At 45.6% G+C, this 55,971-nt stretch overlaps 2 protein-coding genes across 2 annotated transcripts; both read right to left on the bottom strand.

Moving 5' to 3' along the window:
- Positions 1–8,821: 8,821 nt before the first annotated feature.
- LOC145337773 (zinc-binding protein A33-like) lies at positions 8,822–15,250 on the bottom strand. Its single transcript, XM_080182620.1, has 5 exons — positions 15,059–15,250; positions 14,843–14,962; positions 14,653–14,753; positions 12,076–12,191; positions 8,822–9,522 (listed from the first exon to the last, which is right to left on the bottom strand). Exons 1-5 carry the CDS (start codon positions 15,248–15,250, stop codon positions 8,972–8,974), a joined length of 1,080 nt encoding a protein of 359 aa, XP_080038746.1. The 3' UTR covers positions 8,822–8,971.
- Positions 15,251–34,709: 19,459 nt separating this feature from the next.
- LOC145337758 (nuclear factor 7, brain-like) lies at positions 34,710–53,048 on the bottom strand. Its single transcript, XM_080182605.1, has 6 exons — positions 52,578–53,048; positions 52,390–52,485; positions 52,063–52,296; positions 47,450–47,472; positions 46,192–46,307; positions 34,710–35,260 (listed from the first exon to the last, which is right to left on the bottom strand). The coding sequence occupies exons 1-6, from the start codon at positions 53,046–53,048 to the stop codon at positions 34,710–34,712; spliced, it is 1,491 nt and encodes a 496-aa protein (XP_080038731.1).
- Positions 53,049–55,971: the final 2,923 nt, after the last annotated feature.

Raw genomic sequence — 55,971 nt, 5'->3', positions numbered from 1 at the left:
CGATCTCAATCAGAGTCCCCAGAGGATCAGAGAGTCACTGCACACAATAAAATCGACTGTGATCTGGATATGTTCCGTCTAAAGTTCGTTCTGATGTAATTATTATTCCTCATTAACTGAGTTCACTGATAACTGATGTCTTTGTTTCTAAAGGAACATCGACACATCTCCCTTTCCAACAGCCGCTTTTGCACAGTTCTGGTAATGCAGTGTTAGTTGTTCCTGACAGGAATTAGGAATATTCCCATTCTGCCCTTTCCAGCCTTTCAGCCTCAGCATTGAATTCAGGAACTTCAGATTCTAACCACCGTTACCATTCTGCTGTAACCATTAACACTGCTCTGGAACCACCTTATGCTTCTTCACCAGTCCCATTCCCCATTCTCTTATACTTTATACCGTTACACCTTTAGACATTTAACCTCTCCTGTCCTGCACCATTTCATAGAACTAACCAACGCCCCGTGATATGGAACAGCAATGCTAAATTCACGTTGGAATCAAAAATAAGAAGGCAGATCACTACCTGAGTGGCTTCAAATTAGGCGAGTGGAGTGTGCAGCGGAACCTGGCTGCTCTTATGCACCAGTCGCTGAAGGAAAGCATGAAGGTGCAGCAGCCGGTAAAAAAGGCAAATGGTACGTTGGCCTTCATTGCGAGAGGTTTCGAGTACAGGAGCAGGGTTGTGTTGTTGCAATTCTCCAGGGCCTTGATGCAGCCACACCTAGAATATTGTGTGCAGTTTTGGTCTCCTTTTCTGAGGAAGGATGTTCTTGCTCTCGAGGGAGTGCAGCAATGGTTTACCAGGATGATTCCGGGTATGGCGTGACTGATGTATGAGGAGAGATTGACTCGGTTAGGATTATTTTCGCTGAGTTCAGATGAATGAGGGGAGTTGAAGGGAGAGGAGATTTCATAGAGCCTTACAAAATTCTAACAGGACTAGACAGGGTAGATGCAGGAAGGATCTTCCCAATGGCGAGGGTGTCCAGAACCAGGGCTCACAGTTTGAAGATTTAGGATAAACCATTTAGGACGGAGATGAGGAGACATTTCTTCACCCAAAGAGTGGCGATCCTGTGGATTCATTATCACAGGAATGAGTTGATGACAAAACACTGAATGTATTCAAACAGCGGCTAGATATAGCACTTGGGGCGAATGGGATCGAAGGTTATGGGGAGAAAGCAGGGTTAGGCTATTGAGTTGGACGATCGGCCATAATCGTGAAAAATGGCGGGACAGGGTCGAAGGGCGGAATGGCCTCCACCTACCCCTATCTTCTATGTTTCTATTGCCGGCGCTGAGTCCCGCAAAATCAATAAGCTGTGGTGTCATTGATCAGAAACACAGTTGGACGGATCAGATAAATATTGTGAAACAGGATCAGAGGCTGGGAATTCTGCAGTAGGTAACTCATCTGTCAAAGTCTGCTCATCCTATAAAAGGCACAAGCCAGGATTGTGAAGTGATATTCTCCGTGTGCCTGGTAAAGTGCAGCTCCAACAACACACACGAAATTCGGCACCCTCCAGAATAACGCAACCCGCTTCATCCGCTGCAGTTTTTACCGGACAGAATATCTGCACTGTTCATTGTGAATGTGAAAAAAGCAAATTGCTGCGTATGCTGGAATCTGAAACCAAAAGGGAAAACCTCAGCAGGTCTGGCAGCATTTGTAAGGAGAGGAAAGAGCTGACGTTTCGAGTGCAGATGAGCCTTTGTCAAAACTGACAAAGCTGCATTGTGAATGTGTCCCTGTCATTTTTATTTTCTGTATTAATCAGGAGTATGATCATAGAGTTGGATCATAGAATCCCTCCGGTGCAGAAGGAGGTAATTTAACCCTAGGTATTTAACCTATTAGTCCCCCTGAAAACCACGCAGACACGGGGAGAATGTGCAAACTTCACACAAGACAGTGGAACGAGGCCAGAATTGTACTCGGACCCCTGGCGCCGTGAGGCGGCAGTGCTAACCACTGTGCCACCTTGCTGCTGTTATGAGTGCCGTTAGAAGAGGACAATCTGTGGGATTTACTGTGAAGGGTAGTGTAGCTACTCTGAGTGATTCATTGCGGGTGCAGTAAGTTTCTGGGATGGGTTGAGACTCTGTGTGAACTCAAGTCTTTTATTGTTAGAAAGCGCACCGCTGCCACCTGCTGACAGAATCTCGGTACTGCAACAAACAATTCCCCATTGAAAACGGCCCAAGAAGTGGGGAAGGTTCACAGACACGATCGGGCCTTTGCATTTTTTCTGTCCTAAACTCAACCATCTTCAGTTACTTCATCAATGAACTTCCATCCATCGTAGGGTCAGAAATGAAGATGGTCGCTGATAATTACACAATGTTTAGCACCGTTCACAACTTCCCAGTGACCAGTCAGCGGGGAAGAGCTCGCAATTTTGGCACAAATCCCTAAATGTCAGTGCGAGGTTCTCTGATGGGTTGTCTGAGCAGAATCTGCCTTTGCCACATCTGAAGACTCGGTGAATGCCAGGTAGTTGCTTTTGATTTAGTCTTGTTTGACATTTCCACCGCTGTTTGATATAATCGAGTGGTGTTCTGGGCCATTTCAGAGTAAACAACAGTTCTCTGGACTTGGACCTGGTAAGGACGACGGATTTCTTTCCTTGGGGAACAACCTCATTCTTTCATTGTCGTTATTACTGAGACTAGCTCTTTATTCCAGATTTATTTCACGAATTAATTTAAATTTTCCAGCTGTGGGATTTGAACTCAAGACTCGAGAGCATTAATCTCGGCCTCTGGATTTCCACTGCAGGAACATTACTGTAATTGCTGATGAGACTTCTCGTTCAAGTCTCCACAACTAGGGGAAACATCCTCCCAGCGTCAGCCCTTTGCAGTCCTTTAAGAATGTTATATTTCAATGAGATCACGTCTGATTTTTCTAAACTGTGTAATATCGACAGAATCTACTCATTCCTTCTCATCGAGCACTCCCCAGAAATCCACATACAGAACTTTGGTGGCACTGTCTGAAAGGCAGTGACCGTTTCCTTCAGATAAAGTCTTCAAGACTGTACACAAATATCCAGTGTGGCCTCAGCAAAGTTGTTTAAAGTTGCTGACAGTATTTTTTATTCTTATACTCGCAAAATTCTCAAAAAGAAGTAAGACATGAATTAACAGTGAACTCATTAAATGAGAATAAAATATACAAAGACATAATTTAGATATATGTTCCAGGGTGAACGATGCATTGACTAAACTCTCTCTCCGTTTTATCCTAGTCTTGTCGAAGGAGATACCCGGAGGTGAGCGTCAAACAATTCGCTCTGCAGAGTGAATTTCAGCTGAAAATTCATCAGAAGAACCGATACTCGGAGTGTAGCAGATTGGAGTTGATTTTCCCAATCCAAAATGTTCACATAGAGATTGTGGATATGCCGGCATTCGACTGGGGTAAGGCACAGTAAGAAGTCTTACTACACCAGGTTAAAGTCCAAAAGGTTTATTTGGTAGCACAAGCCACAAGCTTTCGGAGCACTGTCCCTTCATCAGGTGAGTGGGAGTTCTGTTCACAAACAGGGCATATAAAAACACAGACTCAATTTACAAGATAATGGTCGGAATGCGAGTCTTTACAGGTAATCAAGTCTTTAAGGTACACACAATGTGAGTAGAGATTGGGTTAAGCACAGGTTAAAGAGGTGTGTATTGTCTCCAGCCAGGACAGTTAGTGCGATTTTGTAAGTCCAGGCAAGTCGTGGGGGTTACAGATAGTGTGACATGAACCCAAGAGGACACACGAGGACGGCCTCAACCAGGAACTTGGGTTCATGTCACACGATCTGTAACGTCCCGACTTGCCTGGGCTTGCAATGTCTCACTAACTGTCCAGTCTGGAGACAATACACACCTCTTTAGCCTGCGCTTAACCCTCTCTCGACTCACATTGTCTGTACCTTTAATACTTGATTACCTGTAAAGACTCGCATTCCAACCATTATTTTGCAAATTGAGTTTCGGTCTTTAGATGCCCTGTTTGTGAACAGAACTCCCACTCACCCGATAAAGGGGAAGCGCTCTGAAAGCTCGTGTCTTGTGCTACCAAATAAACCTATTGGACTTTAACCTGGTGTTGTGAGACTTGTCACCATATCAAGACTGCCAGTGATCCTGTTCAATTCGTCAGTTCACCAATCACTTGTCCTCCACCATTACTGGACTTAAACCCTTCCGTAGGAACAATAATGTCAATCATATTGATTTTTGTGGTGCAAAGTCAGAGTCAGCTAAATATTGCAGTACTCACCAAAACTTACACTTTAATAGCGAATCCTAATCCGTATGTATTTTCCACATGGTTGTGGATATTAATGTGGGATTCTTTCGCTGCTCTTTCCCAATGATGACCTTGGGACATTTAATCAAAGAATAGGATCGAATGAAATCAATTATCACGATGTGGATTTGATCAGAATAACGTCTAAGAGTACATAAGAATCCGAGAATGACCCAACACGGAGAAAGGACATCAGACCCAACGCGTGGGACTGGACTGTCAAATTCAAAGACAGTCCCTGCTTTTTGGGCCGTTTTCAATGGGGAATTCTTTCCTGCAGCAGTGAGATTCTGTCAGCAGGTGGCAGCGGTGCGCTTTGAACAGAAGAACATAATAAGAACATAAGAAATAGGAGCAGGAGTAGGCCATCTGGCCCTTCGAGCCTGCCCCGCCATTCAACAAGATCATGGCTGATCTGTCGCGGCTCAGTTCCACTTTCCCACCCTCTCCCCATAACATTTAATCACCTCTCTTATCAAGAACCCATCAACCCGCTTTGTAACAATGGAAGACTTGATTTCACACACAGTCTCAACCCATCCCAGAAACTGACGGCACCCGAAAGCAATTAATCACAATCTCAGGAGCATCCGCTATGAAGGAAAATACAGCAGTCATTTTAACCGGAGCCTGGCCAAAGGACAGTGGCGGATTAACCGTTGAAGTGGCTCAGTGCGCCGCTTCATTCGCGCCACACCCTCTTCCTACGACCAGAAGACCCTCCTCCACCACACCCCCGCCAACATCGAGACACTCCCTGGTCCCCACCCCCACACACTCTTCAACCCCAAGCGGCAACGCAGTCCTCACCCCCACACCTCACACAATCTCCACCCCACCCTCAAATTGTCTCCACTCCCACCCCTCACACACTCTGCACCCCACTCTTCACCCCCTCACACACTCTCCACCCCCACCCCTCACACACACTCCACCCCACCACTCACACACTCTGCACCCCACTCTTCACCCACTCACACACTCTCCATCCCCACCCCTCACACACACTCCACCCCCACCCCTCACACACTCTGCACGCCACTCCTCACACCCTCACACACTCTCCAGTCCCACCTCTCACACACACTCCACCCCCACCCCTCACACACTCTCCACCCTCACCCCTCACACAGTCTCTCAGAATCATTAGTCTTTACCAGAGCTGGAATTTCACTGTCAACCAGAAAAACATGGATTTCAGAGCATTTCTTGCAGGATATGGACTATGGAGTTAAGATAGAGATCAACAGCACTGTTAATGAATGGCTGAACATTTTCAATTGGCTGAATGGCCTACTCTGGTTCCGATGTTGATATCTAGATATCACTGAATTAGAAGTAAGAGAAAACAGAACATGCTGAATAAACCTAGCGGGTCCGGCAGTATCTGTGGAGAGAAGCAGAGTTAACGTTTCGAGTTCTTTTTTTTGTTTTCAGAAACCACACTCTCCATATCAAATCTGTGTCGATGCAAATTTGCAATTTTTTCTGATCCGTAGCAGCCAAATAAGCCTAAAGCTCAGAGATACATATGCGCGTTTTTTAATATTTGTGCTTATTAAAAGTATGTTAACTCAAATTATTTTTATACAGAAGGAAAGCTTTTATGACTATATCTAGATTTTGGGTTTGTATAATAAAAACATATTTTTCTTAACTACAATAAAATCTGGTTCTGATATAATTTATAGTCATGCATATCCAGTATCCTGTAGAGGCAGAACTCGAACTTCAAGATTTTATGTGGGTAAGAATTATAGAGAGCCACAACAAGAATTATATCGAGTTTAATGTAATTAAAGAAGGGTGAAGGGTCTCCACAAATATCCCAGTCCTCGATGATGGGAGAGCTCAGAACATCAGTGCAAAAGACAAGATGAACAATTTGCAACAATCTTCAGTCAGAAGCGTCGAACTTGGCCTCAGTCATTTCATGATGATATGTGAAGTGAATAATATTGGCTGAAACCTGGTCTATGAGATGTTGTGGACCTCAGGGCGAGGCCAAGTTTGACGCTTCTGACTGCAGATCGTCGAGTCATATGGTCATAGAATTTTACAGCACAGGAAGAGGCCCTTTGACAATTGTGTCTGCGTGTGTCATCAAGCACCTGTCTATTCCAATCCCACTTTCCAGCACTTGGTCCGTAGCCTTGCATGCTATGGCATTCGAGTGTTCATCTAAATGCTTCTTAAATGTTTTGCGGGTTCCATCGTCTTTAACCATTTCATGTCGTGAATTCCAGGCTCTCACCATTCCCAGGGTACAAAGGTTTTTCCTAAAATCCCCTCTAAATCTCCTGCCCTGACCCTAAATGGATGTCCCTGGTTTTTCTGCATCTACTAAGGGAGGAGTTTCGTCCGATGTGCCCTATCTATGACTGTCATAATTGTGTTCATCTCGACTCGCTCCCTACCCGGCACCTCCCAGCCTTCTGTGCTGTAAGGGAGAAAAAAAACAGTCTCTCTAACCTCTCTTCATAGCTGAAATGCCCCAGCACAGGCAACAACTGTCGAATCTCCTCTGCACCCTTCCTACTGCGTGTGATGATGGATAGAATTCCAGGTCCCCTTTTTCCTGAGAAACAGGAGGATGCTGTGGGTATTTCTTGTGGATTCTGGATGGGATTGATGTAAACTGTAGTGAATTGGAGACAAGGTGAGTAAATGGAGCTGAGGGACAGATCAGTCACCATTGAATCAAAATTCGGAAAATCGCTGAATTAGAGAATGGCTAAAGAACAAAAATAGGACATTCGGTCCCATTCGTCTGTGTTAGCTCTCTGCAAGATCAATGTCACTCCCCTGCCTTTACCTCAATGTCCGCAAAATTCTTCTTCAGATAAAGATCCAATCCTCTTTTGAAAGCCCTGACTGTCTCTGCCTCCACCACCCTCTCAGTCCGTTCATTTCAAGTTAGAAACGCTGCCCCTTAATAAAAAGCTTTTTCCCTCCTGTCACCTTTGATTCTTCAGAAATTTATCTGGATTCACAATGTAAATTATAATGTTTAATAACAGCCACAACATCAAAGGCTTTCATAGATAGAGTGCTTCAATAATAAATCATTACAGATTTCAGGGCCAATTCACTGATGTGGTCAGTGGTGAGACAGAGCGGACAAACCAGAGATAAATGATAACTGTGACCTCACTAACATTCCAGTGCAGCAACTGAACTGTTTTGCTACTGGTTAAACATTATGTGTTAATGTCATACAAATCCAATCAGTTCACACATCATGCTCAATACAGATAGACTGCCAAATCAGTATTCACAGCATTCACATCATTTTCTTCTTTTTTCATTCATTTATGGAATGTGGCCATCGCTGTCGAGGCCAACATTTATTCCCAGTCCTCGGGAAGGAGATGTTGAGCTGCATTTTTCGAACCGCTGTGGTCCCTGAGATACACCCACAGTCCTGTTATGGAGTGTGTTGCAGGACTTTGACCCAGCGACAGTGAAGAAGTGACGATATATCTCCAAGTCAGGATGGCGAGTGACTTGAAGGTTGTGGCGTTGTGTTCCCAGCGATTTGCTGCCCTTGTCCTTCTGGGTGGTAGCGGGAGTGGGCTTGGAATGTGTTGCCTCAGGAACCTTATTGCTTAAAGAGACGAAAAGCAGGCTCCTATTTTAATGTGAAATAAAACCTCCCATAAACACCCAGCTTTCCTTCCCCTCAATTTTGTTGGAGTACAGAATTAGACATTACATTCTGGGCAGACCATTTTTACAGACCATTACAAACGCAGTCCAGTTTGCCACTGTTGATTAATCATGAAAGAAAGTTACATTACTGAAACATACCCAATGTTTGAAGTCAAACTGACAGTCAGAAAATGATGGGATTATTCAGCAGGCCAGGCAGCATGATAACGGCACTTGTTCACTGCCTGAGCTCAATGTCAAGACAGCCGAATATCACAGCAGCAGCTGCTCTCCCTCTTCCCCTCCCCTCCCCTCCTACCCAAAGTAAATGTCAGACTCACCGCTGAAAACCATGGCAGCCGAAATTGTCAATCACACTGAAGAGTGGAGGGAATTTGGGAAGTTTGGGATGGAAATGCTGACAGGTGTTCTCAGAGAACAATACTGACAACTGGGAATTTATACAAAGCGGGACATGGTTTTTTTTTTCGCCACTCTCTTACGCTTCCCTTTACGTCTTTATCTCTTTGTCTGTCCCTCAAAATCTACGAATACATGTGAACTGGAACGTCTGCGATTTTTCACTTTCATTTCCTCTTCCCCCTTATGTTCCTCTTTTTGGTTTTGGAATTGTTTCCTTGATTCCTGTAAAGATTCCCCAGTCCCCAGTTTGAGAATCACTGCACTGATTCATCTCAAACACGGTGATCTATCGCCACCTACCGCCATTAGAACAACATTACAAGCAGGAAGGTCAACGGGTTCCTGCAGTTCACAGCTCATTCAAACCAATAAGTTCCTCTCGACAATGAGTTTCTATTTGTTTCTTCCCTTCCTTTCCTTCTTTCCCCTAGCCCAACAGGGGTCCTTGCTGATCTTTCAGTTCCCAGTTCTCATACAGGGTTTATACCCAAAATATGTTAACCTGGCTTCTGTCTCCACACGTGACTGAGACCCATACTGGCAGGAGGCAGGGAGACGGTGTGAAATGATGGGATGGATCTGTTAGAGACCTTTAATGCCGCAGATTGTCAGCGGTGTTGGGTTATAATCACCGATGTTTGATCCTGGACTGAAGATGGGAAAGATTCTATCAGTGAAAGTGTGGGTGAAAGTGTGGAGATGGGACATGTTGTCCGCATTGTAAAATGACACCTGTCCACCCTCGTAGTCCAGGAAAACCCCGATCTTCCGGGGATTCACACTTGGAGTGAGGGGGATCTCATGCGGGGAGTTGATGGCGAAATGGCCTCTTGCAGGTATCAGCCCCATTAGCCAGAACCCGGGCTCAGGGCTCAGGAGGATTACTCTTTTCCTGTCCACAGACTCTCGGGCCACTCCGACTTCCCACTCTGTCTTCTCCCCCACCCCCACCTCCCAGTAATGTCTCCCTGATATGAATCCTTCTGATCCCAGGATATATTTCAAGGGATCAAACCTCTCCGGGGTGTCAGGGAGTGGCTGCCGTTTGTCTCCGAGTCTCACACTGGTCCGGTCCTCAGACACGATGAGCCGGGGATTCGCTGTGTTCGGATCCAGAGTCAGAGAGGCTGGAGCTGGGGGAAAGTTAAAATAACACAGTCAGTGATTTAGAGAGAGGGGGTAAAATTGGAAATAGACGGCGGCACTGAACAGGTGGATTAACATTTGTTCTGTGACGCACCGGATATTCCATTCTATTGAAATCTGCTCTAGTCTGCCGGTGAGTCCAGACCCTGAACAATGTGGGTGACTTTTCCCTGCCATCAGAAATGGCCCAGATATCGTTGTGTCAAACCGCTACAGTAAGAGTGATTAAAATAAAACTGGACGGATCACTCAGCATGAACCTCCGAAGCAGAAACACCAGCGAAACAACCTGTCCAGTTAATACTGCAAACTCCTCCTCACGAGGGAATTCTGCCAACATTAGGAAAACTGCCCTGTGGATGTCAAGAAGCAGCCAAACAAAATCGTATCACTTTTCACAAAATATTTGTTTCCTAACATTTATAAGAGCATATTCGATTACTCTTGAAAGCTGACAGTATATTAAGTGCAAAAAAATCAGTTTGTTCCAATAATGAATGTTACCCATTACAAGTACAATTGCAGTCAATATTTACAACGTTCATTATATGTCAATCATGCAATAAGGCTTTTATCACGGGAGATTTTCACTAAGTCTAGGATACTGTATGCTTTATGAACCATACTCTCGGCATGTCCTGTCACCTGTAATTACCAATGCACATGTTCACCCATAACACTCTGCTCCTCCAACTTCTTCATAACTATATGTTTTTTTATGTTGTCTTTCTCTGTTCTTTCTAGCAAAACGAATCACATCACATTTCTCTGCATTTAGTTTCGTCTTTCACATGTGCATCCTCCACTATTTTCATGCCCTTTTGAAGTTTTCCACGATTAACCTCACAGTTCACAAAACTCCCAAGCTTCACAACATGCAGATATGTTGAAATTGTGCCCTGGAGACCAAGATATAGATCATTAATATATTTCAAGAAGAGCAAGGGACATAATCCTGACCTCTGAGGAAGTCCACTATAAACCTTCCTGCAGCCTGAAAAACATCTATTGACAACTGCTGTCTCCTGACGCTCAGCCACTTCTTCATTCCTGTGTATATTGTCCGTTATGTTCTATTAGCAACAATTTTTCTGACGAAACTATTTCTCCAAACGCTTTTTTGAAGTCAATTTACTGTTCACCACATCTACAGCACTATCCTCATCGGCCCTCTCTGTAATCTCTTCAAAATACGCCAGCGAGATGAACAACGTTTACACTTACACATTCACTTTGATACCCTCCAGGTAAAATGGCTGGGAATGATTTACGTTGCAGGATGTCCCCGATTTAAACCTTAATCGGAGCAACCCTGAGACTAAATTCACACACAGTACTCCCTACCTGCTTCCCACAAATGTCATCAAACACCCACAATTACGTGGCAGCAACAAAATAGTTATCCAGTGTTCCTACACTAAACACAAGGAGAAGCCTCATTCTCTATCCAAACTGGAGACATTTGCTATAACTGGAGACTCAATACAATCTAGATCTTCCTTTGAATGGTGATGCCCCACCCAGATGAACAGTCTATACAATGGTTTAATCACTGGTCTGAAAGGGACCACTGGAAACTCCCATCGGAAATGATGTAAGGAGTCTCCCTCTGTTTCCTGCTCAATATTTATACCGAAAACAACATCATCATGCTGTTTCAGGGCCTTTACTATTCGCAAATTGATTTCTAATATCCTACGTTAAAACAGAGAAAATTCCTCTTTTTTACTTTTGCAATGATGTCAATGTGACCAAAAGGTGAGTTATTTGCTCACAAAGCTGTTCGCCGCTATGTTACTTCCTGTCTCGTCATCCCACCCACCATATTCCATAATCCTGGCACCACCCACACCCCACCCCGGGTTGTCGATGGTTTTCCTCTACTTCGCCCTTTCCTCAAGGACTGCCAAGCACTTCCCCTCACTGCAAACCCGTGGAAAACTGGCCAGCAAAATTGGAACTGAAGCCCGACCTCGGGGTTTGATTGGACCTCTGATCAAAGAGAGAGCATTGCTTTCACAAATTGCTTGATCTCTGGAGTCACTCATAAAGTCAAACTCACTCAATATAAATGGACTCATCACCTTCCCTATTGCAAGGTTGAGGATATCCTTAGTTTGTTATTGACGCTGTGACTGTGTTAAAACCGTAGATGTTTATCTTCTCCATCATGCTTCAATTCCTCAATAAAATCATCACACTTCTCCTTATTTATTTTAGACTTGCAGTTTCTTCATCTCCTTCACTTGTCTAATGTGCCTCATTCATCATTACAGGTTAGCTCCAGCTGGCTCAGGTTCTCTCATGCTTTGATGTCTTCCCGATATAGGATGCTTAAAAAGTCAGCAGAACTACTCCTCACTAATTTGACACATGATGGCTTCAGACACTTACCCAGAGCAACCCACAGGAAGCAAAATATGACAATGGACAGATTCTAGGAATTAACAAGCGGAAATGTGAGCATTTAATCCGGGACCTCGGACACCCTTTAGTCTCTTCACATCTGGATTTATAATCAGGAAAAATCAGTGTTTTACTGGGGTTAATGGAATTGATCGTGTCCCTCCACATTGTGTACTGTAAAGGACCTCTGAACTTTCCAAAAGACAGGCCGGCATCTGTTACACAGAGTTGCTGAAATTCATCACTGATCCTGTAAATGTAAAGAAATGATGTGGAAAAATTCATCTTCGTTACAATATTTTAGTAAGGATTTCAGTGTTTAAGCTATTCCAACATTCCCAACTGCCAGCACTCTTCCTGTTGGAGAGAATGTATCCCAAACTGAAAGATTAATCTTGTGCCTATAACTGAGCAAAACATAAGTTGGAAATACAAAAACACAGAATGGAAACACTCATTTGAAGAGAACGGTTCATAGTCTGATAACAGATTAGTGACCACACTATCACAAGTGGGATCTGACCAAGTGTGTATGTATGAGGGAGCATGTGGGAGTGAGTAAGTGAGTGTGTGTATGAACATTAGTGGAGATGACTGAGTGTATGTAGTCGTGTTGATGTTGGGGAGCGTGTGGGGGAGTGAGTGTTGTGGGAGTGAGTGTGTGTGGGAGTGCATGTGTGGATCTGAGAGTGTGTGTGTGTGTGTTTGTGTGCGTGTGTGTGTGAGAGAGAGAGTGTGTGTCTGTGTGTGTGGGAATGAGTGAATGTGTGTGGGATTTTGTGTGTGTGTGTGTGTGTGTGTGTGTGTGTGGAATTGAGTGAGTGTGTGTGGGATTGAATGAGTGACTCTGAAATTTGGAGGATGGCAAATTGGCCATCCACCAAGCTTCAGACACACTCACTTGTTTAAGAAGGGCCGCAGGGAAAAGCGTGGGAATTACAGGCCGAAGAACCTAAGGTCTGTGGTGGGTAAGTTGTTAGAAGGTATGCAGAAAGACAGGACCTGCAGACATTTAGAGAGGAAAGGACTGATTAGGAACAGTCAGCGTGACTTTGTGAGTAGAAAATCAAGAATATAATTTAGGCACTGAGAAAAGGAAAGAAGTCCGAATCGTTGCAACACAATTCTGAATGTTTATCACCAAACCTTTTTAAAGTTTTAGTAAAAAGAATGTCCTACCTTCTCTTTCGTCAAGTCTCCTCCTGAAATATATAAACACAAACATTGAGGCTGATGGTACCAGACTTCAGGAGGAGATAGACAGGGTGGAGAAGTGAGCAGACACAGAGCAGATATGATTTAGTCGGGAAGTGTAATGCGATACATTTTGCAAAGAAGAATGTCGAAAGACAACATAAACAAAGTACTACAATTGAAGCAGAACCCGGTAACACAGAGATTGGAGGTGTGGCGGGGGGGCGGGGGGGGGGGGGCGGTGTGGAGGGGTAGGTATACAAATATTCCAGATAATTGGACAGCAAGACAGGAAATTTTCTTTTATCCAATGAGTTGTGATAATCTGCAACGTGCTAACTGATTGACACGAAGGAGAAGACTGATTCATTGATAATTTTAAGAAGTACTTCGATATATTTGTTAAGGAAACATTTGTTTCCAATCAGAGTAAAGAGATGTGGGAGTGAACCTAATTGGAAAGCTCTTTCACTGAGCCAGCACAGACAAGATAAAAGGATTTTTTTCCCCCATGTGCTGTAGAGTTGATAATATAAGGTTCTAGATCCCAGTTAAGACGAATGACTCTCTCACCCACTGTATTAGACAAACCCACAACATCGAATCAGGGAATCATAAAGAATGCACAGTGCAGAAGGAGGTCATTCGGGCCATCGAGACTACATTAATTCTTACACAAGTTTATCCCATAAAAAAAACGTACCTACGCCTCTAAACCCCTAACCTTGGGACACGAAGGTGTAATTGACGATGGCCAATCAGCCTAACCTGCATATCTTTGGAGTGTGGGTGGAAACCAGAGCACCTTGAGGAAACACACGCAGACACGGGGAGAACTTGCAAAGTCCACCCATTCAGCCAGGGCAGGAATCGAACCCGGGCGCCCGGTGCTGTGAGGAACTGAATTACAATGTCAAAACCAGTAGAAAATGGCACTAAAGGCACCAGGAAGTAATCGGAACCCAATGTCCAGGTGAGGACAACTCATTCCGGGGAAGTTGCTGGTATTCCTGAAATTCTGCTGGCAGTGACGAGGGATTAATACTGTGACAACTGCAGAGAATAAGAATTGTCAAAAATTGTTACACTCGCTTTCTATTTTTTCCATAAATTCTGTATTAATTTCACAGTTATCGTCAGTTATTTCGTGACTGTGTGAAGTTTCCCTGAACTGAGCCACAATATATTCCCTCACCTTCAGAAATATCAGCTCGTCTTTTTGCTCCATCTGTTTCTGCAACTTTGAGAGTTTCTCCTCAATTGAACTTAAATTCCCCTGAATCTCTCGAAGGTTTCTCTCCATTGATTCTAGAATCCACTCCTCTTCTTCCCTGAGATCTCCGAGTAATCGCTGCTCTTTCTCAGTGAGAATCTGGTGCATTTTAGTGAACTAGGATGTGATGTGGGTCTGCAGACAGTTCGACTGTTCCTACCAAATGAAATGTGAGACATAATTAATGTCCCGCGATAAAGGGAACAAAACTAACCGAGATCCCAGAAAACCAGCACAGACAGACCTTACCCTAACTTCAGAAATCTTTCGTTGTTGTTTCTGTTCTGTTTCTAGAATTGCCAATTTCTTCTCTGTGGGAAAATCTAAGGAAGATTTGAGCTGATCCTGGGATTGGGGGAGAAAATCACAGAATGAAAGTGTCAGAGCAGGAAAATGCGATGAAAACGTCAGTTTATAAATATTTTCCCTTTTACCTTGTATTTTTCAACAGCCTCTTTAATCTCCATGAAGTTGTGAGATTTGTGCTCCTGCAAATCTCTACAAGTGTAACAGATCAATTTCTGGTCAGTTTCACAAAACAGCTTCAGTTCTTCCTGATGTTCCCCACAGTGAAATTAACTTTCCTTCTCATTCGGATTCAGCTTTAATTGTCGAGTTTGCTGGGCCAGATTCGCTAAGGCCCAATTTACCCTGAGGTTTCTTTCCGGAAACTCCTCTCTACATTCCGGACAGGAAGTTATATCCTTTTCCCAACACTGGGTGATACAGGAGCGGCAGAAGTTATGGCCACAATCCAGTGTTACCGGATCAGTGAAGATACCGAAACAAATGGGGCAAGTTGTCTCCTCACTCAAACTCTTGACCAGCTGCTTCGAAGCCATGTTCACTCTCAGCACTTCCTGATTCAAACCGGTTTAACTGTGGGATGTGCCTGCATTCCTGAACACCTTCAGGTACGCGGTTTCCGGATGACGTTCACTGTAATACACAGGGAAATATTATTATAAATTAATCTCTGTCCTCTCGACTGTCAGGCGGGTTGTTAACTCTTCGCTCAGTGTGAAGGAGAAACAGGGTTAGAGCCCGGAGGGGAATCATTGAACTCTTTCGGGGGTGAGTTGGACACTGGAGAATGGTGACAGTGGAGCGAGAGAGAGGGAGGAGACGGGGATGGGCGGGATAGAGATCCCATTGCATTGTTCTCCAGTCTGAACTCGCTGCCGATTACAAACCCTGTGGTGAAACACGGTGAATGTTCCAGATCCATGCAAGGAATTGTATGAATGGATGTACAGGTCCCCCTGGAGCAGAGAGTACTGCACTTGTCAAGAAAATGACAAATACTAGAAAGATATTTAGATGAGTTCTGGCTGTGATTTTCGGTTTTATTGGTTACACAGTTAAGTGTTGTGTTTTTATGGTGCATGTCCCCAAACCCGGGGACTCCCACAGCGCCTGGAAACCAATGGGGTTTTTGACAGCGGGGTGATAACTGCAAAGTCAGAATACATATGGATTATCGTAAGAACAGAATCTCATAACATACCTTGGTGATGTCCCAGGTATCTGGAGTGAGATTCGATCCCAGCACTTTTTGACCCAGAGCTGATTCACAGCTGACAGGGAGCTCTAAGGGGGAGACGCTTACCGCCCAGTTCTTGGAATGTTTATTTGCAGAACAAGTCTACAGAAATAAAATCAGAAAGTGCCGCGAAAGCAGGTCTGGCAGCATCTGTGCAGAGAGAAAGAGAGTTAAGTTTTCGAGTCGGCGAGAAATGTGATGGGTTATATGTTGTTTAAGAGAGAGAGGGGCAGCTGGAGCAGATGGACAGCCAATGAGAGATGGGAGCTCGGAGAGATTGTAGTGCACATCTGTTTAGAGTGCGAGACAGAGGCAGTGTGATGGACAACACAAAGAGCTGACAGCGGTGTTAAGGTAATATAGCAGAAAATGTTAATGGAAGAACAGAAGTCAGTGCCCTTACTGAAAATAATGCTAAAGAACGAGTGACGGATGGCCCGGTAGAGGAGGGGAGGGTTTACCCTGGCACAAAAATAGTTACAGGTTTAAAAATATTCACAATGGCGGAGAACGGTTATAGTGCAAAATTATTGAATTCAATGTTGAGTGCCGACCTGCTCAATCGGATGATGAGATGCTGCTCGTCCAGTTTGCGTTGGGCCTCATTGGAACCAACGTGACCGAGGATAGACTTCTGGGCAGGGGAGCAAGGTGCCATTCAAATGTGAGGGGAGCACATCAGTATGTAGTAGAGCAGCAGAGCGAGGTGAATGGACACTTTTCACCGCAGCAAAGAGACACAATTCAGTTGGATGTGTTTCCTGCCCAGTAACAGCGAACCGGACATCTGCTCGGGGCAGGAAAGAAACTTGCAGATCCAGTGGTCGTGCTCCATGGAGGTACCAATGACATAGGCAGGACGAGGAAAGGCTTTCTGCTTAGTCAGCTTGAGGAGCTGGGCATCAAATTAAGGCACAAACTTCAAACGTAACAATTTCTGCTTTATTGTGTGAGCCATATGCAAATAGGCACAGAGTGAATAAGAATGGGGAGATGAATGCAAAGCCCAAAGACCGGTGTGGGAGAAGTCGGTTTCAATTCATGGGACACTGGCAGCAGTACTGGGAAAAGTGGGATCTGTTCCGTTGGGACTGCCCACACCTGAATTGTGCTGGGGCTGATGGTTTAAGCTGCAGAATAAGGGAAGTAGAGAGAGAGAGGGAGAGAGAGAGTTTTAAACTAAATATAGGGGCAATGGATCGAATTTGGGAAGTTCTGATATACCAAAGAGTGGAGACAGGGCAGAAAAAGTATTAATATCGGAACTGATAGACCGTGACAGGAAGGAGCAGAGACTACAAATTAAAAGTAAACCAGCAGATAAGACTAGATGCTATAAAAATAATAAAATGGCAAAACGTAAGGCTCTGTACGTCGCATTTAAGGCAAACAGATGAGCTGAAAGCACGAATATAAATGAATAACTTGCAAAGATATGGCGACAGGGTGACATCGAATGGAAAGGCAATGTGATATTTGGGAAGGATAGGAAGTTGAGAAAAGATGGAGAGGTAGTTCGCTAAATAAATGATGCACATTACAGAGGGTTGACCTAAGGTCTGCAACTCAGGGTGTAAATACAACTGTCCTTGTGGTGAGAAATTATAAACGTGAAAGTCATTTGTGGGAGTGGTGTACGGCCCCGTAATTGGTACTACTCAGGAGGTCAGTCGATAAAAGAAGAGATAATGAGAGCTTGTCAGAGCCGTGTTATAATAATCAGGGATGTTTTGAATCTACAATGAGATTGAAAACAGTGGATGGGAAAAATTGGCATAGCTGAAAAGTTCAGATAATAATTGTGGGATAATTTCTTAGAACAGCACATCGTGGAACCAACCAGAGGGCAGGCTATACTCGTGCTGGTATAGTGCAGGGAGAAAATGTTCATTGATGAACTCATAATGAAGGTATCTCTAGGTAGCAGCAACCATGACACGTTTGAAATTTAAATTCAGTTTTAGGGAGAGAAGAGTGCACCAAAGTTTCGTGTTTTAACCATAAATAAGGGCAATCATGTAGCAATGGAAGCAGAGCTAGATAATGATAAATAGCAAATGTGCATAAAAGATAGATCCCCAGAGGTGGTGGTAGATCTTTAAAGGAATATTTCAGAATATATAGAGGAGATACATTCCAATGTGAAATAATAATTTAAAGCCATTACTTTTAGTTGCAGGAAGTGAGATCTCTTAAAGGAGAATTGTTCTGAGAGAGAGGACATGTTCAGCAAGGGAGAGGAAAGCTGTGGGATGGGGATTGTTGAGACCTTCCGGAGCTAAGTTTCCCTCTGCAGCAACTTCCCAACACATGACCACTACCGTGTCGAAGGTAACAGCAACTGACACATGGGAGCACTGCCATTGAAGCACCGCATCCTTGGCGCTTTGAGGCATCAGTGTTAATCACTGTGCCTCTGTCACCCTGAACTGGATTGGATTGATAGTGATGTATTTTGGAAACTCCTTTTACAACGGTTTAGATGGGAACAATTTAGAAAGGAACGATTTGCACGTAGCAGAACGTGATTTACTTTTTTAAAAAAATTCTCACTTCATACACAGTGACTGGAGGACTGCGCAGAGTCAGAACACAGACAAGAAAACAACTAAGACTGGATGTGGCGTCGCTAGGCTAGGACAATATTTATTGCACAGGGAGGAAATCCATGCAGACATTGCCCATCTTGAGAAAGTGACAGTGATCTGTCTTCTTCAGTCGCTGCAGTCCATTTTCTGTAGGTAAACCGTCTGTGCTGCTCAGGAGTGCGTCCGAGGATTTCGACCCAGTGGCACTGACGGAAGAGCAATATATTTCCAAGTCAGAATGGAGAGTGACATGAAGGACAACTTCCAATTGTGGTACCCCAATGTGTCAGTTGCTGTTATCTTTGAGATAGTAGTGGTCATGGTTGGGTAGTTGCTGCAGAACGAAAGTTAGCTTCTACATGGCACTCCACGTCTCAAATAGTTTTAGCAAACTAAACTCCTCGGGAATCTACATTTCTTAGCAATCCCATGCTGGAATTTATTGAGCTCCACTGGGCTCAGAGCACGCAACTTTGAAATCAACGGATTTCCTGCCATCTCCACTCAGATTCAAACTGATGCAACTTACGCAAAAGACAATTCTGCGCTCACCGTTCTTGTCTGGTAACAATTAGCACTTACTTTGGCTGTGTTTCTCACCTCGGTTCTGTGAGCAACATTGGCAATATTACAACAGATAAATGGCGAGGATACTGGAAATCTGAGATGAAAGAGAAAGTCCTGGAAATAGTTAAGTTAATTTTTTTGTCACAAGTAGACTTTCATGAACACTGTAATGAAGTTATGTATAAATCCCCCAGTCGCCATACTCTGGTGTCTGTTTGGGTACACAGGGCGAGAATTTAGCATGGCCAAATGTACCTGACCAGCACGTCCTTTGGCCTGTGGAATGAAATCGGAGAACCCGGAGGAAACCCACGCAGACACAGGGAGAACATGCAAATTCCGCACAGACAGTGATCCAAGCAAGGAATCAAACTCGGGTCGCTGGTCCTGTGAGGCAGCAATGCTGAGTACTGTGCCACTGTGCCGCCCAAATACTCAGCACCTCAGGCAACATCTGTGGAGAGAAACAGACCTTCCGTCAGGCTGCAATAAACCATACCAAATCTGTTGAGAATGGCGATATTAAATCCCACAATGCTCCGCGCCCCAGAAACCACTCTATCCAACAGGTTCCCTTCACCCCGTATTGATGATAGTGCGCATGCTCCCTTGGGCGTTCCGATCGGCTCCTTTGTTGTGAGTCCGACTCAATGAAAAGGGGAGGAGAATCCGGGAAGTGGCGGCTCGGATGGGGAAGGTGCTGCACCATCGCTTTATGGTTACCGATCTCCCCCGGGGCACTCGTTGGGCCTTGCGGCTCAGACTGGGCCCAGAGAGGCGCTCTCGTTGTTGCTGAGCCTGCACTCCGACCCCACTGAGCTGCTCCACCCCGAAAGTTTCAGCTTTCTGATGGCGATAGATCGTCTTCACTCAGCCTGAGCATTTTGGGTATCGTAATCCGCCATTGACGTAGAACAATTTGGAAGGACGTTAATGTCTTTTAATCAATATCATTAAATTATTAAAAACGGATTCGTGAGAAACACTCATTATCCAATGCCGTCCTCCACCGTGTTTTTGTAAAGTTAGTGTATTAATTGTATCACATCATTTGATTTGGTTTTAAATCATTTAGTTTATAAATTGAATCACCGTTCTCGAATTGTATTTCCAAAGTTAGTTTGATGGTCACAGTTTTTTCTTGTTCGACAAAGCCTGTAAATTTCATCAGGCAGTGAATGTTGGCGAGTGCCGAGTGACTGCCCTCGGGACGACCAGGAGGAGAGTTCAGAGTCCCAGAAGATATAGGGAGCCGCATGTTCTACATACAATCGTGGTGCATGAGCGTTGGGATCTGATTCTGCCAGACAGCTGAGTCTGTATGAGACATTAAAGAATTCAGCTTCTTCAAATTACTCCAGATTGCTTTTGTCAACAAAACTGTTTAACATCTGTCAGATTGTTGTTTATCTGAGCCTGCAATTCTAAATTTGGTCACAAATGCAAGTGTTTAAAGGCAATTCATTTCTTTCCACGTTGTTAATAATTAAATCGATAGAAATTGTTTCTCCACCTCAATATCTTCAAATGACGTTTCATATCTTCATACACTATTTCACTTTGGAAAATAGGGTGGAAGTATAAGAAGGAATATCAATCCATAAACCCCCTGCTCTGGTTGCCAAATCCTCGAAAGGGACTTTCTGGTTCAGACGGAAGGGTCTGTGATTGAATCACTACTCCTATTCCTCATTGCTCCATTCTGCATCGCTTTAGGATACCTATATTGACAACAGGGTAGATGGAGAGAAACTATTTTGCTCCTTCTCGGACGAGGGAGCAGATGAGAGGGTGCATGGTATAAAGATGAGATGTGGAGATGCCGGCGTTGGACTGGGGTAAACACAGTAACAAATCTCACAACACCAGGTTAAAGTCTTTCGTCACCTGATGAAAGAGCAGCAAGCGCTCCGAAAGCTCGTGGCTTTTGCCACTAAATAAACCTGTTGGACTTTAACCTGGTGTTGTGAGACTTCTTACTGCATAAAGATGAGAGGGAGAGCTTCAAGAAGTGAAATCAAGAAAACCTTCGACACACAAGGCGTGCAATAACATTTGAATTCTCTTCTTAAATGACAAATTATCACTAACCAAGAATCAATTTAAAGTCTGAATTTGACAGACTTTTAAAAAAAAGCTGATGAAGAGATCGGGACTGTTGAGTGCGGAATGAACAGAAGCTTACAAAATAATGAGGGGTTTGGGCAGCGTCGACAGAGAAACTTCCTGCAGCACCAAGATTCTGTCAGCAGGTGGCAGCGGTGCGCTTTGTAACAATGAAAGGCGACTTCACAGTCTCAAACCATCCCAGAAACTGACTGCACCCGCAATGAATTACTCACAAGTGCAGGAACTGCCGTTAACTCGGAAACGCAGAAGCCACTTTAAAAACACTAGGTCCCAGAGAGAGAGAGAGAGAGAAAGCAGGTGAATGAGCAAGTAATTCCTCCTTGATGGTGCTGATTCATGATGTGGGTATGCCGGCGTTGGACTGGCGTAAACACAGTAAAAAGTCTGACAACACCAGGTTTTAGTCCAACCGATTTATTTGATAATAGACTCACAAGCTTTCGGGTTAGTCCCTTCGTCAGGTGAATGGAGAGTTCTGGCCTCAGACAGAGCATATAAAGCACAGGCAGTTTAGAGATAGACAGTACTCTCTAAACTGTCTGTGCTTTATATGCTCTGTTTGAGGCCAGAACTCTCCATTCACCTGACGAAGGGACTAACCCGAAAGCTTGTGAGTCTATTATCAAATAAATCGGTTGGACTAAAACCTGGTGTTGTCAGACTTTTTACGGTGCTGATTCAGGCAGGAATGTTGATCAGGGAACCGGGGAAACTCCCCTGCTGCTCTTAACCCTGACATTTGAAACATCCACTTGAGACAGACGCTGCTTTTGGTTTAACATCTCACCGGGTTGACTGAACTGTTCAGAGGAAGATAGCAGTGATCCATTCAGCCCTTTTCCGCGTTTCATGGTTAATTTATTGCCATTTACCCACCTTATCTCCAATATCCCTTGATATTCTGGGAAGCTTCAATCGTCCCAGTATCCACAGGCTATAGGGAGAGAGAATCCCACATTTTTTCATATAGTAAAAGGTCGAGATGACCTTTCATCTGTGTTAGAATCATAGAACCCGACAGTGCAGAAAAAGGCCATTCGGCCCATCAAGTCTGCACCGACCACAATCCCACCCAGGCCCTACCCCCATGACCCTACATATTTTACCCGCTTCGCCCTCTAACCTAATCATCTTAGGACACTAACTGGCAATTTTAGCATGGCCAATCAACCTAACCCACACATCTTTGGACTGTGGGAGGAAACCGACGCAGACACAAGGAGAATGTGCAAACTCCACACAGTGACCCGAGCCGGGAATTAAACCCAGGTCCCTGGAGCTGTGAAGCAGCAGTGCTAACCCCTGTGCTACCGTACCACCCACTGAAACCTGCAACATTAATTCTATTTCTTCTTACAGATGCTGCCTGACCGGCTCAGTATTTCCAGCATTTCTACAAAGAACAGAACAAAGAACAAACCAGCACGGGAAACAGGCCCTTCGGCCCAACAAGCCCGCGCCGCTGCATCACCCTACACCTATTCTACCCTGTGTGTCTACGAATAAAACCCCCCACTTAGCCAGATTCAGGGGAGAATAGTGTCAATTTGGTAAAACCAATCAGCCTAAGAGCACATCTTTGGGGTGTGGGAGGAAACCGGAGCGCCCGGAGGAAACCCACGCATCCACAGGGAGAATGCACAAACTCCCACAGACACAGGCCCAAATCCATGTATCTGCACAGCTAGCAGTGCTAGTCACCGAGCTGTTGCGGCGCCCTTCTACTGGTCCAGGATCAAGCACACACACCGACACGAAGTACTAGGCCACTCCCGGAACCTCCAAGAGTAGCCCATGCACGACCCACCGTGTGCATGCCCCTCGTTTGACAACGAGGTGGACCTCCACCTGCGGAATAAAAGACAAAAACGTTAATCACAAGCCTGCCTTTCCGGTGTCTCCCGAGGTTCTAACCCTTATTTAATATCCCCTACCATAACCCTCCATCCTCGTTTCACTCATGTGCCTATCTAACTGAACCTTAAACGAGTCCAACGTTCCCGCCTCCACCACCCTACTCAGTAGCGCGTTCCATACCCCTACAACTCTCTGCGTAAAGAACCTTCCTCTCATATCCAAATTATATCTCTCCCCCCTCACCCTTAAATCATGTCCTCTTGTATTTGTAACCAATCTAGGGAGCAGTCTCTCACTATTGACTCTGTCTATTCCCTTCAGTATCTTATATACCTCTATCATGTCCCCCCTCAATCTTCGTCTTTCCAAGGAGAACAGTCCCAGTTTCTCCAACCTTTCCTCGTACCCCAGCTCCTCCATGCCAAGCAACATCCTGGTAAACCTCCTCTGCACCCTTTCCAGAGCCTCCACGTGCTTCCGGTAGTAAGGTGACCAGAACTGGACGCAGTACTCCAAATGCGGTCTAACCACCGTTCTATACAACTGAAGCATTAGATGGCAGCTTTTAAACTCTATACCCCTTCCTATAAAGGCTAGCATTCCATAAGCCTTCCTGACAACATTCTCCACTTGTGTTGCAACCTTCATGGATTTGTGAACCTGCACTCCCAGGTCCCTCTGTGTATCTATACTCCTAATTTGTCTACCTTTAATCACATAGCTCCTCTCTACATTATTCCTTCCAAAATGCATCACCTCGCATTTGTCAGGATTAAATTCCATCTGCCACCTATCTGCCCAATGCACCAACCTATCTATATCCTGTTGTATCACCTCACAATCCGCTTTGGTACCCGCCAACCCTGCCATCTTGGTGTCGTCAGCAAACTTGCTGATCACACCACCTACGCTCTCTTCCAAGTCATTTATGTAGACTACAAAGAGGAGAGGTCCCAGTACTGAGCCCTGCGGCACACCACTGGTCACTGGCCTCCAGCCGGACAAAGTACCCTCCACTACTACCCTCTGTCTCCTATTACCCAGCCAGTTCTCAATCCACCGAGCTACCTGACCTCGTATCCCATGCGCCTTAACCTTAATTTCTGTTCCAGGCTTCCATCTTCTGCAGTATCTTGCCCAGCTATTCACAATCTATATCAATAATTTGGATGAAGGAACCAAATGCAATATTTCTGCAGAGTTTGTGTGGCAGGATTGTTTAAATCTGAAATTTAACTCTGCTTCTCACCACAGATACTGCCAGACCTGCTGAGCTTATTCAGCATTTTCAATTTTCATTTCAAATGCAAATATTCCAAGTTTGCTGACAATCTGAAACTTGGTGGGGATGTGAGTGGTGAAGAAGATGTTAAGAGGCATCTGGGTGATTGAGACAAGTTGGGTGGGTGGTCAAATATATGGCAGATCTGCAATCAGCTGGATAAGTGGAAAGTTATCCACTTTAGTAGGAAAAAACAGAGCAGCAGAGTATTATTTAAATGGTGAAATATTGGGAAATGATTTACAAAGGGACCTGGGTGCCCTTGCACACTAATCATTGAAAGGAAACATGCGGATGCACCGAGCAGTTACAATGGCAAATGCTATGTTGGCCTTCATTGGCAAGGAGTTTCACTATCGGAGCAAGGTTATCTCATAGCAGCTGTACACGGCCTTGGTGTGACCACATCTGGAGAATTGTGTGCAGGTTTTGTCTCCTTACCAGTATAAGGCCATACTTAACAGGTAGAGAGTGCAGCAGAGGCTCGCCAATTTGATTCCCGATTGTTGAATGAGAAGAGATTTTGGTGACTAGTCTTGTATGCACCACAGTAAGGAAATTCAGAGGGAACTTATTGAAACATAGAAAATGCTGACAGGGTTGGAAAGACTGGATGTGGAGAAGTTATTTCCTCTGGTTGGGGGTAAACCACAAGAGTTCACCTTCTCATGATGTAGCAAAGGCCATTTAGGACTGCAGTGAGGAAAAACATCTTCACTCAGAGCTTGGGGAACCTGTGAAATTCTCGAGCACAGAAGGTGTGGAGGCAAAATCACTGCATATGTTTAATAAGGAAATACATAGATTTCTACACTCTCAAGGCATCCTGGGGAATGGGGAGAAAGTGGCATTATGACATTGAGAGGGGGCTCAAGCACAATCAAATCGAATGGTGGAGCAGGCTCAATGGGTCAAATGACTTTCTCCTGCTCCTGGTTTTGAAACCTTTCTCAGATGTCACATCAAGATTTGTGTGTCATGTTCATCTGCCTATCAAGGCTGGCAATAGACCTCATATCAAGATTTGGCAAACAAATTTCTATGGACATCATTCAAGGGTGCATGAGGAAAGAAAAAGAGAGAGAGAATAGATTGGGCCTGTGTACTGGACTGTGCTGTGAAGTGCCGGGCTATCGATGTGAAGCATCAGCAGCAATCATCGGCCTCTATAAGGCCCAGGCAGGAAAATGTTTACCTTGGCTGGGGAGCCAGAATGGCAGATCACAGTCTCATACTTAAGTTAAGGCAATCTAGGACTGAGACCTATAGGTGTGTCTATGATTGGTGGGTTCAGAGCGGTTGCACTGCACAGTGCAGATGAGAGGCTCAGCAAGTGGACTACAAATATGATGTACAGTTGACAATCAGGAGCAGTTAACATGAACATCTGTCCTCAATCTGCATTAGACAGCGGTCTCACAGGGCTGAATGTTGTTCTCATGCTGCTCCTCCTCCCTGTGGGCCCATCCATCTGGTTCTGCCTGAAAGAGCTCTCTGCCAGTTCAGTCCCCCACTGGAAGCAGATGTCAGGGCGACATGAGTGTATCCCTGGTAAGTTTAGATTTGATATTGTTTTCAAGCCGCTGTACACACGGACTTTGTGAGTGAATGAGTGAAATCACAATTCTACTGACAGGTGTCTTGAGGTTGTGGGGGAACAGGGAGCTGTGCAGGTCCTCATGTGTGCACTTAGCATCATCTGTATTTTAAACAGTGTAGTGCATGGAAATGATCAAACCCACAGCAAGGAACATGTTAACTAGTGAAGTTTAATTCTGCTCTCATAAGTCAAGGTACATGAGGGGAAAATAATGTCAGTAAATAAGTAAAAAAAATCCTGAGGCTGTCCAGCCAGTGAAGGATTGAAAGAAATTCAATAAATGTACCAGTTTAAACTGCCTGGAATCTGGTAGCTATCAGATTGACATGGACCTGTCTGCCACATCATTCCGCTCCTGACCCTGTGTCAATCTGTGACAGACCCTCCTTCTCTTCATCTGGATGAGAGTCAGTACAAAGGCAGGGTTGCCTGCAGCTTTCATCAACAATATCTCAGCACATCTATGAATGCATTGAAATAATAAATTTAGTGAGCACTCACTTTACACATTTCCCTCCAATTCAAAACCTGCAGGCCAATGTGATGCTCTCAGTCTGGGTCCTGTCCAGACATGACATCCCCACTTCAATCCTTCTAGGCAAATAACATCCTGGAGAAGTGGAGAAGAATGTTGCTCCTGTTAATACATGAATGCACATAGAAACCTTGCTCTTTGACCAGGGTGATGAGAGGCTTGTGCGAGTAGCCTTCCTCCAACATCATCCTGTTTGACTCCACTGCCCCTTAGACTTTACAGATAGGCCATTGTCTTTGCGTTATAGACAGACTCAACACATGAGCCCTTGTCAAGAATGATCGTTCACCTAGGAGAACGGACATTTTGTCACGAGTTGCCTACTAACCACCAGCTGTGCTCTTTGGAGCCATCCACCTCCCTCCTTCAACCCAGAAATCAGTCTAACAAAGCTTAACAGGCCTCCCTCTATGACACTCCTTGCTATATCATTCCTTAGGCAAGGTGACCAAAACTCGACACAATGCTCACCAAGGCACCAATCAACTACACTCAGATCTCTTTACTGCTCCAATTGCTTTGTACTAATGAAGATACCATTTATCTTCCTAATTGTTTTCTATCTCTGCACATTAACTGTACAGAGACACCCAGATCCCTCTGAAGGCAAACACTTTCCAGTCTCTCTCCATCCCAAAAAATATTCAGCAATTTTTGTACTTTTGTTAACAAAATGAAAAATGTCACCCTGCTCCATACTGTATTCCATCCACCATGTTCTTGTCCACTCACAACCTCTTCATATCTCTTTGAAGCCCTTTTCTGTTCTCCACACAAACTGTCACACTGAACTTCATACAAGCAGCAAACTGCGATGTCTCATTGATGTCAATGATACAGACTGTAAATAACCCACTGATCCCTGCAGTCTCTAACTATCACCTTCCAAATGGAAAATTACTGATTATTCCAATTGTTAACCAATCTTCTATTGATGTTCATATATCACCCCCCCAATCACAGGACTAATCATTTTGGACAATCGTCTGTGTGGCACCATATCAAATGTTTTTTGAAACTCCAACTGCTCTACACACGATTGCCCCGCATCTCCCTCACCCACTAATCCATCTGACTAGACATGTTCTCAAAATAATCCTTCTCAAACATCATTACCTCATAAGTGCGTCTCAATTTCATTTATTTATCAGCATTTCCACAGCATTAACATTAGATTCTGGCATTTTCCCACTGCTGACTGTCCTAAGTTTTGAATGATTTTCACCAATTGGTAATTCATTTCCTGAACAGTTACTGCACATTTTGAATGCTTTAGAAAAATTGATACTGGAATTGCTTTCGCTCAATTTCTAGGAAAGTAGAGCTGCTCCTCTATTTGTCTTCACACATCGACAAGGTTTTCTACAGTAAAGACACTGGATCAACACAACCCTTTGCTACTGCACTAGTCACCAACCCAACACTGACCCCAGAACTCCCAGCCACGTGCAATTGACTAGACTAAGGGCAGCAGATTTCCATACACATTGGGAACTGTAACCTTCTCCCAACATGACTACAGAAATTGACTACAGCCTGCATTTATGTCGCGCCTTTGATAACATATGCCAAGGCAGTTCCCTGAGCATTCTCAGGATCCATCATACTGCAATGGGAGGAAGGTGGAGAAAGAAATACAAGGACATATACAGAAACTGAATAAAGAACAGAATTATAATTGTTGGAGAAGTGGGTGAGGGATTTCACTACCCTGATATTAATTGGACAGAGGAGTCAGTTAAAGGGATAAGGAAATGGAATTCCTACGTGCAGGACAGTGGTTAGTAATGCTACCGCACAGTGCCAGGAACCCAGGTTCAATTCCAGAGTTGGGTGAATGTCTGTGTGGAGTTTGCACGTTCTCCCATGCCTGCGTGGATTTTCTCCATGTGTTCCCATTTCCTCCCACACTCAGGGTCTGCAGATTAAGTTGATTGGCTGTACTAAATTGCCACTTAGAGTCAGGGGGGATTAGGAGGGTAAATACATGGGGTTGCTGGATCAGGTCTGGGTGGGATTGTCGTCGGTGCAGGCTCGATCTAAGGAAGGCTTAGGTATGTAAAAACTGACAATGAGAGCTTCTTTAAACATATGAAAAGAGAGAGAGGGATCAACGTGAACACAGGCCCATTTGAAAATGAATCTGGATGACAGTTATGAGGAGCAAGTAAATGGCAGAGGAGCAAAACAGATAATTTGTGTTAGTTTTTACAGAGGAAGATACTGGAAACATCCCATTAATACGAAAGAACACGGGGGAGGAATTGAGTACCATCACTAGAGAAGTAGTATTTGATAAACTAATGAAGCTGGAGGAAGATCGGTACCCTCGCCCTGATGGCTTGCCTCCTAGAATGCTAAATGAAGTAACTATATTGGTTGTAATTTACCAAAAATCCTTGGATCCTGGAGAAGTACCAGAGGATTGGAAAACTGCCAATGTGACACCGCTATTCAATAAAAGGAAGGAGGCAAAAAGTAGGTAATTATAGGCTGATTAGCCTAATATCTATTGTTGGAAAAAAGTCAGAATCAATTAAGGAAGTAATAGGGGCACATTTAGAAAATTATAATCTAATCAAGCTGAGTCAGCACTGATTCATGACAGGGAAATCATGTCTGACAAATTTATTAGCATTATTTGAGGAAATCTCAACCAGATTTGATAAAGGGAAACAGTAGATGTGTCGCATCTGGACTTCCCGTAGATGTTCAACAAGGTACCTCACAAAAGGTTAAGTCATAAGATTAGTGCCAATGGTGTTAGAGGTAGTATATTGGCATCAATTGAGAATTGGCTGAAGGGGAGGAAACACCGAGTGGGGATAAGGGGTTATTTTTCAAGTAGTGGGATTCTACAGGGATCAGTGCTGTGGCTGCAATGGTTTACCATATATATTAATGACTCAGAGGAAGGAAGTGAATGTACTGTAGCCACATTTGCAGAAACATCAAAATAGGTGGATTGGCAAATTGTGGGAGGGATGCAGACAGTTTGCAAAGAGATATTCAGGAAGTGTAGTGGAGGACATGCTCCTGTCTACATCAATGGGGATGAAGTCAAAGTGGTCGAGAGGTTCAGGTTTGTAGGTGTCTGGATCACCAACAACCTGTCTTGGCTGGTCCCTCCATGCCAATGCTATAGTTAAGAAAGCCCACCAATGCCTCTACTTTCTCAGGAAATTTGACATGAATGCTACAACTCTCACCAATTTTTACAGATGCACCTTTCAGAATGTATCACAGCTTGGTATAATTCCTGCTCTGACCAAGGCTGCAAGAAACTACAAAGATTGTGAACATAGCTCAGTCCATCATACAAACTGGACTCCCATCTATTGCCTCTGTCTACACTTCCCACCTTCTCAAAACAAACAGCCAGCATAATCAAGGACCCTACACACTCTGGACATACTCTCTTCTACATTCTTCTGTCGGGAAAAAGGTACAAAAGTCTGAAGTTGCAGACCAACCGACTCAAGAATAGCTTCTTCCCTGCTGCCATCAGACTTTTGAAAAGACCTACCTTATATTAAGTTGATCTCTGTCTCCACCCTTGCTGTAACACTACATTCTGCACCCTCTCCTTTCCACCTCCCCTACGTACTATATCGCTTTGTCTATATCGCACGTAAGAGACAACGGTTGGAACTGTATACCAATACATGTGACAATAATACATCAAATCAATATTGACAAGTTAAGTAAGTGGGCAAAAAGGAAAGATGAAGGAAATCAAAACAGAACCCGAACACCAGTATGGACTGGTTGGGATGAGCTGCCGTGAGAACATTCCGTCAGGGTGTAAACAGTTGAAGACGTGACTGTGGTTTGTTAATTTAAAAGCTGATGCTGTACATTGAACCCAAATAAGCAAATAACCAACACTTGACAGGAATGTACTTCCCTATCTCACTGTGAAATGGATGACACATTAGAATGGTACAATCTGGAGTACATCATGTACATCCAGCACCATGGGCTCACTCACTGGGTCAGCAGAGTACGTGATCACAAATACTGATTAAAAGGAGTTTTACCCTGTGGAACAATCTGTCCCAAAGCTGAAGGAATTTTTAAAAAAACCATCACAAACCCCCAACTTCTTCCCCTGTCAGATCTCTGTGTGCCCCCTTTCCCACTCCTCTTTATGTCCACCCCCACTTCTTGGTCAACCTCTTCCTCCCTCCCCCTCCCTCACTTCTCCTTACTCCAGTCCTCGTTGTGCAACAGGTTTTTGGTGAAGAAGTTATTCTCCAGCTCACTCACTAAAGCCGTTGCCATGACGCTTCCAGCAAGTGAACGATAACAAGAATTAAAACTTTTCAATAATATATCCACTCCGAGGATAAAATCAGGCAGCTACCATCACTCCCTTCCACTATCCCAGTCCCAAAGAAAAGCCAGGCAGCGTGCCTCAATGACTATTGTGCAGTGGCTCCGACATCCATCATTATGAAGTGCTACGAAAGGTTAGTGTAGCATGAATCAATTCTGGCCTCCCAGATTGTCTGGATCCATTACAGTTCACCTACTGCCACGACAGATGCCATCTTCCTGGCCCTACATGCAATCTTGGACCACAAAGACAACAACGTCAGTCTCTTTACTGACTACAGCTCAGACGTCAACACCATTATTCCTACAAAACTTATCTCCAACTCCATGGCCTGAGGCTTGGCTCCTCCCTCTGCGACTGGATCCTGAACTTCCTAACCCACAGACTGTAATCAATAAGGCTAGGGAACAACAACACTTCCTCCAAGAAGTGTTGTGGATAGTCTGGAGGGATGTCAGAAGTTGCGCCGTGACAGATAGGATGCAAGACTGGGCGGAGAAGTGGCAGATGGACTTCAACACGGATAAATGTGTCGTGGTCCATTTTGGTAGGTCCAATGGGATGAAGGAGTACAATATCAAGGGTAGGACTCTTAGCAGTGTTGAGGAGCAGAAGGACCTTGGGGTCCGGGTCCATAGGACTCTTAAATCGGCCTCGCAGGTGGAGGATGTAGTCAAGAAGGCGTATGGTGTGCTAGCCTTCATTAATCGAGGGATTGAGTTTAGGAGTTGGGAGGTAATGTTGCAAATTTATAAGACCCTTGTCAGACCCCACTTGGAGTACTGTGCGCAGTTCTGCTTGCCTCACTACAGGAAGGATGTGGAACCAACTGAGAGGGTTCAGAGGAGATTTACAAGGCTGTTGCCTGGATTGAGAGGTATGCCTTACGAAGATAGGTTGAGAGAGCTCGGTCTCTTCTCCCTGGAGAGATGGAGGTAATTAAGGACTCCACACACATATTCTTTTCCTTCCATCGGGAAAAAAATACAAAATTCTGAGGTCTTGTACCAACCGACTAAAGAACAGCTTCTTTCCTGCTGCCGTCAGACTTCTGAATGGACCGACCTCACACTGAGTTGATCATTCTCTACAGCCGAGCTGTGACCTTAACACTATAATGTGGAGTTGCCAGTGTTGAACTGGGGTCAGCACGGTAAATCGTTGGTAAGCACAGTTTAAGGAGGTTAATCTGTGCTTAGCCCTCTCTCCACTCACATTGTCTGCATCTGTAAAGACTTGATAACCTGTTAAGACTCACATTCCAACCATTATCTTGTAATTGAGTTCCTGTCTATACATGCCCTGGTTATAAAACAAACCTTGCACTCGTCTGACGAAAGGGCAACATTCTGAAAGCTCGTACTACCAAATAAACCTGTTGGACTCTAACCTGGTGTTGTGAGATTACTTACTGTAACTATATTCTGCACTCTCTCCTTTTCTTCTCGATGAACGGTATGCGTTGTCTAGTGCAGAGGAGGTTTACTAGGCTGATTCCGGAGTTGAGGGGGTTGAGCTATGAGGAGAGGCTGAATAAACTAGGCTTGTACTCGTTAGAGTTTAGAAGAATGAGGGGAGATCTCATTGAGACGTATAAGATGATGAATGGGATGGATAGGATAGAGGTGGAGAGACTCTTCCCGCTCAAAAAAGACAGTAGGACTAGGGGGCACAGCCTCAAGATAAAGGGGAGGCGGTTTAGAACGGAGTTGAGGAGGAACTTCTTCACTCAAAGGGTGGTGAATCTCTGGAATTCTCTGCCCGTTGAAGTGGTGGAGGCTGCCTCGCTAAATATTTTTAAGACGCGGGTTGATGGGTTTTTGATAAGAGAGGGGATTAAGGGTTATGGGGAGAGGGTGGAAATGTGGAAATGAGCCACGACAAATCAGCCATGATCTTATTGAATGGCGCGGCAGGCTCGAAGGGCCAGATGGCCGACTCCTGCTCCTAGTTCTTATGTTCTTATAGCGCGCAAGAAACAACAGTTTTCACTATACACTAATACATGTGACAATAATAAATCAAAACACCACCGACTCTAAATCCCCGCACAACAACAGGATGCAACCTCAAACTCAGTGCCAAGGCCACGCCCCGGAAATCCTCCTGAGTGACAGAGGATCCGACCAATCGGATTTACGGTTGTACGAAATCCCTCCTCCCGCACTCTGACTGACAGGGGCGTTCACCAATCCTACTACAGAATCCCCGGAAACCGGTATTCCTCGCCCAGAGTGACGAGAGAACGAACCAATCCCCTTCCAAACCTCAGCAAACCCGCCTCCCTTTCCCTGCGTGCCTGGAGCTCCGGCCAATCCGTTAACAGGTATCCCGGAAGCCCACCTCCTCGGCCTGAGTGACAGGCACGGCTACCAATCGGCTCGTACATTTCCGGGAAAACCGCCTATCCGACGCTGAGCGACAGCAGCATTAACCAATCGTCTCCAAGCTTCAGGGGATCCGCCTCCCTCACAGGTCAATAATTCACACCGACCAATCCATTGCTCGGAATCCGGCCCCTCACTATGAATGATGTGGATATGCTGGCGTTGCACTGGGGTAAACACAGTAAAAAGTCTGACAACACCAGGTTTCAGTCCAACCGATTTATTTGATAGTAAACTCACTAGCTTTCGGGGTTGCCCCTTCGTCAGGTGAATGGCGACTCATGAATGACAGCTGGTCTGACCATTCCACCGACAAACAATTTAAAAACCCGCCTTCCAACTGTGACTGACAGGCACTTAAACCAATCCACCCAGACTTCCCGGAAAGCTGTGCTTCTGGCGCAGAGAGACAGGAGGATTCACCAATCGCCTTCCAAGGACATCAAACCCGCCTCCCGCCGTTTCAGTGGCAGGAATTTTCCCCTTCCGGATGCCAAGCAAATGACTGTCTCTTGTCTGATTGACAGGATCCTCGGCCAATCGACTTGGCCATTCCCCGGAACCGCCTCCCACGGTATAAATTAACCGCATGATGTGAAGATGCCGGCGTTGGACGCGGGTAAGCACAGTAAGAAGTCTCACAACACCAGGTTAAAGGCCAACAGGTTTATTTGGTAGCACAAGCCACTAGCTTTCGGAGCGTTGCTCCTTCGTCCGGTGAGTCACCGTTCCGAACGTTAGTGGCATTTGCTACCAAATAAAGCTGTTGGACTTTATCCTGGTGTTGTAAGACTACTCACTATAAATGACAGATACAGCCACCAACTGACATCTTTTTCTGAGACGCTGCCCCTTCAGTCTGAGTGACAGGACGCTGTCCAATCGGATTCCGGTTCCCAGGAAACCCGCCCCTGACTCTGGATGAAAGGGATCTTGGCCAATCCGCTTCCCCACCCTGCGGCTGGCCACACCTCTCTTTGAATGACGGCTGCATTGACCAATCGGATGCCAAGTCCAAGGAAACCCCTTCCTCACTCTGAATGACAGTCGGTAAGGCCAATCAGCTCCCACGCTTTCCCGAGGGCCGTCTCTTTGTTTGGATGGACAGTTGAACTGACCAATCGACTCACGAAATCCCGGAATGCCGCCTTCCTCATTCAGAGTGACAGGGGCTCCGGCCAATCGGCTTCTCCATTCCCCGGAATCCCGCCTCCCTCACTCAGTGACAGACGCAAACAACATGTTGAGTTTCTGCTTCTTGGATTTAATGATGAACTGTGGAATCTTTGAGAAAAACTGTTTCTATTCCAGTGGTTCTCAGATTGTTTTATTTGAAGAATCATTTTACAAATGTAATCATGGAGCCCCCAGTGTAAATTATAATTCTATATAATAGCCACAATATGAACAGGTTCCATCAGTTTACAGCTGGCAGGAGGCAGGGAGACGGTGTGAAATTATGGGATGGATCTGTTAGAGACCTTTAATCCCGCAGATTGTCAGCGGTGCCGAGTTTTTCCCGTCGTTACTCGATCCCGGATTGAAGAATGGAAAGATTCTCTCAGTGAAAGTGTGGGTGAAAGTGTGGAGATGGGACATGTTGTCCGCATTGTAAAATGACACCCGTCCACCCTCATAGTCCAGGGAAACCCCGATCTTCCGGGGATTCACACTCGGGGCGAGGGGGGTCGGTGAGGGGGAGGTGAAGGCAAAATAACGACTTCCGGGTCTCAGCCTCACAATCCAGAATCCGGACTCAGGTCTCGGGGAGATTCCCCGTTTCCTGTTCACAGACTCTCGGGCCACTCCCAGACTCCACGCTGTCTGCTCCCCCACTTCCACCTCCCAGTAATGTCTCCCTGATGTGAATCCCTCTGATCCCAGGACACAGGGGCAGGGATCAAACCTCTCCGGGGTGTCAGGGAGCGGCTGTCGTTTGTCTCCGACTCTCACACTGGTCCGGTCCTCAGACAGGATGAGCCGGGGATGCGCTGTGTTCGGATCCAGAGTCAGAGAGGGTGGAGCTGGGGGAAAGTTAAAATAACACAGTCAGTGATTTAGAGAGAGCGGGTGGGGAGGGGAGAGACTGTGAGGAGTGAGGAAGAGAGGAGAGAGGTTTGTGAGGGGGAGGGGAGGGTGGGAGCAGGACTGGGATGGCAACATGGAGCCAGAGGGACAGGAGAGGAGTGGGAATAAACCAGAAAGGAGAGGCAGGAATATAAGAACGTAAGAAATAGGAGCAGGAGTAGGCCATCTGGCCCTTCGAGCCTGCCCCGCCATTCAATAAGATCATGGCTGACCTGTCTTGGCTCAGTTCCACATTCCCGCCCTCTCCCCATAACCCTTAATCCCCTCTCTTATCAAAAACCCATCAACCCGCGTCTTAAAAATATTTAGCGAGGCAGCCTCCACCACTTCAACGGGCAGAGAATTCCAGAGATTCACCACCCGTTGAGTGAAGAAGTTCCTCCTCAACTCTGTTCTAAACTGCCCCCCCTTTATCTTGAGGCTGTGCCCCCTAGTCCTACTATCCTTTCTGAGCAGGAAGAGTCTCTCCACCTCTATCCTATCCATCCCATTCATCATCTTATACGTCTCAATGAGATCTCCCCTCATTCTTCTAAACTCTAACGAGTACAAGCCTAATTTATTCAGCCTCTCCTCATAGCTCAACCCCCTCAACTCCGGCATCAGCCTAGTAAACCTCCTCTGCACTCGTTCCAAGGCCAATATATCCTTGCGTAAGTACGACGCCCAAATCTGCACACAGTACTCCAGCTGCGGCCTCACCAATGCCCTATACAGCCGCAGCAAGACCTCCCTACTTTTATATTCAATCCCCCTCGTGATGAAGGCCAGCATCCCATTCGCCTTCCTGACCACCTGCTGCACCTGCAAGCTGGGTTTTTGCGACTCATGCACAAGGACCCCGAGGTCCCTCTGCACCGTCGCCTGCTGCAGTTTTTCTCCATTTAAGTAATAATCCTTCCTACCATTATTCCTACCAAAGTGGACCACCTTGCACTTGCCAACATTAAATTCCATTTCCCATTTCCTGGCCCATTCGCCCAGCCTATCTAGATCCTTCTGTCGACTCTCCCCACCCTCCGCAGAATTTGCCTTTCCACCAATTTTGGTGTCATCAGCAAATTTCGACACCCTACACTCAGTTCCCTCCTCCAGATCATCTATATAAATGGTAAATAGCTGAGGCCCCATCACCGACCCCTGGGGCACTCCACCAGTCACCATCCGCCAATCCGAATAGCACCCATTGACCCCCACTCTCTGCCTCCTATTTGACAACCTATCCTCTATCCACGCTAACACCCTACCCCCAACTCCATGCCCCCTGACCTTCTGCAATAACCTCTTGTGAGGTACCTTGTCAAACGCCTTCTGAAAATCCAGAAAGACCACATCCACCGGCTCTCCTCTATCCACCGCCCGAGACACATCCTCGTAGAACTCCAGTAAATTTGTCAGACACGACTTCCCTTTAACGAAACTGTGCTGCGTCTGCTCTATCAAGCAGTTCCCCTCAAGATGCCTCGCTATTTCCTCCTTGATGACGGATTCTAACATTTTACCTACAACAGACGTTAAACTAACAGGTCTATAATTCCCCGCCTTTTGCCTGGCACCCTTCTTAAACAATGGCATAACATTAGCCATTTTCCAATCTTCCGGCACTTCCCCGGTGCATGGAACAGAGGGAGGGGAGAGGAGTGGGAAGAGAGCAGAAAGGAGATGTGAGGAGGAAGGGAGGAGGAAGAGAAGGAGATGGAGCACTGAAGTGGGCAGAGGGAAAACAGAGCAGCAAACAGAGGGAGCAGGAGCATGAAGAGCGAGAATGAGAGCAACATGAGGAAGAGGGCAAGTCAGAGCCTGAAGGTTTTAGATACAGTGTATAGACAGCAACTGGGTGGCAGATATTGTGGCAGGCTGTAAGAGAACAATATGAAGATGTGGAGTGTATGGGCAGAATTTAACGACCTCATTGTGGCTGTTTTGTGCTGGAAAAATGTCATAAAATCTGGCATGATATGACTAGCTGGAATGGAGCCCATTTTTGCACCCATTCCCATTTTACCACCAAAAAAATTGGCACAATCGGGAGCCTGCACAAAATGGGTGAAGCATCAATTTGCATCATTTGTATTCATACAATGTAGTTAACAAAATTCACTCTGAATCATCCCAGCTTATTTGCTGCAGTTGGAATCAGTGAGGAAAACACCAGTTGCATTCAGATAGCAGAGAGGGTGAGTGAGGAGGTAAGTCTCAGGTTTCAAATGGCTCTGTGTGGGTGGGGGGGAGGTTGTTTCATGGTGTACAGGTTGCATTTTGGAGTGCGGTGAGAGGCTGATGCTGTTCACGGGGTTCGACTTTGGATTCTCAACGCTGACCCAAGTCTGAGCGCTGATCTTGGGTCTTATTGCTGAATCTGGGTCCTAGTGCTGGCAGCAGCAAGGGCTGTTGCTGGCGGGGAATGGGCTGGAAACGCCTTGAAATGGCAGGGCTGTAGCCTCAGAATTTGTTAAGAAGTGCTGTTTCAGGCCTGGACTGCATGGATTCAAGGTTTGTGTTTGTGAGTGGAGGGGAAATGAGGACAGCTGTGTTGCTGGTTGTCTTGTGACGGGGGGGGGGGGGGGGGGGGGGGGTGGTGCGATGTGGGGAGTATGTTTTGCTGGGGAGCTGTGGGGGATAATGTGGTGAGTGTGCATTGCAGGGGTACTGGGGAGGTATAAGGAGTGTGTGTTGCTGTGGGTCTGTGGGTTGGGGAATGTGGGAAGTGTGTGATGGTGAGTTCTGTGATGGAATGTGGGTAGTGTGGGGGTATGGGGAGTGTGCGTTGTTCTTGGACCGTGTAAGGGGGAGTGTGAGTTCCTGGGGAGCTGTGGTGGGGAATCGGGGTAGTAGGTGTTGCTGGGCTGGGGGCGAGCAGAGTTCTTTTAACCTCTCCATCTGTCTCTCCTCTTCCTGAAAACTCCCTCCCCACCCACCTGCTCTTCAAATGGCTCTCCCAATGTAACCTATTGGTCTTACTGTTCTTTGAGGAGGAGGGGCAGGAGGAGAATGTATGTGAAAATGAATAAGAGCATGGGAAGGGGCCAACTGGGAGAGTGGATGGAGAATGGGGATAGAGAGTGGGAGGGAAAGGTAAGTGCTTGGCAGAGAGATTGATTGTGTGACGTAGCGGAGAGAGATAGTGGAAAATACTGAGGTAAGAAGGAGAGATTGATGGGGGACAATACATGATCCTCACTGGAGTGTGGCCACACAGGCAAGTGATCCCAGATAATTCTATCCCAGGCTTGCTTATTCTGTTTAAATTAGTATTACAATAAATTTAAATAATACATTCAACCTTGCATCTGTTCCAGGTGCAAGATTTATCGAGCCTGATGCCCGGTGCCGGTAAGATCGCGTGAGGTGAGAAACCGGGTGTGAACCTGACTTCTCAGCTCTCTGGCAATCTTACCAGCTCACTCCGCCCATCAGCTGGTGGGGCACAATGGTAATGTCATCCCCAAAGAGTCTACAAACAGACAGGTTTGCTGTGTGACAAACATTTGGCAGATGAAATATCATGTAAGAAAATGTGAAGTTATGCACATTGATAGGAAGAATAAAGAAGATGAATATTATTTAAATGGAGAAGGACTGCAGAAAGCTGCAGCTCAGAGGGATTTCTGGGTCCTCATGCATTGATTACAAAAAGGTAGCATGCAAGTTCAGCAGGTATTAGGAAAGACAAGTGGAATGTTCATCTTAACTTAAAAGGGAATGGAGTATAAAAATCGGGCGATCTATACAAGGCACTAGTTAGACAACAGCAATTCTGGTCTACTTATCCAAGGAAAGATATACTGGCATTGGAGGCAGTCCAGAGAAGGTTCACTAGATTGATTCCAGTATGGAGACATTTTCTCATGAGGAGAGGGTAAGTGAGTTGGAACTGTACTCATTGGAGTTTAGAAGATTGAGAGGGGACTTTATTCATACCTATATAATTCTCTGCAGGCTTGACAGGACAGACACTAAGGCATTGTTTCCCTTTGTGGCAGAGTCTAGGATAAGAGGGCATAATCTCAGAGTAAGGGGTCACCCATTTAAGACATAAGTGAGGAGAAAACGCCTCTGTTTGATCAGTTATGGTAACATTAAATGGCAGAGCAGACTTGATAGGCCAAATGGCCTCCATCTGTTCCCATATCTTATGGTCTCATGATCTTAGAAGGGGATAGAAATAGTACTCATTACTCCAGATATGGTCTCACTAAGGTCCTGTGCCCCTGCAGGAACAATTGCATATTTTTATACCTGGGTATCTTTGCAAGAGACACTAACCTCCTATCTATATTCCTAATTACTTGCTGGACCTGCAGACTAACTTTTTATGATTTATGCACCAGGACATCCAGCTCCCTCTGTACCCTAGAGTTCTGCATTTTCTCTTGGTACAATACCAGACCAGACCAAACCCTAAATTTGTTACGATCTTGGATGAAACCTTAATATTTGATAGTGTCCAGAATAGGAACAATCATGTTTTAGTTCTTGGATCTAAATTGAAATCCCTGTTATTTACTAAGAGTATAAATCATAAGAATTAGGAGCAGGAGTAGGCAATTTAGCCTCTCGAACCTGCTCCGCCATTTAATACAATCCTGGTTAATCTTGTCTCAGCCTCAACTCCACTTTCCTGCCCCTTCAATGCCAAACTAATTAAAAATCTGTCCCGATCATGTCTGTGGGATGGTTTCAGGGGTCAGCAATGAGGCCTGTGATGTCTGTGAGGGAATTGGTGAGAAAACTGGTTTAAACCACAACTGTCTGTTCAGTGCAACTTCTGACCCGAATCTCCCACACTCAGTGCATTGCAGGGATCACAATCATGAATATCATTAAATGCTGTGGGGCACAGCATACTCACACCAAACAGCCTGAAATCTGTAGGATGAGCAGGAATCTGTGCATGTGCACATCTCTGGGAGATCACTGAAAAGATCTCCCAGCACCGCCCTCCAACCCCCTCAGACATTGCTTGCCCCCACAGCCCACCTACAAACACTGCTGCTCCCCACAACACCCTCCCACCCCCACAGATATTGCTGGCCTCATTGGTGGCCCCCAAACCAGTTCCCCCGCAGAGACAATCTCCATACAGACATCACCGGCCTTATCATTGGCAACCCCACCCAGTACTGACTTTGCTGCATCACCTCCCCCACCCCCAGAGAGACATTCCTCCCCCACCACACAGACATTGCTGCCCCTTCCTTACAGACATCGATACCCCCCCCACCCCCGCTGTACAGACATCACTGCACACCCTGCCCCCCCACCCCTCCCCTCGCACTGACATTGCTACCTACTCACCCCATGCCCCACGGATCTGGATAATGTGGATACCCCACTCCTTGAACATGCTGACTTCACTGCTGCCCTGCAGAGAACTTGCGTTGTGCTACCATACACAACCCCAGCTTGCGAGCATTCCCTCTCTTGAATGGGAGTCCTCAGTATTGCACCTGCCCTGAACACAGCAGCTTATTAATTCGGAGCTCTGAGTATTGCACCTCCACCAGGACACAGCGGCTTATTGAGTGGCAGCCAATCAGCACCCCGAGGGACGCATAACATTCAATTGAAAGCAGCCTTCAAAATTTCTCACAAGGATTTGTTACCAACTGTCCCTTGACTGGCCAAAGTCCCTGCAACCGCCACCCCCCAAGAGCTGTATATAAACTGCAGGAATGGACACACAACTAATCACACCACAAAGATATACTTGAAGAAATCAGCCCCAAGATTCACTGAGGCCGACCAAGAGCGCCTGCTTGATGCCATGGAGGAGAGAATTCAGTCGCTCTTCCCCAGCCAGGCGCCTCGTCCAAGGGGTGCAGTCACCATTGGCATTGTGGGAGGAGTTGGCAGAAGTGGTGAATGCCTGGAGCCTGACACTGTGCTCTGGCCGGCAGGGGTAGACAAAACTGTACAACCTTCTTTGAGCAGCAAGGGTGAGTGAGCATCCCACTTGGAACTCCGCACTTTCTTGGCACAGATCTCAAACCCTGTGCGAGCATTCAACAAGGCCCCCTTCCCCCAGGAACAGAATCTAACCACTTCCCCTCACCCCTCAACGAGCACCCTTCAGTGGTGACCCTTTTCCCCTCAACTGCCATCGCAAAACTCCCGAGACACAGGCACACATTACACACCACACATTTGAATATATTAATGCTTGCGAGACACCTTAAGCTCCTACAGCAGAAAAGCATAACCGCTACGTGAGGGCACAGAGTGGTGATGGTGTGCCTGACCTGCAGCAGCTGACCAGCGTTGAAGAGCGGACCGCGGAGTTGGCAGGGGGAGATAGTTTATCCAGAATGCTGACGGACAGCCAGGTCGGCATCCAGTTTGCAAGTGAGCATAAGCATAGCCCTCAACGTAACTCCTCTTTGAAATAAGTGTGATGCTGTTTAGAATGTTTGACCTCCCTTCCCCTAATGTGTGTTTTTTTTTGCAGTTTTGGACCCAGGGGAACCTGGCCCTTTGGGTATTGGTGATCCCACCACCACCCCCGCTTCCGCTGTTCTGGAGCAAACTGCCCACGATCCCCCTGGAGAATACCTTGGAGAGAGACTTTGAAGAATCTTCTGAGGACAGCACCACTGAAACGGCACCGGCATCTACCACACAACCCACGAATACAGAGACTATCACCACAGTGGGTAGCTTTAGTGTTGAGGCTTCTGGGTCACTATCCGGTGAGCACATCACAGACACTGATGCACATCCTAGGGCTCGGGCACATAGAGGTCAGCCAGAGGTGAGGATTCAGCTGTCCTCAAGCCAGATGCCGAGCCTCGGGGCCAAGGCTGGTGGTGATGCATCAGGAAACACGAAGGGTTGTGGAAGGGCTGTCAGCAACCACACTGCGACTGCAAGGCTGTTTAGGGGAGTCCAACAGAGTGCTGCTGCAGGAGGTGGTGCTGACACAGTGTGTGAACCAGGCCAACATTGCAAGGGTTACGACCACAGTGGAAAGTCTGACCCAGGGGTCTGTCCTCATGGGTGACAGGGTCCAGGACATCCTGGAGACACAGCAGACCACGAGCGAGGGTGTTGACGCCATCCAGGAGGCACAGCCTTTCTTAGCCATGGGTGTTGGAAAACTGTTGGCCATGGCTGGGACTTTCACTGGCATTCTGGAGACACAGTTGGCCGTGCCTGTGAGCCTCGATAACTTAGCCCAGCGTCAGAGGGCTACTGCTGAGTGGCTCCAGAGCCTGGCTTGCTCACAGAATGCTGCAGTGGAGGGGCTCCAGAGCTTGGCCCAGTCTCAGAGGGCCGGAACTGAGAGATCACAGATCATGGGGAGACGCATCTGAGCCTCCAGGACTGGCACGGCCAGGTGATAGCGGAGTTCCTGGAGCTCAGTCCAGCTACCCAGGCGTCCCATGGAGTGTCCCTGGGGCCTCTGGGTCCCACAAGTGAGGAGGGAGGGCTGGGGCCCATGCCGGGGCCTTCCGCCCAAGTGATCCCAGACATCCCGAGTCCTTCTGATTTCCCCCCCTTCCGCACACCGGGGCATCTCAGGGCCAGCTAGAAGAACAGGGTGGCACCAAAATAGTGCCAGCGCTTGTCAGCTGGGGCTCTCCAGGTCCCGGCCACCCAGAGGACACCCGCCAAGGGCATCACAGGCAACGGGGTGTGCATCATTGCTGGACACCTCCACCTCTGGTGTGCATCCTGGGGTCGCACATAGAAGCAGCAGTAGACCACAGAAAGTTAGAAAGTTCTAGTTCACTAACAGAACATGGGTGAAGGTTATCCGTAGTCAGGGTTAATTGATCACAAACGTTAAGAGCACAATAAACTTTTATTTGCACTTCACAGCATCTCCAGGGCCTTCCTACAACGTCCCTCACACTCTGCAAGCTGCGCTTACCTCCTGACGCCAGTTCAAGGCTGCCACACCAGGTTGAGTCTTTTATATATCTACTCTGATTTGTGTCAAAGTGACATCACACCAAAGAGGTGGGAGACGCTAACCTGGGTGGAGATTGTCATGTCGATCCCGATAATGGCATTCCAAAGTATGGGAAGTGATGGAAATCAGTGGTTGGACAGTTTTCAATGCGGTCCCGGCAGCCCATTTTTTCCCGGTTAGGGGATGTGCGCGGGTCGTAAACACTCTGGGGAACCTGCGAAAAGTTTGACACAATCATCTCCCAACCCGACCCGCCAAAAAACGAGCGCATTGCAAAGGGAGAATTGCCCCCGTAATTTCTCCTCACCTGTGTTTTAAATCTGCCACCCCATATCTTAAAACTGTCAGCTTTTGGTTTAAATCGCCCCACAAGAGGAAACATCTGCTCTGAATCTGCTTTGTCAATGTCCCTTAGCAACTTGTATACCTCAATTATATCTCCTCACATTTTTCTCAGCTCCAGAGACAATCGGCCTAAACTGGCGAACCACTCTTCATAAGACAAACCCTTCATCTCCAGAATCAAGCTGGTGAACCTTCTCTGAATCATCTCCAATGCAATTCCATCCTTCCTCAAGAAAGGGCACAAAAACTGTACACAAGTGCAGTCTCACAAATGCTTTACACAATAGCAATAACACTTCATTAATGTTATGTCCTATACCTTTAACAATAAATATGAAGATTCCATTTGCTTTCCTTATTACCTGCTATACTTTCATCCTAGTTTTTTTGCCATTCGTGCATGAGGACACCCAGGTCGCTAATCATTTGCCTTTGTATTTTTCCTATCAAAATGGATAACCTCACACTTATTCACTTGAATCTCATCTGCCAAATTTTGTCCTATTCACTTAAACTCTCCATACCCATTTATAAATTTCTTCTTTTGTTATCACAACTTACTTTCCCATCTATTTTAGTGTCATCTGAAAATTTGGCTATGGTATCCACTATTCCCTGAATGCGGGTGATTAATATAGATTATAAAGAGTTGGGGTCCGAGGGCTGAACCCTTTGGCACCCCAAAAGTTACATCAAGCCAACTCAAAAAACACTCATTTATCCTGACTTCCTGCTATCTGCTTGTTTGCCAATGTTCTGTCAAAAATAATAAATTATCCCTCATCCCATGATGAACGAACCTTTTGTGTGGCACCTTATCAAATACTTTCTGGAACTCCAGTTATACTACATCTACAGGATCATCATTATCCACTTTGCTTGTTACATTTTTGAAGAACTCAAGCAAATTTGTCAAAGATTTGCCCTTCTGTTGTCTAAAACCTTAGTTAGACCTCACTGGGAGTATGGACATCATATCTTAAGAAGGATGATTTGACCATGGAGGAAGTTCCAAGCAGGTTTACAAGAATGGAACCTAGGCTTCAAGGGTTTAGTTACAAGGATAGTTTCGAAAAATTTGACCTTTATTCTCTCGAATTCAGGAGGTTGAGGGGTGATTTAATAGAAGTCTACAAAATATTCACAGGGATGGTCAGGGTGGATAAGGATAAACTAATTCCATTAGTTGAAGGCCTAGAACCAGGGGCCATAATCTAAAAATTAGAACCAAGTTGTTCAGGAGAGATGTTAGAAATCAATTCTACATGTAGAGAGAGGTGGATGTTTGGAACCCTTTCCCTCAAATAGTGGTGGATGCTGGATCAATTATTAATTTTAATCCCTACAGTGCAGAAGGAGGCCATTTGGCCCATTAAGTCTGCATCAACAACTATCCCTGTAACCCTACTTATTTCGCCTGTTAATCTCCATGATACTAAGGGGCAACTTAACATGGCCAATTCACCTAACCTGCACATCTTTGGAGTGTGGGGGGAAGCCACAGCTCCCAGAGGAAATCCACACAGACACAGGCAGAATGTGCAAATTCCACACAGATAGTGACCTGTGGCCAGAATTGGACCTGGGTCCCTTCCGCTGTGAAGCAGCGATGCTAACTACTGTGCTACCGTGCCACCATACTTTAAGTCTGAGATACTTTTATTCAGCAGGGGTATCAAGGTACACAGGCCTAGTACAGGTATATGAAGGTAGGCCACAGATCAGCCATGATCTTATTGAATGGTGGAGTGAGTTTGAAGGGATGAATGGCCTACTCATATTCCCATGTTCCTATGTCCCTTTTTCTAATGATGAGGATCGTTCCAAGTTGCTCCCTTTCTATGACCTCTGCATTTTCTGTATCTTTTGGGATGGTAGCGTGCTCCGTCGTGAAAACTGAGGCAAAACATTGACTTAGGATCTCAGCCATTTCTGTGTTCTGCCATGATCTTATTGAATGGCGGGGCAGGCTTGAGGGGCTAGATTGCCTACTCCTGCTCCTATTTCTTACGTTCTTATACAATCTTCATCTTCAATTGAATGGCGATGCCCCACCGAGAGGAACAATCTGTAGAATGGACTAATCACAAGTCTTAAAGGGACCACTGGAAAACCCTTTGGAAATGATGCTCTGTTTCCTGCTCTATAAACGGCAAGCGACATCATTATCACAATGCTGTTCCAGTGAGTTTGTGGTTTGGAAATTGGTTTTCTCATTTTCTACATTCAAACACTGACTGTTTCTCAAAATTATTGCACTGCTCCTGCGAGAATGAAGACAGCTTTTGATGATTTCTCTGTGACTAGGAGATGAGTTATTTTTCTTACTGTTGCTCACTGTTCCTTTCTCTCTCTCACCCACATTGTTTATCATGAGGGCTTCTTGTCCCCTGTCCCCTTTTCAGGAATCACAGAACATTTTCCCACAGTGCAAAGCAGTGGGAAACTGGACAGTGATTTTGTTCTGAAGATCAGCCCTCAGAATGGATTGAGCCTCTAATCAAATTCATAGAGTGGAAATGTGAATATTTAATCTGGGACCTTAAAGCCTCGTTAGTTTCTTCACAACTGTATTGGTAATCAGGAAAATGAATATAAGAGTTTTACCAGGAATACTGGGTTTCATCATTTCTCTCCAAGCTGTGCACTGAAAAAGGTATTTGAACTTCTCGATAGACAGGGCGGCATCAAATACTGAGAGTCTGCGCTCACCGTCACTAATCCTGTAAACGTTAAAAAGAGATGCAAGAAAATATCCAAAGTGAAATGGTAATCTTGTTTATTTTAATTGAAAAAGATAACTTATAAATTCAAGAGCAGAGAATGGAAACAGTCATGTCCTGAAAAAGGTTCAAAATCTGACAACAGCCCATCACACACTGCAGGAATTGATAAACATTTAGTCTGTCCACTTGCTGTATTATAAATAAAGTTTTAGAACAAAGACAAAGGCTGAAAACACTCCAAAGCTGAATATCCAATTCTGCAATCCCTGGACCCCACAACTCTATAAGAAGTCTCACAACACCAGGTTAAAGTCCAACAGGTTTCTTTGGTAGCACAAGCCACTAGCATTCGTAGCGCTACCCCTTCATCAGGTGAGTCACAACTCTCCCAGAATCCTGCTCTCTTCTACTTACAGCACCTTGAAGATCTCTGATTTCAGTCATTCCCTGTTGGGAGTTGGACCTTCAGTTGCCAAGGTCCTGAGCTCTGGAATTCTCTCCCTGATCCTTTCTATCTTTCTAATTCTCTTTCTTCCTTCGAAACACTCTCTGAAATCCACCTCTTGTCATCCGGATTAATATTTCCTTATTTGGCTCTGTGTCAATTTACTTTATAACACTCCTGGGAAACTCCTTAAGGTACTAATTTACGATAAAGGCACTGTATAAATACAAGTCATTACTGTTGTGTTTATGGACACAGAACCAGCTTGTATTGAGTATAAAATTAGAATCTGTTTCCCCTCTTTAACGTGAGACTTTCTTGGGTTGGTCAGGCTCCATGCAGGGATATGGGTGACCCACTGCTTGGGAACATGGACCGTGTGGCTCTCTCGGGGTCAGTGGGAAGGTCACAGACACTAACAGCCAACATCGGGCAAGTGATCACTTCCGGCCTGTGAACCGGATTGTATCAATTATACCTCCCGCTTGTTTATTACAATATTGTAGCAGTTATATAAAATCATTGTAATAAAGGTGGTTATTTTTAAACTCTGGTCCATGAACTACACACCAAATTTCCATGGCCCAATGACAGATCATTTAATGTTGTGACAACAACGAATAAATAAACAAAAATGATACTTTACTAAGTTTATTTTAACAAATAGTGGATTTCAGTAAAGAACATGTCCTACCTTCTCTCCCGACAAGCTTCCTCCTGAAAGAAATGAATCAGGAACAGTGAGGGTGACAGTAACAGATTTCAGGAGCAGTTAGACAGGCTGGTGAAATGAGCAGACTCAGAGCAGACGAGATTTCACACGGAAATGTAAAGTGATGCATTTTGGAAGGAAGATTGTGGAGCGTCAAATAAACTGGAATTGAACATCAGTCCCACTCACAGACACAGTGACTCTCACACACCGTACCAGACACACCCACACACTCACAACATGCAACTGGAACTGGATTACAATGGGAGTTCCAGGAGAAAATTAAACTCGGGAAACACAGAAATAATCACAAAGCAAGTTTGAAGCTGAAGAAAACTCATTCTCAGGAAATTACAGGTATTCCCAGAAATCTGCAGATAGTGTGGGATCCATTAGTTCAGAGACAGCAGAAAAACCATTCAGGAAGGGACACAAATTCTGTTCAATTCGGTTAGTATTTTTCAGTAAATTCTATATGAATTTCACAGTTAAGAACATAAGAAATAGGAGCAGGGGTAGGCCATCTAACCCTTCGAGCCTGCCCCGCCATTCAATAAGATCATGGCTGATCTGAAGTGGATCAGTTCCACTTTCCCTCTTTCTCCCCAGAACCCTTAATTCCCCTGTCTATCAGAAACCTGTCTACCCGTGACTTAAATATATTCACTGAGGTAGCCTCCACCTCTTCAACAGGCAGAAAATTCCAGAGATTCACCACCCTTTGAGTGAAGAAGTTCCTCCTCAACTCTGATCTAAACTGCATCCCCCCTTATCTTGCGGCTGTGCCCTTTAGTCCTGCTATCCTTTCTAAGCGGGAAGAATCTCTCTACCTCTGCGCAATCCCTCCTCAGCCTTCTAAACTCCAACGAGTACAGACCCAGTCTATTCAGTCTCTCTTCTTAGGCTAACCCCCTCATCTTCGGTATCAGCATAGTGAATCTTCTCTGCACTCCCTCCGCACCGCAAATACGGTGACCAAAACTGCATACAGTACTCCAGCTGAGGCCTCACCAGTACCCTGTACAGTTGCAGCAAAACCTCCCTGCTTTTATATTCTATCCCCCTCGCTATAAAGGCCAACAATCCATTCGCCTTCTTGATCACCTGCTGCACCTGCAGACTGGGTTTTTGTGATTTGTGCACAAGGACCCCCAGGTCCCTCTGCACAGTAGCATGCTGCAGCTTTTTACCTTTTAAATAATAATCCCTCCTACTATTGTTTCTACCAAAGTGGATAACCTCACACTTGCTAACATTATACGCCATCTGCCAGGTCCTCGCCCACTCACTCAGCCTATCCAGATCCCTCTGCAGACTTTCCACACCCTCCACACAATTTGCTTTTCCACTCATCTTCGAGTCATCAGCAAATTTTGTCACCCGACACTCAGCCCCCTCCTCCAGATCATCTATGTAAATGGTAAACAGTTGAGGCCCCAGCACCGATCCCTGCGGCACTCCACTAGTCACCAACCGCCAACCAGAATAGCACCCATTGATTCCAACTCTCTGCTTCCCATTAGACAGCCAATCCTCTATCCGTGCTGAGACCTTACCCCCAAATCTGTGCACCCTAACCTTCTGCCGCAACCTTTTGTGAGGCACCTTATCAAACGCTTTTTGAAAATCTAAAAACACCACATCCACCGGTTCCCCTCTGTCTACCGCACTAGTCACATCCTCATAGAAATCCAATAAATTCATTAAACACGACTTCCCCTTAATGAATCCGTGTTGCGTCTGCTCGATCAAACCATTCTTTTCTAGGTGCCTCGCTATTTCTTCTTTGATGACAGATTCTAGCATTTTTCCAACTACAGACGTTAAACTAACCGGATTATAATTCCCTGCCTTATGTCTGCTACCTTTTTCAAACAGCGGCATAACATTAGCTGTTTTTCAATCTTCCGGCACTTCCCCGGAGTCCAGCGAATTTTGATAAATAATTACTAAGGCATCCGCTATCACCTCTGCCATTTCTTTCAGAACTCTGGGATGCATTCCATCCGGTCCCGGGGACTTGTCTACCTTCAGTCCTGTCAGTCTATCAAGCACTACCTCTCTAGTGACAGTAATCGCATTAAGGCCCTTATCTCCTACCATCCTTCTATCTTTAATATCTGGCAAACTATTTGTGTCCTCCTCCATGAAAACCGAGGCAAAAAACTTATTTAAAGCCTCAGCCATTTCCTCATCACCCACCGCTAAATTCCCCCTTTCATCCTCCAAGGGTGAAACATTCAATCTAGCCAGTCCCTTCTTCTTTATATATTTGTAAAACCTTTTACTGTGATTTTTTATATTTAGAGTTTGTTTAGCTTCATACTCTATCTTTCCTTTCTTTATCACCTTCTTTGTCATTCTTTGTTGATTTTTAAATCTTTCCCAATCTTCTAATCACCCACTATTTTTAGCCGCTCTGAACGCATCAGCTTTTAATTTAATACTCTTCTTCATTTCCTTAGATAACCACGGCTGGTTAACCCTTCTCCTACAGTCCTTCTTTACCATCGGAATATATTTCTGCTGAGTACCGTAAAAGATCTCCTTAAAAATCCTCCACTGTTCCTCAACCGTCCTACCAACCAATCTGCGCCCCCAGTCTACATTTGCCAATTCCGCTGTCATCCTATCATACTCCCCTCTGTTCAAACAGAGGACACAGGTTCGGGACCCCACTTTCTCATCCTCCATCTGCATCAGAAATTCAATCACACTATGATCACTCATCCCAAGAGGATCCCTCACAAGAAGATCCCTAATTCTACCTGCCTCGTTACACAGCACCAGATCTAAGATAGCTCGCTCCCTCGTAGGTTCCGTTACATACTGTTCAAGGAAACTATCCCGACAGCATTCCAAGAACTCTTCCTCAAGCTCATCACGTCCGACTTGGGTCATCCAATCAATATGCAGATTAAAATCCCCCATAATTATCACTGTTCCGTTTCTCTACGCATCAATTATTTGCTTGCTTATAGCCCGCCCCACCTCAAAGTTATTATTTGGGGGCCTATAGACCACACCCGCCATCGTCTTCCTCCCCTTACTATTTCTTATCTCCAGCCACAACGATTCCACGTTTTGCTCTTTGGAGCCTATATCTTCTCTTACTACCGCCCTGATATTATCCTTAATTAACAGAGCTACCCCGCCCACTTTTTCCTCCCGTCTATCCTCCCTAAACACCTGATACCCCTGGACATTCAGCTCCCAGTCCTGGTCACCCTGCAACCACGTTTCTGTAATGGCCACTAGATCATATCCATTTGCGCTGATTTGCGCCATCAGCTCATTCACTTTGTTCCGAATGCTTCGTGCATTCAGGTAAAGTGTCTTTATACCAGCTTTTATTTGGACCTTATTTGTAGAAATGCTACTAACCTCTCTCATGCCCCCTACTCCTTTTATTAGTGGAACATCCTCAACATTTACCTGCACACGTACCCTCTCCTTTACTTTAGATTTTATAATTCCACCGCCCTCGCACCACCCCCCCACCGCCCCCCCCCCCCCCCCCCGGAATTAGTTTAAAGCCCTATCTACAGTCCTAGTTATACGATTCAACAGGACTCTGGTCCCGGCATGATTCAGACGAAGACCATCCCATCTGAACAGAACCCATCTGCCCCAATACTGGTGCCAATGCCCCATAAATTCAAACCCATTCCTCCCACACCAATCCCTGAGCCACACATTCATCTCCTTAATCCTGTTTACCCTGCACCAATTTGCACGTGGTTCAGGTAGTAATCCAGAGATAACCAGCTTGTCGGTTCTGCTTCTTAATTTGGTTCCCAGAACATCATACTCCCTCTGCAGATCCTTAGTTCCTATTTTGCCTATGTTGTTGGCACCCACATGAACCATGATGACCAGATTCTCACCCTCCCACTCCAGGTTCCTCTGCAGCCCAGATGAGACATCCTGGACCCGAGCAGACAACACACCCTTCGGTATTCTTTATCCTTGTCACAAAAGACAGTGTCTATACCCCTAACCACACTATCCCCAATTACTACTACATTCCTCTTTACTTCTTCTGCTTTGACCTCTGTCTGCACCACTGTACCGTGGGCAGTTTGCTCATCCACCTTGCAGCCCTCGTTCTTGTCCACACTGGGGGCAAGAATCTCAAACCTGTTGTGCAGATTCAGAGGCTGAGGCTTTTGGGTCCCCCCCTCCTTCCTCCCCCCAACCTCCCTCCTTCCTCTCACCCTTCCTCCCCCCATCCCCTCCTTTCTCTCACCCTTCCTCCCCACACCTCCCCCCTTCCTCCCCACACCCCCCTCCTTCCTCTCACCCTTCCTCCCCTCAGCAACCCCCTCCTATTCCTGACCCTCAGAGTTAGTCAGTTTAGGGGGTTTGACTTTCTCTTGTAACACATTATCCAGGTTACACTCCCCCTCCCCGATGAGTCTCAGTGTCTGAAGCTCAACTCTTCAAGCAACCAGCACCTACTGCAGACATGGTCACTGGGAAGTACCTTGGAGTCCACCAGCTCCCACATCATACAGAAACAGCACATCACATGTCCCTCCATCAGTTGTTTAGTGTGAAGTTTCCCTGAACTGAGCCACAATATATTCCCTCACCTTCAGAAATATCAGCTCGTCTTTTTGCTCCATCTGTTTCTGCAACTTTGAGAGTTTCTCCTCAATGGAATTTAAATTCTCCTGAATCTCTCGAAGGTTTCTCTCCATCGGTTCTAGAATCCTCTCCTCTTCTTCCCTGAGCTCTCTGAGTAATCGCTGCTCTTTCTCAGTGAGAATCTGGTGCATTTTAGTGAACTCGGACGTGATGTGGGTCTGCAGACTGCTCGACTGTTCCTACTCAATGAAATGTGAGACATAATTAATGTCCTGCGATAAAGGGAACAAAACTAACCGAGATCCCAGAAAATCAGCACAGGGAGACCTTACCCTAACTTCAGAAATCTTCCCTTTCTGTTTCTGTTCTGTTTCTAGAACAGCCAATTTCTTCTCTGTGAGAGAATCTAAGGAAGATTTCAGCTGATCCTGGGATTGGGAGAAAACAAAATCACAGAATGAAAGTGCTGGATGTTGAAAATGTGATAAAATTATCATCTTATAAAATATTTTCCATTTACCTTGCAGATTTCAACAGCTTCATCAATGGGCAGGAAGTTGTGGGATTTGTGATCCCGCGAATCTCTACAAATCAAACAGATCAATTTCTTGTCAGTTTCACAAAACAGCTTCAGTTCTTCCTGATGTTTTTCACATTGAAGTTTACTTTCCTTCTCTTTCGGATTCAGCTTCAATTCTCGAGCTTTCCTGGCCAGATTCGCTAAGGCCCGATTTACCCTGAGGCTTTTTTCTGGAAACTCCTCTCGACATTCCGGGCAGGAGTTTATCTCCTTCTTTTCCCAACTCTGGGTGATACAGGAGCGGCAGAAGTTGTGTCCACATTCCAGTATTACCGGATCAGTGAAGAAATCGAGACAAACGGGACAAATTGTCTCCTCGGTCAAACTCTGGAGCTGTTGCCTGGAAGCCATGTTCACACTCAGCACTTCCTGATTCAAACCGCTTTCAGTTTCGGTGTTCCTGCCGCACATCCTCAGTTCAGCTACTCCCCGATGAAGTTCACTGCAGCACTCAGGGAATTATTATTACAGAGCGGGCCTTGTCCTCACCACTTTCACACTGGAGATAAAAACTGGCGCGGTCTAGAGGATGATGGTGGGGAATCATTGAGCCCTGTCGGGGCGGGGGTGGAGGGGTGGTGGTGGTGGTGGTGATGGGGGTTGGGCTCCCGGAAATGTTGACAGTGGAAAGAGGGAGAGCGTGAGGGAGAAAGGAGGGAGAGATGAGCGGGATCGAGATTCCATTACATTTCTCTTCAGTCTGAACTCGCTGCCGATTAAAACCACCCTGGTGAAACTCGGTGTCAGATCCAGATCCAGAAACTGAATTGTGTTCATGACTGCAGCCGCTTACATTAAAACATCGAATACTATAAATGTCAAAGAGAAATTTACACAAAAGCTACCGGGAAGATATTTAGAGGGTTCGATCTGTGACGTTTGGTTCATTTTCTAGAAAGAATAACTTGCGGTTTTATAAATGCTTATGAATCCCTCCCGGGGACCCTGACCCAGAGAAACATCAACTGATGACGGAGCAGAAACAGAAAATGCTGGAAAATCTCAGCAGGTCTGACAGCATCTGTGGAGAGAGAACAGAGCTAACGTTTCGAGTCTGGATGTCTCTTCGTCAGATTCCAACATCCGCAGTAATTTGCTTTGAACTGATGAGGGAACATTTGAAGTGGAATCTCTCCTCCAATATCCGGCGGAGTTTGTTCACACAGAGAGTGGGGAGAATGTGGAAGTCGCTGTCACATGGAATGGTTGAGGTAGAGAGAGTTGGTGCATTGATAGGGAGGCTTGGATTACAAGATGATTTTATACCGCACAGGTTGTATATGGAGTTTGTTTTTTGTCTGTTTGAAAAAAATGAGCTCACCATTCGACGAGATGGATTTACATACTGAAATTCTGCAATAATTCAATCTATGCTGCTAGAATTAGTTGGCTTTGAAATCCGCAATAAAAATTATTTAAATATAAATTCTTGTGCTAACACAAGGATTTAACAGTAATAGTGGAGAACAAGTGATTGGGGAAATCAGGATCTGAACAGGGTCGCTGTCAGCCTTGGCATTTAAACTCTGACTTGTGCAAGTCAACTCCAATCTACTGCACTCCTGGTTTGTCGGTTCAGCTGGTGAAAATCGCAATAGGATTCATTCTGCCGGATGAAATGTTGGACACTGAACTCTCTCCATGGACCTCGTTAGACTTCACAGAGGATCATAGAGTCACTGAACAGCATGAAATCTACTATGATCCCGATATGTTCCATCTAAAGTGTATTCTTAAATAATTATTAATCTTAATTTACTGAGTTCACTGTTAACAGCTGTATTCGTTTCTAAAAGGACGTCGACACATCTCTCTTTCCAACAGCCGCTTATGCACAGCTCTGGTAATGCAGTGTTAGTTGTTCCTGACAGGAATTAGGAATATTCCCAATCTGCCCTTTCCAGCCTTTCAGCCTCAGCATTGAATTCAGGAACTTCAGATTCTAACCACCGTTCCCATTCTGCTGTAACCATTAACACTGCTCTGGAACCACCTTCTGCTTCTTCACCAGTCCCATTCCCCATTCTCTTTTACTTTGTACCGTTACACCTTTAGACATTTCACCTCTCCTGTCCTGCACCATTTCATAGAACTTTCCCTGTTGTTATTCTCCGCCCTTTCCCCCCACACTGTCCTTGCTGAGAAATTATTTACTCTGTAAAATATTCCAGTTCCGATGAAAGGCGATCGATTTGAAAAGTGAATTGTGTTGCTCTCTCTGTTGACGCTGCCTGATCTGTTGAGTGCTTCCTGTATTTTATGATGTGTTAAGGATTGGGTCTGTTAATGTCTGATATATAACTTTCACTCACTGTAGAGTAAATACAGTCACACTGCAGGGAGCTGAACAGAACAGGGGCGGGATTCGCCCACAGAAATGTGACCTCAGCAATTTGAATGAGAAAGTGCTGAAACTCCCCATGGCTTCCAGACACCAGGCGGAGAGTTTCACTGAGCTTGTCTCCGATATTCGGTGTGGTGATGATTGCGAAGTGCTCAGTTCCAATCGCAGCTCCTCAGCGACTGAAACAGTCTGTGTCTGCATGCGGCAAGAACTGGACAACACCCTGAATTGGGATGATCAGTGGTGAGTAACATTCATGTAACTTAAATATGACGCAATGAACATCTTCAACAAGAGAGAATCTAAGCAACGCCTCTTGTTATTCAGCAGCATCGCCAGCACTGAGTCCCTCACCATTAACAACCTGTGGTGTCATTGACCAGAAACAGAGTTGGGCGGATCATATATAAACTGCTGGACAAGATCGGAGGCTGGGAATGCTGCAGTAGGTAACTCATCTGCCAAAGTTTGCCCCCCTATAAAAGGCACAAATCAGGATTGTGAAGTGATACCTAGTAAAGTGTAGCTCTAACAACACACATGAAATTCAGCACCATGAAGAACAACGCAACCCGCTTCATTGGCTGCAGTGCTTACTGTAGAGAATATCTGCACTGTTCATTGTGAATTCATAGGTCACTTCTTTTTGCAATATTAATAAGGAATAGAATCATCGAATAGAATCGGTGCAGAAGGAGGCCATTTGGCCCATCGAGCCTGCACCGACGATAAGGCAGCAATCGCACCAACGATATTTGCAGCAATCCTCGGTCAGAAGTGCGGACTGGATGATCCACCTCGGCCTCCCCCATTGGTCCCCAGCATCTCAGATGCGAGTCACCGGCCAATTCGATTCACTCCACGTGATATCAGGAAATAGTTGGAGGCACTGGATACTGCAAATGCAATGGGGCCTGATAACATTCCAACATTAGTACTGAAGACTTGTGCTCCAGAACTTGTCGCTCCCCTAGCCAAGCTCTTCCAGTG

Source organism: Carcharhinus amblyrhynchos, unplaced genomic scaffold (assembly GCF_965287045.1).
Source record: "Carcharhinus amblyrhynchos unplaced genomic scaffold, sCarAmb.v2.hapA scaffold_73, whole genome shotgun sequence".
NCBI classification, from domain to species: Eukaryota; Metazoa; Chordata; class Chondrichthyes; order Carcharhiniformes; family Carcharhinidae; genus Carcharhinus; species Carcharhinus amblyrhynchos.
The sequence above is the reverse complement of the archived record's forward strand: the minus strand, read 5'-3'. Positions and strand labels throughout refer to the sequence as shown.

Excerpts from the sequence above, each read along its gene's own strand:
- LOC145337773 (XM_080182620.1), bottom strand. The coding sequence starts at position 15,250 with ATGGCTTCGAAGCAGCTGGTCAAGAGTTTGAGTGAGGAGACAACTTGC. Across the intron at positions 14,963-15,058 it reads TTCCGGAAAGAAACCTCAGG|GAAGAACTGAAGCTGTTTTG; the intron begins GTAAATTGGGCC and ends GGGGAACATCAG. Across the intron at positions 9,523-12,075 it reads GATCAATTCCATTAACCCCA|CTCCAGCCTCTCTGACTCTG; the intron begins GTAAAACACTGA and ends ACTTTCCCCCAG.
- LOC145337758 (XM_080182605.1), bottom strand. The coding sequence starts at position 53,048 with ATGTGCGGCAGGAACACCGAAACTGAAAGCGGTTTGAATCAGGAAGTG. Across the intron at positions 52,486-52,577 it reads AAGCTGTTGAAATCTGCAAG|GATCAGCTGAAATCTTCCTT; the intron begins GTAAATGGAAAA and ends TCCCAATCCCAG. Across the intron at positions 52,297-52,389 it reads GGAAGATTTCTGAAGTTAGG|GAACAGTCGAGCAGTCTGCA; the intron begins GTAAGGTCTCCC and ends TTCATTGAGTAG.